General features: G+C 53.4%; 1 protein-coding gene across 1 annotated transcript; it reads left to right on the top strand.

Moving 5' to 3' along the window:
• Positions 1 to 14,763: 14,763 nt before the first annotated feature.
• On the top strand, positions 14,764 to 70,916 carry ACP6 (acid phosphatase 6, lysophosphatidic). The gene is made up of 10 exons (XM_075593534.1): positions 14,764 to 15,504; positions 21,467 to 21,595; positions 30,945 to 31,075; positions 33,573 to 33,652; positions 40,287 to 40,374; positions 47,228 to 47,360; positions 47,924 to 48,024; positions 61,903 to 61,998; positions 66,812 to 66,977; positions 69,988 to 70,916. Exons 1-10 carry the CDS (start codon positions 15,307 to 15,309, stop codon positions 70,132 to 70,134), a joined length of 1,269 nt encoding a protein of 422 aa, XP_075449649.1. The 5' UTR covers positions 14,764 to 15,306; the 3' UTR covers positions 70,135 to 70,916.
• Positions 70,917 to 71,639: the final 723 nt, after the last annotated feature.

Raw genomic sequence — 71,639 nt, 5'->3', positions numbered from 1 at the left:
CTCTGGTGGCTTTCATCTCGATGTTCTACAGACTTACTGGCACCCAACTTGTTAGCCTGATAGAACATTGGTTCTGAAAGTCCCAGCTCATTTACCGTGCACAACAGTATATACCATATTAAACAACTATTAATAAAATATACTGTTGTATGTCCTAAGTCTCTGGGTATGGGGAATAGAATAGAAAGCTGCACTTTATTTTCTACTAGCCTTTATTCCCCACACACAAGCTATGAGACTTGGACTAGACTCTAAGAGTCCCCTCACAACCTCATAATTATGGTTGGAGTGCCCATGAACCCCAATACAGGTTCTGGGCTACCTAGGCAGTAACTGGGTATCCCCCTTAACCCAGAGACCCCTCATAGTTACAGGGACACTTCAAATCCCTTTGCCCCATTTACCTTTCTGGGCTGTGCTGAAGCAGGGAACCCCAGCGGTGAGTCGCGCAAGCGTTTACAAGGAGAGATATTGCCGGGACAATGTGCCTACATGTATCCAGGAATCAGACTTGATTCCCGGGTACATTTTTAAGGGAACCGCCAACTCTGGACCCCGACTACCTAGGCACATTCTGACAACAATTCCGCCACAAAAGCACCCTTGAAACTCATAGCCCAGCAATCCCTGCTCGCTGGCACCCCTGGAAAGGCAAAAACACATCACATTCTTTATTACCGCAACGTACAGGTTATGCAGTTACAGTTACTGGGCTCAAGAGCTGACACTCTTGAACCCCAACACACGGATCAGGGGTAACCAAACGGGCTTAAACCTTTATTTGAGAGACTAGTTACCACCTCACCGTCACAAACATCCAACTGTATTCCTGACAATTTTCTGCAGAATTATCCTGGGGCTTCTTAGTGCTGTCACCTTGTCTCCCAACATATTTGGGCAATGTCACCTTTGACCCGAGTGACTACTGCATTTCTCTAAATAACCTAAATGGAACAGCTGCTGGGGCAGAAAATGCTGCTCCTGCAATGCATAACTTGGCATTGCCCATAACGTAATATATACTCATTTGAAGGTATGTCTATAAGCTTTCCAGATTCAGGCCTAAAAGACTTAGCCCAAACAGCACAACTGTACCCACAACATGTATAAAACATGCTATGAGGAGCTAGTTAGGTGGGGCTCCAATCTTACAGAGGAAGAACCATTTGGAGAATCCAAAGTAACACTAATCATCGATGAGTTATTTCTAGGTTCCCCACCCCCAGACGTTTACGCTGCCAACTGTCTCCTGACAGCCCTAAGATGTCCATGCAAGACCAGATTTCAAAATTGGGACGACGTATGTCCTCTCACTCTGTTTTCTCCTTGACCCTGATGCCTGTGATGGAGCTTCCCCTCCACCCCGTGTATACCTAACCCCCTAATAACACATAACAAATAAACACAAACAAAAAGGTCTGGAGGTACAAAGGCCGCGGCATTTATTAAAATACATCACGCCCTTCTACGCATGCGCAACCTCAGAAACCCTCTCATTTTGCGCATGCGCAACCTCAGAAACCCTCTCATTTTGTGCATGCGCAACCTCAGAAACCCTCTCATTTTGTGCATGCGCAACCTCAGAAACCCTCTCATTTTGCGCATGCAACCGGCCCGTTCTGAGCATGTACAGACATGGCGGCCCCCTTCGTATTGGCGGATAGCCGAAAAGCAGGGCGCCGAGAAGCCCCGTAGTTCAGGAGAAAGAGCAGCATCTTCATTGACGGGAATATCAAAATAACCCCTCACAGTCCCTCTTTTAGCGAGCCAATGAAGGGGAGCGTGGATGGCGCACGGCGTTCCCGACTGGCACGGTCACATGTTTTGCAGAGGATGTCTCAGTGGTGAATACCCTGGTAACCTGCTGGCTCCCCATGAACAGGAAGCCGGGGCTCAGGGGAATTCAAACAAAGAATTGGGGGCAATGGAAAGCGATGTTTGCCCCTATACCCCCGTGTGCAATACTTACACTTGGAGAGTAAAGCCTTCACTCCAATTACATAATGTTTCAGTAACCAAACCAGTCTCACTTCGGGTCTCACGGCTTTTCAATCCAACTCTTTTCATTGCGAATGTTATAATCAAACCCAGCACAAAATGTTGTTAAATGTAACACGTACTCAAACCGAATAAAGAACTGGAAAGAGCAGACTTCAGGTACAAGCAAAGTCTGAGCTTCCCCAAATAACGCGTGTTAGACGCTCAGTATTTGGGGAGAACGAGTAGCGTTTCTCAGAGGACAAAGGAAACTGCATGGAGCGGAAGTGTGTGTACATTACACCCAGTCCCCGATTGGCTCCCTGGCGCACCACGTGACGCGTCGCCGCACGGGAACACAATCCAGATGTATCCCCTGCCGGCTGACGCGTCACAGTATCACGTGCGCCAGGAAGCGAGGTGACACTGGGGCCAGCTACAAAAAAGGTAAGGGGCAGGTGAGAGGTGCGCACGCCGCCGGCTGCAGCGGGAACCTAGCCCGAGATGCTGAGGGGCAGAAGACCAGGGCGGTGACACCCGCCTAAAGCCGCCACTGACCACTAACCACCTCAGCCCATTACAATGGCAGCTTTGGGATTTATGCCGCATTTTCTCCTCACTTAAGGGTCTGCGGGTCTGACTTATAACAAGGTCTCCCGGCTGCAGAATTGGGGGAAAGAAACTGTGCCTCATTTCTGAACGAAAAACCATTTCCCATTGAAACCGATGGGAATTTGTATCTGGATAAATGAGGTGCAGTGTTTTTTGCAGCAGTTTTGTAGTCGGGAGACTTTGATAAATGACCCCTTTGTATCAACGTAAAGAAAAGTGTCTTAAGACGCACCGCTCCATTTTGGGAACAGAATTGGGGTGTATATGAAAACAATTTCTTACATCTGATGCTGAATGTTAGACTTACGTCACTTCAGATGTGGAGGATTTAGGGGGCAAAAAAAAGGTGAAAATGGGTGGCACAGAATAACGCAGAATGTGATATATCCCATTATAATCTGTGCACCATGTAACTCCTCCCCAACTCCTCCTACTGACTCTCCCCAAGGTGCAAGCTGGGACAGAGACGCAGAATGTGATACATCTCATTATAATCTGTGCACCATGTAACTCCTCCTACTGACTCTCCCCAAGGTGCAAGATGGGGCAGAGACGCAGAATGTGATACATCTCATTATAATCTGTGCACCATGTAACTCCCCCAACTCCTCCTACTGACTCACCCAAAGGTGCAAGCTGGGGCAGAGACGCAGAATGTGATACATCTCATTATAATCTGTGCACCATGTAACTCCCCCCAACTCCTCCTACTGGGTCTCCCCAAGGTGCAAGCTGGGACAGACACGCAGAATGTGATTCATTTCATTATAATCTGTGCCCCGTGTAACTCCTCCCCCAACACATCCTACTGACTCTCCCCAAGGTGCAAGCTGGGACAGAGACGCAGAATGTGATACATCTCATTATAATCTGTACACCATGTAACTCCCCCCAACTCCCCCTACTGACTCTCCCCAAGGTGCAAGCTGGGGCAGAGACCCAGAATGTGATACATCTCATTATAATCTGTGCACCATGTAACACCTCCCAACTCCTCCTACTGACTCTCCCCAAGGTGCAAGCTGGGACAGAGACGCAGAATGTGATACATCTCATTATAATCTGTGCCCCATGTAACTCCCCCAACTCCTCCTACTGACTCTCCCCAAGGTGCATGCTGGGACAGAGACGCAGAATGTGATACATCTCATTATAATCTGTGCACCATGTAACTCTCCCCAACTCCTCCTACTGACTCTCCCCAAGGTGCAAGCTGGGGCAGTGACGCAGAATGTGATACATCTCATAATAATCTGTGCACCATGTAACTCCCCCAACTCCTCCTACTGACTCTCCCCAAGGTGCAAGCTGGGGCAGACGCAGAATATGATACATCTCATTATAATCTGTGCACCATGTAACTCCCCCCAACTCCTCCTACTGACTCTCCCCAAGGTGCAAGCTGGGACAGAAACGCAGAATGTGATACATCTCATTATAATCTGTGCACCATGTAACTCCCCCCAACTCCTCCTACTGACTCTCCCCAAGGTGCAAGCTGGGACAGAGACGCAGAATGTGATACATCTCATTATAATCTGTGCACCATGTAACTCCCCCCAACTCCTCCTACTGACTCTCCCCAAGGTGCAAGCTGGGACAGAGATACAGAATGTGATACATCTCATTATAATCTGTGCACCATGTAACTCCTCCCAACTCCTCCTACTGACTCTCCCCAAGGTGCAAGCTGGGGCAGAGACGCAGAATGTGATACATCTCATTATAATCTGTGCACCATGTAACTCCCGCAACTCCTCCTACTGACGCTCAACAAGGTGCAAGCTGGGACAGAGACGCAGAATGTGATACATCTCATTATAATCTGTGCACCATGTAACTCCCCCCAACTCCTCCTACTGACTCTCCCCAAGGTGCAAGCTGGGGCAGAGACGCAGAATGTGATACATCTCATTATAATCTGTGCCCCATGTAACTCCCCCAACTCCTCCTACTGACTCTCCCCAAGGTGCAAGCTGGGGCAGAGACGCAGAATGTGATACATCTCATTATAATCTGTGCACCATGTAACTCCCCCCAACTCCTCCTACTGACTCTCCCCACGGTGCAATCTGGGGCAGAGACGCAGAATGTGATACATCTCATTATAATCTGTGCCCCATGTAACTCCTCCCAACTCTTACTTTGACTGCACTGGGTTTTAGGGCGTGCCCCAATTTAATCTCCTTGACACTTCACATACGAAACGTGTTATAGATCATGAACAGAGCATCAGATTGTATCAATAAAAACAGCCTGGGAAAGAACAAGACGAGATCTCTTACAGTAAATGAAATGCATAACAATGGCGGCTCCTTTAAGGCCAAAAGTTGCTTAAAACTTTTTTTTTCTTCTCATTATCCAATATGTATGTCCTTATATATATATATTGCGCCATCCATGTGCTTAGCCGCTGGTGACAAAGTGAGTGACACACAGAGACAAGGTGAGTGGCACACAGAGACAAGGTGAGTGGCACACAGAGACAAGGTGAGTGGCACACAGAGACAAGGTGAGTGGCACACAGAGACAAGGTGAGTGGCACACAGAGACAAGGTGAGTGGCACACAGAGACAAGGTGAGTGGCACACAGAGACAAGGTGAGTGGCAAGGTGAGTGGCACACAGAGGTCGCCGGAGACACGGTGAGTGGCACACAGAGACAGGGTGAGTGACACACAGAGACAGGGTGAGTGAAACACAGAGACAGGGTGAGTGACACACAGAGGCCGCCGGAGACAAGGTGAGTGGCACACAGAGGCCGCCGGAGACAAGACGAGTGACACACAGAGGCCGCCGGAGACAAGACGAGTGACACACAGAGGCCGCCGGAGACAAGGCGAGTGACACACAGAGGCCGCCGGAGACACGGCGAGTGACACACAGAGGCCGCCGGAGACAAGGTGAGTGACACACAGAGACAGGGCGAGTGACACACAGAGGCCGCCGGAGATAAGGTGAGTGACACAGAGAGGCCGCCGGGGACAAGGCGAGTGACACACAGAGGCCGCCAGAGACAAGGCGAGTGACACACAGAGGCCGCCGGAGACAAGGTGAGTGACACACAGAGACAGGGTGAGTGACACACAGAGGCCGCCGAAGACAAGGTGAGTGACACACAGAGGCCGCCGGAGACAAGGTGAGGGGCACACAGAGGCCGCCGGAGACAATGTGAGTGGCACACAGAGGCCACCGGAGACAGGGTGAGTGACACAGAGGCCACCGGAGACAGGGTGAGTGACACACAGAGGCCGCCGGAGACAAAGTGAGAGACACACAGAGGCCGCCGGAGACAAAGTGAGAGACACACAGAGGCCGCCGGGGACAAGGTGAGTGACACACAGAGGCCGCCAGAGACAAGGCGAGTGACACACAGAGGCCGCCGGAGACAAGGTGAGTGACACACAGAGACAGGGTGAGTGACACACAGAGGCCGCCGGAGACACGGTGAGTGACACACAGAGGCCGGCGGAGACAAGGCGAGTGGCACACAGAGGCCGCCGGAGACAAGGTGAGTGACACACAGAGGCCGCCGGAGACAAGGTGAGTGACACACAGAGGCCGCCGGCAAGCTGGGACAGAGACGCAGAATGTGATACATCTCATTATAATCTGTGCACCATGTAACTCCCCCCAACTCCTCCTACTGACTCTCCCCAAGGTGCAAGCTGGGACAGAGATGCAGAATGTGATACATCTCATTATAATCTGTGCACCATGTAACTCCCCCCAACTCCTACTGACTCTCCCCAAGGTGCAAGCTGGGACAGAGACGCAGAATGTGATACATCTCATTATAATCTGTGCACCATGTAACTCCCCCCAACTCCTCCTACTGACTCTCCCCAAGGCGCAAGCTGGGACAGAGATACAGAATGTGATACATCTCATTATAATCTGTGCACCATGTAACTCCTCCCAACTCCTCCTACTGACTCTCCCCAAGGTGCAAGCTGGGGCAGAGACGCAGAATGTGATACATCTCATTATAATCTGTGCACCATGTAACTCCCGCAACTCCTCCTACTGACTCTCCCCAAGGTGCAAGCTGGGACAGAGACGCAGAATGTGATACATCTCATTATAATCTGTGCACCATGTAACTCCCCCCAACTCCTCCTACTGACTCTCCCCAAGGTGCAAGCTGGGGCAGAGACGCAGAATGTGATACATCTCATTATAATCTGTGCCCCATGTAACTCCCCCAACTCCTCCTACTGACTCTCCCCAAGGTGCAAGCTGGGGCAGAGACGCAGAATGTGATACATCTCATTATAATCTGTGCACCATGTAACTCCCCCCAACTCCTCCTACTGACTCTCCCCACGGTGCAATCTGGGGCAGAGACGCAGAATGTGATACATCTCATTATAATCTGTGCCCCATGTAACTCCTCCCAACTCTTACTTTGACTGCACTGGGTTTTAGGGCGTGCCCCAATTTAATCTCCTTGACACTTCACATACGAAACGTGTTATAGATCATGAACAGAGCATCAGATTGTATCAATAAAAACAGCCTGGGAAAGAACAAGACGAGATCTCTTACAGTAAATGAAATGCATAACAATGGCGGCTCCTTTAAGGCCAAAAGTTGCTTAAAACTTTTTTTTCTTCTCATTATCCAATATGTATGTCCTTATATATATATATTGCGCCATCCATGTGCTTAGCCGCTGGTGACAAAGTGAGTGACACACAGAGGCCGCCAGAGACAAGGTGAGTGGCACACAGAGACAAGGTGAGTGGCACACAGAGACAAGGTGAGTGGCACACAGAGACAAGGTGAGTGGCACACAGAGACAAGGTGAGTGGCACACAGAGACAAGGTGAGTGGCAAGGTGAGTGGCACACAGAGGTCGCCGGAGACACCGTGAGTGGCACACAGAGACAGGGTGAGTGACACACAGAGACAGGGTGAGTGACACACAGAGACAGGGTGAGTGACACACAGAGACAGGGTGAGTGACACACAGAGGCCGCCGGAGACAAGGTGAGTGGCACACAGAGGTCGCCGGAGACACGGTGAGTGGCACACAGAGACAGGGTGAGTGACACACAGAGACAGGGTGAGTGACACACAGAGACAGGGTGAGTGACACACAGAGGCCGCCGGAGACAAGGTGAGTGGCACACAGAGGCCGCCGGAGACAAGACGAGTGACACACAGAGGCCGCCGGAGACAAGGCGAGTGACACACAGAGGCCGCCGGAGACACGGCGAGTGACACACAGAGGCCGCCGGAGACAAGGTGAGTGACACACAGAGACAGGGTGAGTGACACACAGAGGCCGCCGGAGACACGGCGAGTGACACACAGAGACAGGGCGAGTGACACACAGAGGCCGCCGGAGATAAGGTGAGTGACACAGAGAGGCCGCCGGGGACAAGGCGAGTGACACACAGAGGCCGCCAGAGACAAGGCGAGTGACACACAGAGGCCGCCGGAGACAAGGTGAGTGACACACAGAGACAGGGTGAGTGACACACAGAGGCCGCCGGAGACAAGGTGAGTGACACACAGAGGCCGCCGGAGACAAGGTGAGGGGCACACAGAGGCCGCCGGAGACAATGTGAGTGGCACACAGAGGCCACCGGAGACAGGGTGAGTGACACAGAGGCCACCGGAGACAAGGTGAGTGACACACAGAGGCCGCCGGAGACAACGTGAGAGACACACAGAGGCCGCCGGAGACAAAGTGAGAGACACACAGAGGCCGCCGGGGACAAGGTGAGTGACACACAGAGGCCGCCAGAGACAAGGCGAGTGACACACAGAGGCCGCCGGAGACAAGGTGAGTGACACACAGAGACAGGGTGAGTGACACACAGAGGCCGCCGGAGACACGGTGAGTGACACACAGAGGCCGCCGGAGACAAGGCGAGTGGCACACAGAGGCCGCCGGAGACAAGGTGAGTGACACACAGAGGCCGCCGGAGACAAGGTGAGTGACACACAGAGGCCGCCGGAGACAAGGTGAGTGACACACAGAGGCCGCCGGAGACAAGGTGAGTGACACACAGAGGCCGCCGGAGACAAGGTGAGTGACACACAGAGGCCGCCGGAGACAAGGTGAGTGACACACAGAGGCCGCCGGCAAGCTGGGACAGAGACGCAGAATGTGATACATCTCATTATAATCTGTGCACCATGTAACTCCCCCCAACTCCTCCTACTGACTCTCCCCAAGGTGCAAGCTGGGACAGAGACGCAGAATGTGATACATCTCATTATAATCTGTGCCCCATGTAACTCCCCCCAACTCCTCCTACTGACTCTCCCCAAGGTGCAAGCTGGGACAGAGACGCAGAATGTGATACATCTCATTATAATCTGTGCACCATGTAACTCCCCCCAACTCCTCCTACTGACTCTCCCCAAGGTGCAAGCTGGGACAGAGACGCAGAATGTGATACATCTCATTATAATCTGTGCCCCATGTAACTCCCCCCAACTCCTCCTACTGACTCTCCCCAAGGTGCATGCTGGGACAGAGACACAGAATGTGATAAATCTCATTATAATCTGTGCCCCATGTAACTCCCCCCAACTCCTCCTACTGACTCTCCCCACGGTGCAATCTGGGGCAGAGACGCAGAATGTGATACATCTCATTATAATCTGTGCCCCATGTAACTCCTCCCAACTCTTACTTTGACTGCACTGGGTTTTAGGGCGCGCCCCAATTTAATCTCCTTGACACTTCACATACGAAACGTGTTATAGATCATGAACAGAGCATCAGATTGTATCAATAAAAACAGCCTGGGAAAGAACAAGACGAGATCTCTTACAGTAAATGAAATGCATAACAATGGCGGCTCCTTTAAGGCCAAAAGTTGCTTAAAACTTTTTTTTCTTCTCATTATCCAATATGTATGTCCTTTTATATATATATATATATATATATATATATATATATATATATATATATATATATATATATATATATATATATATATATATCGCCATCCATGTGCTTAGCCGCTGGTGACAAAGTGAGTGACACACAGAGGCCGCCAGAGACAAGGTGAGTGGCACACAGAGACAAGGTGAGTGGCACACAGAGACAAGGTGAGTGGCACACAAAGGTCGCCGGAGACAAGGTGAGTGGCACACAGAGGTCGCCGGAGACACGGTGAGTGGCACACAGAGACAGGGTGAGTGACACACAGAGACAGGGTGAGTGACACACAGAGACAGGGTGAGTCACACACAGAGGCCGCCGGAGACAAGGCGAGTGACACACAGAGGCCGCCGGAGACAAGACGAGTGACACACAGAGGCCGCCGGAGACAAGGCGAGTGACACACAGAGACAGGGTGAGTGACATACAGAGGCCGCCGGAGACACGGCGAGTGACACACAGAGGCCGCCGGAGACACGGCGAGTGACACACAGAGGCCGCCGGAGACAAGACGAGTGACACACAGAGGCCGCCGGAGACACGGCGAGTGACACAGAGAGGTCGCCGGAGACAAGGCGAGTGACACACAGATGCCGCCGGAGACAAGGTGAGGGGCACACAGAGGCCGCCGGAGACAATGTGAGTGGCACACAGAGGCCACCGGAGACAGGATGAGTGACACAGAGGCCACCGGAGACAAAGTGAGTGACACACAGAGGCCGCCGGAGACAAAGTGAGAGACACACAGAGGCCGCCGGGGACAAGGCGAATGACACACAGAGGCCGCCGGGGACAAGGCGAGTGACACACAGAGGCCGCCAGAGACAAGGCGAGTGACACACAGAGGCTGCCGGAGACAAGGTGAGTGACACACAGAGACAGGGTGAGTGACACACAGAGGCCGCCGGAGACAAGGTGAGTGACACACAGAGGCCGCCGGAGACAAGGTGAGGGGCACACAGAGGCCGCCGGAGACAATGTGAGTGGCACACAGAGGCCACCGGAGACAAGGTGAGTGACACACAGAGGTCGCCGGAGACAATGTGAGTGGCACACAGAGGCCACCGGAGACAGGGTGAGTGACACAGAGGCCACCGGAGACAAGGTGAGTGACACACAGAGGCCGCCAGAGACAAAGTGAGAGACACACAGAGGCCGCCGGGGACAAGGTGAGTGACACACAGAGACAGGGCGAGTGGCACACAGAGGCCGCCGGGGACAAGGCGAGTGGCACACAGAGGCCGCCGGAGACAAGGTGAGTGACACACAGAGACCGCCGGAGACAAGGTGAGTGACACACAGAGACAGGGTGAGTGACACACAGTGGCCGCCGGAGACAAGGTGAGTGACACACAGAGGCCGCCGGAGACAAGGTGAGTGACACAGAGGTCGCCGGGGACAAGGCGAGTGACACACAGAGGCCGCCGGAGACAAGGTGAGTGACACACAGAGGCCGCCGGAGACAAGGTGAGTGACACACAGAGGCCGCCGGAGACAAGGCGAGTGACACACAGAGGCCGCCGGAGACAAGGTGAGTGACACACAGAGACAGGGTGAGTGACACACAGAGGCCGCCGGAGACAAGGCGAGTGGCACACAGAGGCCGCCGGAGACAAGGTGAGTGACACACAGAGACAGGGTGAGTGACACACAGAGGCCGCCGGAGACAAGGTGAGTGACACACAGAGGTCGCCGGAGACAAGGTGAGTGACACACAGAGGTCGCCGGAGACAAGGTGAGTGACAAACAGAGGTCGCCGGAGACAAGGCGAGTGACACACAGAGGCCGCCGGAGACACGGTGATTGACACACAGAGACAGGGTGAGTGACACACAGAGACAGGGTGAGTGACACACAGAGGCCGCCGGAGACAAGGCAAGTGACACACAGAGGCCGCCGAAGACACGGTGAGTGACACACAGAGGGCGCCGGAGACACGGTGAGTGACACACAGAGGCCGCCGGAGACACGGTGAGTGACACACAGAGGCCGCCGGAGACAAGGCGAGTGACACACAGAGGCCGCCGGAGACAAGGCGAGTGACACACAGAGGCCGCCGGAGACAAGGCGAGTGACACACAGAGGCCGCCGGAGACAAGGTGAGTGACACACAGAGACAGGGTGAGTGACACACAGAGGCCGCCGGAGACAAGGCGAGTGGCACACAGAGGCCGCCGGAGACAAGGTGAGTGACACACAGAGACAGGGTGAGTGACACACAGAGGCCGCCGGAGACAAGGTGAGTGACACACAGAGGTCGCCGGAGACAAGGTGAGTGACACACAGAGGTCGCCGGAGACAAGGTGAGTGACAAACAGAGGTCGCCGGAGACAAGGCGAGTGACACACAGAGGCCGCCGGAGACACGGTGATTGACACACAGAGACAGGGTGAGTGACACACAGAGGCCGCCGGAGACACGGTGAGTGACACACAGAGGGCGCCGGAGACAGGGTGAGTGACACACAGAGGCCGCCGGAGACAAGGTGAGTGACACACAGAGGCCGCCGGAGACAAGGTGAGTGACACACAGAGGCCGCCGGAGACAAGGTGAGTGACACACAGAGGCCCTGCGCGGCGCCCACCCCCAGAACATGCTGCACCCCCCATTTTGCGCCCCCCTGATATAACACATAATAATATAACACATTGTGGGTATAAGCGCTTCAGACATAAGAGTAGCATCAGGAAAGGGAGGCCCTGCCCCGAAGAGCTCACACTCTAAGTGGGAAGAACGCACAGAGGCAGCAGGAGGGGGTTCTGGAAACTATATAAGAGTAGCCCCATTAGGTTATAGCTGGCACTGCATCACACAGTAGTGCAGAGTACCACCTCCCTATAGTGCAGCAGCCTCTGGGACACTGCTGTACCGGCCTGCAGGGGGCGCTGCGCTCTCTTTCGACGTCACAGTCAGGATCTCCAGCCGGGGCCCGGCATTCACCGGCACGTCGCAGCACCCAGCGCAAGGCCTTGTGGGACATGTAGTCGTACAGAGAGGCGAACACCAGTAAGAGGTTAACACGGGAACTACAATACCCAGAGTCCGGCATCCTCCTGTCACAGCGCCGCGCTGGGCCTTGTGGGACATGTAGTCTTATAGAGAGGCGAACACCTGTAAGAGGTTAACACAGGAACTACAATACCCAGAGCTCCGTGCGCCGCGGCTCAGGCCCGCTGCCGGATTAACCTGTCACAGCCCGGGGCACATTACACAGCAAGAAAGCAGTGGCGGTGTGAAGGGTGTCCCGTGTCACAGCGCAGCGACCAGCAGCACTGCCCAGCACGCAGGCAGGGGGACAAGGGACAGGCCGTGACCCCGGGGAACATCACAGCTCACCCCCTCTCTCTGCTATTCTCTGTCTATCCCCCCCTTAATCCAGTCACTCCCCCCTTAATCCAGTCACTCCCCCCTTAATCCAGTCACTCCCCCCTTAATCCAGTCACTTCCCTTTAATCCAGTCACTTCCCCTTAATCCATTTACTTCCCCTTAATCCAGTCACTCCCCCCTTAATCCAGTCACTCCCCCCTTAATCTAGTCACTTCCCCCCTTAATCCAGTCACTCCCCCCTTAATCCAGTCACTCCCCCCTTAATCCAGTCACTCCCCCCTTAATCCAGTCACTCCCCCCATAATCCAGTCACTTCCCCTTAATCCATTTACTTCCCCTTAATCCAGTCACTCCCCCTTAATCCATTTACTTCCCCTTAATCCAGTCACTTCCCCCCTTAATCCAGTCACTCCCCCCTTAATCCAGTCACTCCCCCCTTAATCCAGTCACTCCCCCCTTAATCCAGTCACTCCCCCCTTAATCCAGTCACTCCCCCCTTAATTCAGTCACACCCCTTAATCCAGTCACAACCCCCCTTAATCCAGTCACACACCCCTTAATCCAGTCGCACCCCTTAATCCACCCCTCCCTAGTTCATTGCCCCTAGATCATTCCCCCCTTAGTTCATTAACCCTCCCTAATCCATTAACTCCCCTCCCCCCTTAATCCATTCACTCCCTTCCCTCCTAATCCATTCTCCCCTCCACCCCCAATCCATCCTAGGCAGGGCCCCTAGTTGCCCCACTGCTGCCCCAGACGGGGGAGGCTGCTTTGCAGGAACTAGTTGCTGCCTGTCTGGTTTAATAAGCGAGTGTAACATTGTGCCCCTGCCCCGCATCTCTTGGCCCGATGCCCCTCTTCTCTCCCTGCTGTCCTTTGCTTGGTTCTCTGACTCTCTCCCTGTGAAGCCTCCCTCCTACTCAGGGATCTCTCTCCCTGTGAGTCCCCCCTCCCACTCAGGGATCTCTCTCCCTGTGAATCCCCCCTCCCACTCAGGGATCTCTCTCCCTGAGAGTCCCCCCTCCTACTCAGGGATCTCTCTCCCTGTGAGTCCCCCCTCCCACTCAGGGATCTCTCTCCCTGTGAGCCCCCCTCCCACTCAGGGATCTCTCTCCCTGTGAGCCCCCCTCCCACTCAGGGATCTCTCTCCCTGTGAGCCCCCCTCCCACTCAGGGATCTCTCTCCCTGTGAGCCCCCCTCCCACTCAGGGATCTCTCTCCCTGTGAATCCCCCTCCCACTCAGGGATCTCTCTCCCTGTGAATCCCCCCTCCCACTCAGGGATCTCTCCCTGTGAATCCCCCCTCCCACTCAGGGATCTCTCTCCCTGTGAATCCCCCCTCCCACTCAGGGATCTCTCTCCCTGTGAGTCCCGCCTCCCACTCAGGGATCTCTCTCCCTGTGAGTCCCCCCTCCCACTCAGGGATCTCTCTCCCTGTGAATCCCCCCTCCCACTCAGGGATCTCTCTCCCTGTGAGTCCCCCCTCCCACTCAGGGATCTCTCTCCCTGTGAGTCCCCCCTCCCACTCAGGGATCTCTCTCCCTGTGAGTCCCCCCTCCCACTCAGGGATCTCTCTCCCTGTGAATCCCCCCTCCCACTCAGGGATCTCTCTCCCTGTGAGTCCCCCCTTCCACTCGGGGATCTCTCTCCCTGTGAATCCCCCCTCCCACTCAGGGATCTCTCTCCCTGTGAGTCCCCCCTCCCACTCAGGGATCTCTCTCCCTGTGAGCCCCCCTCCCACTCAGGGATCTCTCTCCCTGTGAATCCCCCCTCCCACTCAGGGATCTCTCTCCCTGTGAGCCCCCCTCCCACTCAGGGATCTCTCTCCCTGTGAGTCCCCCCCCCCACTCAGGGATCTCTCTCCCTGTGAGTCCCCCCCCCCCCACTCAGGGATCTCTCTCCCTGTGAGTCCCCCTCCCACTCAGGGATCTCTCTCCCTGAGAGTCCCCCCTCCCACTCAGGGATCTCTCTCCCTGAGAGTCCCCCCTCCCACTCAGGGATCTCTCTCCCTGTGAGTCCCCCCCCCCCACTCAGGGATCTCTCTCCCTGTGAGTCCCCCCTCCCACTCAGGGATCTCTCTCCCTGTGAGTCCCCCCTCCCACTCAGGCATATCTCGGCCCTGCCCGCAGTGTCAGCGACAATCGGCTGCTTTAACGCACCCACCAATGCTATATAAATATATATATATATACACGATCTTTAGTGCACCTTGGACTTTGGGCACCGCTGAGAGAGTGAGCAGGTAACGCCCTCCTCATAGTGACCAGGCGCGGTCTCCGGGGCCGGGAGAGCAGCGCAGATTCACACACAGGACCAGCGCTGAGCGATGGCCGTTTCCGTGCCCGCTGGGGCCTCACTGCGCAGGGCGGGCGAGTGACCACAGACTGACCCCACCTACAAAATAACAGCCAATTACATAGAGATCCCCGAAGCATACGCTACCGAGCCTTCCCACCCAGAAAGCGCTCACCCAGGCGACACGCCATGAGCGTGTGGGCCCGGGCGGGGATTGTGGGCTCTGCCTTCTACTGCCTGCACCGGAAGAACGTCGCGCTGGCCGAACTGAGAAGGGACGCGGCCCGCCTCGTCTCCGAGGGGCGCGAGTACGAGCTGAAGCTGGTGCAGGTCATATTCCGACATGGTGCCCGGACGCCCCTCAAACCCATCCCCCACAAGGAGCAGGTGAGGCAGGGGTTAAAGTGGGAGGCGTGCCCCCGACGCGGCCGGCGCCCTCTTGTGGCAAACATTATTGCACCGGCTCCCGAAGCGGGGCGTTCTTTGCACATTCAAGGGGTTCACTGGGCCACCCAAGCTAGCACTGTGTTTTACCATGGGAGGGAGGCAGGGGGTCCCCAGGGCTGAACCCCAGTAATTTCAGCTCCGGGGACCCCCTGCTTCCTGAGATACAGACCTCCGTAGGGGGCGCCGGGTTCACGTAATGGCGGAGTTTCACATCTCCCGCGCCCTGCCGGCCAATGGGAAGCCGCCACGTCATCGGGGTCCGCTTCCTATCGCCCCACGTGACGCGGGAGCTTTAAACTTTGCCGAGATACCGTCACCCCGTTTAGAGGTCCGCTTCTAATGGGGCCCCAGAGACCCCCCGCTTCTAATGGGGCCCCAGAGACCCCCCGCTTCTAATGGGGCCCCAGAGACCCCCGCTTCTAATGGGGCCCCAGAGACCCCCGCTTCTAATGGGGCCCCAGAGAGACCCCCCGCATCTAATGGGGCCCCAGAGACCCCCCGCTTCTAATGGGGCCCCAGAGACCCCCCGCTTCTAATGGGGCCCCAGAGACCCCCCGCTTCTAATGGGGCCCCAGAGACCCCCGCTTCTAATGGGGCCCCAGAGAGACCCCCCGCTTCTAATGGGGCCCCAGAGACCCCCCGCTTCTAATGGGGTCCCAGAGACCCCCGCTTCTAATGGGGCCCCAGAGACCCCCCGCTTCTAATGGGGCCCCAGAGACCCCCGCTTCTAATGGGGCCCCAGAGACCCCCGCTTCTAATGGGGCCCCAGAGACCCCCCGCTTCTAATGGGGCCCCAGAGACCCCCCGCTTCTAATGGGGCCCCAGAGACCCCCGCTTCTAATGGGGCCCCAGAGAGACCCCCCGCTTCTAATGGGGCCCCAGAGACCCCCCGCTTCTAATGGGGCCCCAGAGACCCCCCGCTTCTAATGGGGCCCCAGAGACCCCCGCTTCTAATGGGGCCCCAGAGAGACCCCCCGCTTCTAATGGGGCCCCAGAGACCCCCCGCTTCTAATGGGGCCCCAGAGACCCCCCGCTTCTAATGGGGTCCCAGAGACCCCCGCTTCTAATGGGGCCCCAGAGACCCCCCGCTTCTAATGGGGCCCCAGAGACCCCCGCTTCTAATGGGGCCCCAGAGACCCCCCGCTTCTAATGGGGCCCCAGAGACCCCCCGCTTCTAATGGGGCCCCAGAGACCCCCCGCTTCTAATGGGGCCCCAGAGACCCCCGCTTCTAATGGGGCCCCAGAGAGACCCCCCGCTTCTAATGGGGCCCCAGAGACCCCCCGCTTCTAATGGGGCCCCAGAGACCCCCCGCTTCTAATGGGGTCCCAGAGACCCCCGCTTCTAATGGGGCCCCAGAGACCCCCGCTTCTAATGGGGCCCCAGAGACCCCCGCTTCTAATGGGGCCCCAGAGACCCCCGCTTCTAATGGGGCCCCAGAGACCCCCGCTTCTAATGGGGCCCCAGAGACCCCCGCTTCTAATGGGGCCCCAGAGACCCCCGCTTCTAATGGGGCCCCAGAGACCCCCGCTTCTAATGGGGCCCCAGAGACCCCCGCTTCTAATGGGGCCCCAGAGACCCCCGCTTCTAATGGGGCCCCAGAGACCCCCGCTTCTAATGGGGCCCCAGAGACCCCCGCTTCTAATGGGGCCCCCGAGACCCCCGCTTCTAATGGGGCCCCCGAGACCCCCGCTTCTAGTGGGACCCCCGAGACCCCCGCTTCTAATGGGGCCCCCGAGACCCCCGCTTCTAATGGGGCCCCCGAGACCCCCGCTTCTAATGGGGCCCCCGAGACCCCCGCTTTTAATGGGGCCCCCGAGACCCCCGCTTCTAATGGGGCCCCAGAGACCCCCGCTTCTAATGGGGCCCCAGAGACCCCCGCTTCTAATGGGGCCCCAGAGACCCCCGCTTCTAATGGGGCCCCAGAGACCCCCGCTTCTAATGGGGCCCCAGAGACCCCCGCTTCTAATGGGGCCCCAGAGACCCCCGCTTCTAATGGGGCCCCAGAGACCCCCGCTTCTAATGGGGCCCCAGAGACCCCCGCTTCTAATGGGGCCCCAGAGACCCCCGCTTCTAATGGGGCCCCCGAGACCCCCGCTTCTAATGGGGCCCCCGAGACCCCCGCTTCTAATGGGGCCCCCGAGACCCCCGCTTCTAATGGGGCCCCCGAGACCCCCGCTTCTAATGGGGCCCCCGAGACCCCCGCTTCTAATGGGGCCCCCGAGACCCCCGCTTTTAATGGGGCCCCCGAGACCCCCGCTTCTAATGGGGCCCCAGAGACCCCCGCTTCTAATGGGGCCCCCGAGACCCCCGCTTCTAATGGGGCCCCAGAGACCCCCGCTTCTAATGGGGCCCCAGAGACCCCCGCTTCTAATGGGGCCCCAGAGACCCCCGCTTCTAATGGGGCCCCAGAGACCCCCGCTTCTAATGGGGCCCCCGAGACCCCCGCTTCTAATGGGGCCCCCGAGACCCCCGCCCCCGCTTCAATCCTCTGTTTAAAAAAATAATGATGATGAAAAAAAAACCGTAGGAATCGCTCTTTTAAAGAGAATTTGGCTAAACAAACCTTCCGGCTTTGTCCGTAGCAGGACGCGCTGGCTTACGTGCGCCTGCTCCCCGGCGTGGCGCTCCTCCTCCCCGGCGTGGCGTTCCTCCCCCCCGGCGTGGCGCTCCTCCCCCCCGGCGTGGCGCTCCTCCCCCCCGGCGTGGCGTTCCTCCTCCCCGGTGTGGCGTTCCTCCTCCCCGTCGTGGCGTTCCTCCTCCCCGGCGTGGCGTTCCTCCTCCCCGGCGTGGCGCTCCTCCTCCCCGGCGTGGCGCTCCTCCTCCCCGGCGTGGCGCTCCTCCTCCCCGGCGTGGCGTTCCTCCCCCCCGGCGTGGCGCTCCTCCCCCCCGGCGTGGCGTTCCTCCTCCCCGGCGTGGCGCTCCTCCTCCCCGGCGTGGCGCTCCTCCCCCCCGGCGTGGCGCTCCTCCCCCCCGGCGTGGCGCTCCTCCTCCCCGGCGTGGCGTTCCTCCTCCCCGGCGTGGCGTTCCTCCTCCCCGGCGTGGCGCTCCTCCTCCCCGGCGTGGCGCTCCTCCCCGGCGTGGCGCTCCTCCTCCCCGGCGTGGCGCTCCTCCTCCCCGGCGTGGCGTTCCTCCTCCCCGGCGTGGCGCTCCTCCCCCCCGGCGTGGCGCTCCTCCCCCCCGGCGTGGCGCTCCTCCCCCCCGGCGTGGCGCTCCTCCTCCCCGGCGTGGCGCTCCTCCCCGGCGTGGCGCTCCTCGGCGTGGCGCTCCTCCCCGGTGTCGTGCTTGCCCTACTACATTTCTGCCCCAGTGTTTGTTTCGGCGAGACCAGCGCAGCCGGCGCTGTGGGCGGAGCTGTAGAGGCTGCCATTGGCTTTACAATAATAATCCTCCTTTGTGCGGTTGTATAAGTTTATTCGCATAGCGCGTTACTAAATGACAGCACACGGTATAAATAAAGTGCAATATGGGGTTACGCGCGACGGGTCAATGAGAAGTGAAGGCAGAGGGCGCCCCTGCGCTGAAGAGCTTGCGATCTAAGTGATACGCTGGGATAGGATTCCCTTTTCTCAGGCCCCTGGCTTATCAGCCCCGTATGTCTCGTGCTCTCACTAACGGCGACCGCGTCATTACATTCACACACAAGGCGTTACAGGACAGCGCAGGTTACCGGCGGTTTCCAGGCGTGAGAAAGTCTTTTCCCTGCAGATTGGGAACTCCTCCCTCTGCGCCGGTTTGAGTCACGGGGCGGGAGCTGTTTCACTTCATGCCTATTTTCTGATATCATTGTGTGTTCAACTGGAGTTTGCGCAGGGAGAGCCCCTTCTCTTGTCCTGTCCTTATCTTTATTGGTTCTCTGACACTCCCCCATTCAGAGCCCCCTAATGTGTAATTGTTTCCAGAGGAACAAAAGAATCCGATATTGGATGTTAGCACGGTTATCTTTGTGGAAGGAAGCCGGTTACAGTAGATTGTTTGTTTTTGGCTGGCTGCGTGGGGTTGCACCTTTTTTTGATCTTATTGAAGGGAAGGACTTGCACTTCTGCTCCTGATGTTGGATGCAGCCGCATCTCCGGAAGCGGGGGGTCCCTAAAGCTGAAATTAACGGGGTTCAGCTCCAAAGACACCATACTATGTTAAAAAAAAAATCACCAGCTTGGATGTCCATGGATCCCATTTCCTGCAGCACATCGCGCAGGAGCAGAGGCTTGCGTCTTGTAACATTCCCCTGGTCTTTGTTGTGATCCCTGGTCAGTCCGATGTGTGAACTGTCCCTCAACACGCAAGCCATGTGTTTCCTCCCTGCCACGTGCGGTGTTTCCTCCCTGCCGCGCGCGGTGTTTCCTCCCTGCCACGCGCGGTGTTTCCTCCCTGCCACGCGCGGTGTTTCCTCCCTGCCACGCGCGGTGTTTCCTCCCTGCCACGCGCGGTGTTTCCTCCCTGCCACGCGCGGTGTTTCCTCCCTGCCACGCGCGGTGTTTCCTCCCTGCCACGCGCGGTGTTTCCTCCCTGCCACGTGCGGTGTTTCCTCCACGCCACGCGCGGTGTTTCCTCCCTGCCACGTGCGGTGTTTCCTCCCTGCCACGCGCGGTGTTTCCTCCCTGCCACGCGCGGTGTTTCCTCCCTGCCACGCGCGGTGTTTCCTCTCTGCCACGCGCGGTGTTTCCTCCCTGCCACGCGCGGCGTTTCCTCCCTGCCACGCGCGGCGTTTCCTCCCTGCCACGCGCGGCGTTTGCTTCCTGCCACGCGCGGCGTTTGCTCCCTGCCACGCGCGGCGTTTGCTCCCTGCCACGCGCGGCGTTTGCTCCCTGCCACGCGCGGCGTTTGCTCCCTGCCACGCGCGGCGTTTGCTCCCTGCCACGCGCGGCGTTTCCTCCCTGCCACGCGCGGTGTTTGGGGGTGGGTGGAGGGATTGGGGGGTGGGTGGAGGGATTGGGGGGTGGGTGGGGGGATTGGGGGGTGGGTGGAGGGATTTGGGGGTGGGTGGATTTGGGGGTGGGTGGGTGGAGGGATTGGGGGGTGGGTGGAGGGATTGGGGGTGGGTGGATTTGGGGGTGGGTGGATTTGGGGGTGGGTGGAGGGATTTGGGGGTGGGTGGATTGATTGGAGGGTGGTTGGGTGGGGCTTTACCAGTTGATGACCTGTGCGTGGGCTATTAGCCAGGATATGCAGTATTAGGAGAGCCTGCCCTTATGGGAGCTACTTGTTCTGAATGCAGTTTTGCGAGTGCCCGCCAGGTTTGAGACACGGGGAACACCTCCTCCTCCCAGAGGCGTTGCGACGCAGGACTGTCCCACCTCCTGGCTAAGTCCTATTTAAAGATCAGGAAGTGCTGTGTTCCTTGCGTTGCAACTTTGCTCCTCACTACTGTTCACGTCTCTGTTCCTGCCAGCTAAGTATTCTGCCTGCGTGTGACCTCGGATCGGCTCCGGACTTTGCCTTGCCTATCCCCTCAAGTTACCTCGCCTGCTATATTGTGCATGACCTCGGCTTACTGTGGGACTTTGCCTTGCCTATCCCCTCAAGTTACCTCGCCTGCTATATTGTGTGTGACCTCGGATCACTGTTGGACTTTGCCTTGCTTAACCCCTCAATTTCTATTGCCTGATAATAACATGTGAATGACCCTGGATTGCTTTTGACTCTGCTCTGTGTAATAGCACTCCCATGATTTCTCCTTCCTGTCATTCTCAGACAGGTTTTCTTTACAATCTAATCTCTTACACAAGGCACCGATAAATAAAAGTATCATTTTAGGGATGTTTGGCTCTTTCTAAGGAAGCCAATGACACTGATGGATAATGATGTTGGTACTGCCCCCATAGTTGGGAGTGCAGCAGTAGCGAGTCAGTGGTACAGGAGGGAAATACGTTCTCATGAGAAAACTGTTCCCTTGTTTCTCAGGTAGAATGGTCTCCCACGTTATTAGATGCTCCGGAGTACACACAGTTTCAATATACGGTCACAGACCTGACTGGGGGTCCCAGACCTCCGTCCCCCTTTGAGGAACGCTACAGATCTCACAAGCTTAAGGTAGGTTTTCTACACCGCCATTGCAATCAAATGAGTTATGCAATTAGTGATACTGTGCTAGAGTGTGTGTGTGTGTGTGATCTTTCTGTCCTTCCGCTCCACTGCTGGATGAAGTCTCCCCAGTGATCTCCCAGGTACTGCGGTTACTACAGCCTCTCTTCTCCACGTCGCTCCCACACATTCCCTCGTCCCATCCCCTCCAGCCCGTGTCTCCCCACTGCTGGATGAAGCCTCCCCAGTGATCTCCCAGGTACTGCGGTTACAGCCTCTCTTCTCCACGTCGCTCCCACATATTCCCTCATCCCATCCTCTCCAGCCTGTGTCTCCCCACTGCTGGATGAAGCCTCCCCAATGATCTCCCAGGTCCTGCGGTTACAGCCTTTCTTCTCTACGTCGCTCCCACACATTCCCTTATCCCATCCTCTCCAGCCTGTGTCTCCCCACTGCTGGGTGAAGTCTCCCCAGAGATCTCCCAGGTCCTGCGGTTACAGCCTTGTGACGGTAGCTTTGAGACAGGCTATTAATAATACAACACCAAAGATATAACTGGGTTGAACCGGACGAGACTTAGATATGATAAAAGATAATTTATTCCTTGATAAAGGTGAACACACGAGATATACAAATAACAGGCAAAATATGTACACTTACTTAAAGGTTAGGACAAGAAAGCCATCAGGATACAGGATGGGCCATTTCTTCCATAATTCAGTTGACATCACAGCAATACATGCAGATCATGAATGAAGACAATTGAGTAAGGGGTGGCTCTGACTTATATACCATTTTAACCCTTCTCTTACACTCAAGGCGCCGAGCTGTCTAGTAAAAATCTCTTTGAAGCTCTTTGAAGCAGATTTTGGACTTCCATTGTTAGTGTGAAGTATCACACTTAAAAACCACTCAGTTCCTTGGTTCCTGGGCCCAGCATAAACAATTAGGCAATTAGCCTTTGATCACCGGGCTATGTTAATTCTTGCAGGATGTTCTTCCTGCCTATTAACATAACAGATGGAGTCTGCAGTTTTCAGAGCAGACCTAAAACTCCATATACATTTTAATACCTACACATATTAAAATACCCGGTTCTGGTAGGTCCAGCGGGTCCAAACTTTCCAGACCTTAATGCCGGAAGTGGTACACTATAGGGTCCAAATATCAGCCTGCTACGACCTTCGGAACCGGAGTTATACAAATATCACATAAACCGTTTCATATTTTATTATACAAATCTCCGCTAAAAAGAAATCTCAGCGTTTCACTAAATCCCCATTGAAAACAACGGGCTCCGCCGCCGTGGGTTTCCATGGAGCAACTCCGCCGTTGTAGTCAATGGAGTTTCTCGCCATAGACTTTCAATGGAGGGACCGCCGCCATTGAAGTCTATGAGAAAATTCACAAATCTTTACCTCCGTCCACACTCCGTCTGGTTGGTCTGAGAGGGCTGGGAATGGGCATGCATTAAAGCCGGAACCTTGGCTATATGCCACCCAAATCCCATCCCTCTGGTCATTCCAGAACCCGAGATATGGACTTACACATTTCAACATTTCACACTTTGTCGTTTTTTCGCCATGCGGCTTTTCCCCATTGGAATCAATGGCCGGCGCCGCCATTGACAATGCACGGCGCCTGCTGCCGTTAGATTCAATGGTGCGACCCTCCTCCGCTCGACCCCTTACAGGGGTCCCTCATTCCCGGACCCGGTGTGGATCGTGTGTGGGGGTTCCTAGGGGGTAGGGACAAAAAGAACTTTATTCCCATGGGCCCTAGAACCCAAGATTCCCACGCCAATTGTCGTTGAACTTGACCAAAATGATTAAACTTTTAAAAGACATTGTATCCGCTTTTGCAGTCTGCGGTTTGGATGGCTGCCAACCTGTTCCTCGAGGCCGGCGTTGAGGAATCTCCATTGAAGTCAATGAGCCCATTGACTTACAATGGGAAACCGCCACTCCTCCTCTCGGACGCCACCTGCTGGTCGTCGCTGGTAAACAGGTCCAAAACCGCTACTTCTGCCATTAGAAAGCATGGAGGCTCAATGGCGACCTATGGACGGATGCAAAATGGAGCCTGAAAAGGCGGGAAAATTACACAAAGGGCTATAATCACTATTTTAACATTAACCCCTTACCTCCCGCATCAATCCTACTGTATGTGTGGGTGCAAACACCAGGATAACACAATACAGTTATACAGGGGAATAAACATTTGAATATTGAAGCAAGGCAAAACACATTACTGGACCTCAGTCCAGTTAACCACTTGCTTCCCAGGTGAGAGTTGAATGTGGCCAAATGGGGTGTAACCCCTTTTATCCCGGGCCAAATCCTCTCTCTCGTCACAAGCCTCTCTTCTCCACGTCTCTCCCACGCATTCCCTCAGCCCGTGTCTCCCCACTGCTGGATGAAGCCTCCCCAGTGATCTCCCAGGTACTGCGGTTACAGCCTCTCTTCTCCATGTCGCTCCCACACATTCCCTCATCCCATCCTCTCCAGCCCGTGTGTCCCCACTGCTGGATGAAGTCTCTCCAGTGATCCCCCAGGTCCTGCGGTTACAGCCTCTCTTCTCCACATCGCTCCCACACATTCCCTCATCCCATCCTCTCCTGCCCGTGTCTCACCACTGCTGTGTGAAGCATCCCCAGTGATCTCCAAGGTACTGCAGTTACAGCCTCTCTTCTCCACGTCGCTCCCACACATTCCCTCATCCCATCCTCTCCTGCCGTGTCTCCCCACTGCTGGATGAAGCCTCCCCAGTGATCTCCCAGGTCCTGCGGTTACAGCCTCTCTTCTCCACGTCGCTCCCACACATTCCCTCATCCCATCCTCCCCAGCCCGTGTCTCCCCACTGCTGGATGAAGCCTCCCCAGTGATCTTCCAGGTCCTGCGGTTACAGCCTCTCTTCTCCTCCACGTCGCTCCCACACATTCCCTCATCCCATCCTCCCCAGCCCGTGTCTCCCCACTGCTGGATGAAGCCTCCCCAGTGATCTTCCAGGTCCTGCGGTTACAGCCTCTCTTCTCCTTCTCCACGTCGCTCCCACACATTCCCTCATCCCATCCTCCCCAGTCCGTGTCTCCCCACTGCTGGATGAAGCCTCCCCAGTGATCTCCCAGGTCCTGCAGTTACAGCCTTTCTTCTCCACGTCGCTCCCACACATTCCCTCATCCCATCCTCTCCTGCCCGTGTCTCCCCACTGCTGGATGAAGCCTCCCCAGTGATCTCCCAGGTCCTGCGGTTCCAGCCTCTCTTCTCCACGTCACTCCCACACATTCCCTCATCCCATCCTCTCCAGCCCGTGTCTCCCCACTGCTGGATGAAGCCTCCCCAGTGATCTCCCAGGTCCTGCGGTTACAGCCTCTCTTCTCCACGTCGCTCCCACACATTCCCTCATCCCATCCTCTCCTGCCTGTGTCTCCCCACTGCTGGATGAAGCCTCCCCAGTGATCCCCCAGGTCCTGCGGTTACAGCCTCTCTTCTCCACGTCGCTCCCATACATTCCCTCATCCCATCCTCTCCTGCTCGTGTCTCCCCACTGCTGGATGAAGCCTCCCCAGTGATCTCCCAGGTCCTGCGGTTCAGCCTATCTTCTCCACGTCGCTCCCACACATTCCCTCATCCCATCCTCTCCTGCCCGTGTCTCCCCACTGCTGGATGAAGTTTCCCCAGTGATCTCCCGGGTTCTGCGGTTACAGCCTCTCTTCTCCACGTCGCTCCAACAATTTTTCTGATTTCATCCTCTCAATTTACTTTTGGCTGTCGTCGGACTTTTGATATGCCTTTGGATCCAGTAGTGTGCCATCTTTGTCCAACGATGGTCATTTCTTCTAACGATGTGTCCGGCCCACCATCATTTTAATTTCCTCACCCTTGGGGTGATTTCTCAGACTTTTGTTTGGTTTTGGACCCCATTCACTATTGTCCCTGTCTCTGGGTAATGCATACATCGCTCCTTATTTCTTTGAAAGAAGACGGTGTCTACAGTACTTTGGCCAAAAAGAATCAAGAGATGGGAACCTTTTGAATGAAATCAGTAGGAGGATGAAGATGGGAAGAAACAAGACACGCTTAGAAGGGAACTTTCCCCTGTGTCTCAAAAAGAAAGTGTTTGACCCGTGTATCCTGCCCGTGCTCACGTGTGGGTGGGACCCGTGTATTCTGCCCATGCTCACGTGTGGGTGGGACCCGTGTATCCTGCCCGTGCTCACGAGTGGTTGGGACCCGTGTATTCTGCCCGTGCTCACGTGTGGATGTGACCCGTGTATTCTGCCCGTGCTCACGTGTGGTTGGGATCCGTGTATTCTGCCCGTGCTCACGTGTGGATGGGACCCGTGTATTCTGCCCGTGCTCACGTGTGGGTGTGACCCGTGTATTCTGCCCGTGCTCACGTGTGGGTGTGACCCGTGTATTCTGCCCGTGCTCACGTGCGGGTGGGACCCGTGTATTCTGCCAGTGCTCACGTTTGGGTGTGATCTGTGTAATCTGCCCGTGCTCACGTGTGGGTGTGACCCATGTATTTTGCCCGTGCTCACGTGTGGGTGTGACCCGTGTATTCTGCCCGTGCTCACGTGTGGGTGTGACCCGTGTATTCTGCCCGTGCTCACGTGTGGGTGTGACCCGTGTATTCTGCCCGTGCTCACGTGTGGGTGTGACCCGTGTATTCTGCCCGTGCTCACGTGTGGGTGTGACCCGTGTATTCTGCCCATGCTCACGTGTGGGTGTGACCCGTGTATTCTGCCCGTGCTCACGTGTGGGTGTGACCCGTGTATTCTGCCCGTGCTCACGTGTGGGTGTGACCCGTGTATTCTGCCCGTGCTCACGTGTGGGTGTGACCCGTGTATCCTGCCCGTGCTCACGTGTGGGTGTGACCCGTGTATTCTGCCCGTGCTCACGTGTGGGTGTGACCCGTGTATTCTGCCCGTGCTCACGTGGGGGTGGGACCCAGGTATTCTGCCCGTGCTCACGTGGGGGTGGGACCCGTGTATTCTGCCCGTGCTCACGTGTGGGTGGGACCCGTGTATTCTGCCCGTGCTCACGTGGGGGTGGGACCCGTGTATTCTGCCCGTGCTCACGTGTGGGTGTGACCCGGGTATTCTGCCCGTGCTCACGTGTGGGTGTGACCCGTGTATTCTGCCCGTGCTCACGTGTGGGTGTGACCCGTGTATTCTGCCCGTGCTCACGTGTGGGTGGGACCCGTGTATTCTGCCCGTGCTCACGTGTGGGTGGGACCCGTGTATTCTGCCCGTGCTCACGTGTGGGTGGGACCCGTGTATTCTGCCCGTGCTCACGTGTGGCTGTGATCCGTGTATCCTGCCCGTGCTCACGTGTGGGTGGGACCCGTGTATCCTGCCCGTGCTCACGTGTGGGTGTGACCCGTGTATTCTGCCCGTGCTCACGTGTGGGTGGGACCCGGGTATTCTGCACGTGCTCACGTGTGGGTGTGACCCGGGTATTCTGCCCGTGCTCACGTATGGGTGTGACCCGTGTATTCTGCCCGTGCTCACGTGTGGGTGTGACCCGTGTATTCTGCCCGTGCTCACGTGTGGGTGTGACCCGTGTATTCTGCCCGTGCTCACGTGTGGGTGTGACCCGTGTACTCTGCCCGTGCTCAAGTGTGGGTGTGACCCGTGTATTCTGCCCGTGCTCACGTGTGGGTGTGACCCACGTATTCTGCCCGTGCTCACGTGTGGGTGTGACCCGTGTATTCTGCCCGTGCTCACGTGTGGGTGGGACCCGTGTATTCTGCCCGTGCTCACGTGTGGGTGGGACCCGTGTATTCTGCCCGTGCTCACGTGTGGGTGTGACCCGGGTATTCTGCACGTGCTCACGTGTGGGTGTGACCCGTGTATTCTGCCCGTGCTCACGTGTGGGTGTGACACTCGGACCCTAAATGCGAAGACAATGAAGAAGCTTCAGACAACAGAAATAAACATGGAGAGATGCATGCTGGGTATTACCCAAAGAGACAGGACAAATAATGAATGTGTTGGACCAGCGGTGCGCAAACTGGGGGGCGCGGGCGGTTACAAGGACCCCGCGCTATTCCCCACGGCATTTAAATTAAATGTCGGGGGAGGCGTGAGGCCTCTGTAACGCACCTGCTCTCTGCCGGATCTCCGGCGACGTGTCGCTATGGCAACATGCATCAGATGCCGCGGCGGGATCACGTGACGTCACATGACCCGCCAACGTCATTTAACACCGAGTCATTGGAGAGGGGGCGCGAACCCTGCAGCTCTCGGGCAGGTGGCGCAGCTCTGCGCACCCCTGGGTTAGACACTAAACAAGTCTCCGGCATCACAAGGGTGAAATAAATAAAATAGCCGTGGGAGGGAGAACATACCGGGAGAAGATAGGACCACCGCTGGACCACCGTTGGACTGTGATGGTACTTGACGGGATTCCAAAGGAAATCGAGCATCCAAGACGACGATCAAAAGTTGGATGAGAGGATGAAATGAGATAATGTGTAGAAGAGAGGCGTGCAGTGCCCGGAAGATCATTGGGGAGGCTTCACCCAGCACTGGGGGGTCGTGGGCTGATAATGAGATCTATGTGGATTATTATTATTATTTTCTTAAGCCAATTGTCGATTGACCAAGCAAATATGTTGGAATAATACAGATGTTTTGGTTGGTTGTAATTTCTGTCTTGAAATGAATAATGCTGAAATCCGATGTTGTACTTTGCTATACTGAGGAGATGTGCCGGTTCCATGTTACAAGGGATTGCAAAGTCATTGTGGGCAGGTACCTCTGGCTGTGGTTACTCACCGCTCCACCTCTTTTGTAGTGTCTGGGATGCTGTATAACAAATGTATTTGTGTGTGTTATTTAGGTGATACAGATAGATCCATATGTACCGATAGATATATCTAGATCTTAAAATGAATAGACGATACCGTTCGGTGGCTAACGAAATGCTTTTATTTGTGCGAGCTTTCGAGATACGCTGATCTCTTCTTCCGGCGGCGTTACGCTGATCTCTTCTTCCGGCGGTGTTACGCTGATCTCTCCTTCCGGCGGTGTTACGCTGATCTCTTCCGGCGGTGTTACGCTGATCTCTTCTTCCGGCGGTGTTACGCTGATCTCTTCTTCCGGCGGTGTTACGCTGATCTCTTCTTCCGGCGGTGTTACGCTGATCTCTTCTTCCGGCGGTGTTACGCTGATCTCTCCTTCCGGCGGTGTTACGCTGATCTCTCCTTCCGGCGGTGTTACGCTGATCTCTCCTTCCGGCGGTGTTACGCTGATCTCTCCTTCCGGCGGTGTTACGCTGATCTCTCCTTCCGGCGGTGTTACGCTGATCTCTCCTTCCGGCGGTGTTACGCTGATCTCTCCTTCCGGCGGTGTTACGCTGATCTCTCCTTCCGGCGGTGTTACGCTGATCTCTCCTTCCGGCGGTGTTACGCTGATCTCTTCTTCCGGCGGTGTTACGCTGATCTCTTCTTCCCGCGGTGTTACGCTGATCTCTTCTTCCCGCGGTGTTACAATGAATAAAGCAAGAAAGGTTTTTTTTTTTTTTCTCCTTGCTTTATCCATTGTAACACCGCCGGAAGAGATCAGCGTAACACCGCCGGAAGAAGAGATCAGCGTAACACCGCCGGAAGAAGAGATCAGCGTAACATCGCCGGAAGGAGAGATCAGCGTAACACCGCCGGAAGGAGAGATCAGCGTAACACCGCCGGAAGAAGAGATCAGCGTAACACCGCCGGAAGAAGAGATCAGCGTAACACCGCCGGAAGAAGATATCAGCGTAACACCGCCGGAAGAAGAGATCAGCGTAACACCGCCGGAAGGAGAGATCAGCGTAACACCGCCGGAAGGAGAGATCAGCGTAACACCGCCGGAAGAAGAGATCAGCGTAACACCGCCGGAAGAAGAGATCAGCGTAACACCGCCGGAAGAAGAGATCAGCGTAACACCGCCGGAAGAAGAGATCAGCGTAACACCGCCGGAAGAAGAGATCAGCGTAACACCGCCGGAAGAAGAGATCAGCGTAACACCGCCGGAAGAAGAGATCAGCGTAACACCGCCGGAAGAAGAGATCAGTGTATCTTGAAAGCTCGCACAAATAAAAGCATTTCGTTAGCCACAGAACGGTATCGTCTATTCATTTTTGATTATTAAGCTCGGCTAACACGGTATATGGATATGAGTGTGGATTGGGGGTAAGCTCCCCCCAAAATTGACATGTGCTGCAGAGTAACAAAGTCCCAAAATCAGTAAAACATCAATATTTTGCCCAAAACATCCGGACACTTAGGAGTGAGACTTGATAGGACATAAACAATCTGAAGCTAAATCTAACAAATAAACCCCTATTGCGGGAAATGCCCTAGCGATCAATGAGTCAAACAGGGCTGACTGGTGGGGGTCTCTCAACCGGCGCCAGACCCCTGCTGATGTGGTCCCGCATAGATGGCCAATACACCTGGGGTAGCTCCGTAAGGAAAGTAGTAAATCACTTACTGATTCTCATATCTCCGTCCGGGTGGGCGCGCCCCGCTTCGGCAAGCTGTCTGAAGAAGAAACCTCTCTGTGGAGAGATAAAATGGACAGGCACTGCTGTACAAAACATGGAGGCCTTCCATCAGTGCCTGACGATTTTCTCTCTCCACAGAGAGGTTTTTTCTTCGATATAGATATATATCTTTCTGTTCATCCATCCATCCATCTCTGGCCACTTATAGGGAGATTGGTATATATCTTTCTGTTCATCCATCCATCTCTGGCCACTTATAGGGACATTGGTATATATCTTTCTGTTCATCCATCCATCCATCTCTGGCCACTTATAGGGACATTGGTAGAATTGCATAAGACAACCTTTGGCAGAGAGGAATCCTAGTCCCATAGAGTTGGACAATAGATAGACAATCTGTGCTTGTTAGCTGTAATAGTTTCCTTTAGTTTATTGTTACAATACTTCGGGTCCTCGTTTTCATTGTCTGTGATTTGTAAGCAAGTGTGAACGACACGCCCAGGAACCAAAGTGAATTCAATGAATCAGGTTAGTGATCAGCACAAGGCTTTCCTAATAATGTTTGCTGTGTAATTGTGGAACGCACTATACTGCACTATTGGCTGAAATCCACGTGTACTTTGTGTGTGTTCATCGCTCGGTGTGCTTACTGTTACTAGCCTGTGACTTGTTGTGTGCGCAGGGCGGCATGCTTACTGTTACTAGCCTGTGACTTGTTGTGTGCGCAGGGCGGCATGCTTACTGTTACTAGCCTGTGACTTGTTGTGTGCGCAGGGCGGCATGCTTACTGTTACTAGCCTGTGACTTGTTGTGTGCGCAGGGCGGCATGCTTACTGTTACTAGCCTGTGACTTGTTGTGTGCGCAGGGCGGTACGTTCCCGGGACAGCTCACGGCCGTTGGAATGCATCAGATGTTCAACCTCGGAGCTCGACTCAGGAGACGATACGTGGACGAGCTGCGTTTCCTCTCCCCGGGGTTCAAATCGTCAGAAGTCTTGTAAGTTTCCTGGCTGATTATAAGTAACGACGACTGACACAATGTGGAAGAAGCGCTTCAAATTCCATGCGTCTAATAAGAGAGTTACAGATATATGCCGCATTAAAAACCATCCGAAATTGGATTCACTGCCCAGAAGTGCGGTGTTATTCCAGTGCTGACTGACGCCGCTTCTGCGCGGGAAGGCCATTTCTATCAGTTTGTGAGGAAAACTTTAATTTGAGGAATTGAAAGAAAAAGGGACGAGCCACGGGCACTCAGCGGATAGTGACAGTGAGGACTACACTTGTGTCCAGTTTGAGGCCCGTTTAGCCTGGGTTTGACTCTATTAAGCAGTCTCTGTCTCTCTGGTCTATTTACCAAACCCTTTCTGGTCTCCCACCAGTTCCTCCTGTGCACATGGATAATTGTATATATCTATATCCATAATTATATATATCTATATCTGTTACCAACCAGGACAGCCTGGGCCTTGGCTGTTACCAACCAGGACAGCCTGGGCCTGGGCTCTTACCAACCAGGACAGCCTTGGCCTTGGCTGTTACCAACCAGGACAGCCTGCGCCTTGGCTGTTACCAACCAGGACAGCCTGCGCCTTGGCTGTTACCAACCAGGACAGCCTGCGCCTTGGCTGTTACCAACCAGGACAGTCTGGGACTGACAGACAGTCCGACTCGTATACAGCTACGTTGGTAATGCTGCCACTGTCGGGTCAATAGACGTGCCTCATCTTCGTTGTGTTTGGTGCTAACGTATTCTGCAGGGCAGTACCGTGTGGGCGAGCGGACCATGACATTGTATAACAAGGAAATACAGATGTTAAGGCGTACTGAGACGCTAGGGACGAGGTCACTGCCCCAAGGAGCTTACACTCTAAAAGGTGGGGAGTGGATACAGAAGGAATAGGAGGACACAAGCATCGTCAATGCATTTCTATGCTTGTATCTCCGTATAGATTGGTAATTACCAACTGTTAAAATACAGGATTTTAGGAGCCAGAGGAGTGCATACATTTGTTTAAAAAATAAATATATATATTAATTTCTAGCTTTACCTATGCTGGGTCCGAGAGACAGCAAGGAGAGGAGGAGACAGAGAGACAGCAAGAAGAGGAGGAGACAGAGAGACAGCAAGGAGAGGAGGAGACAGAGAGACAGCAAGGAGAGGAGGAGACAGAGAGACAGCAAGGAGAGGAGGAGACAGAGAGACAGCAAGGAGAGGAGGAGACAGAGAGACAGCAAGGAGAGGAACAGAGAGACAGCAAGGAGAGGAGGCGACAGAGACAGCAAGGAGAGGAGGCGACAGAGACAGCAAGGAGAGGAGGCGACAGAGACAGCAAGGAGAGGAGGCGACAGAGACAGCAAGGAGAGGAGGCGACAGAGAGACAGCAAGGAGAGGAGGAGACAGAGAGACAGCAAGGAGAGGAGGAGACAGAGAGACAGCAAGGAGAGGAGGAGACAGAGACAGCAGGGAGAGGAGGAGACAGAGACAGCAAGGAGAGGAGGAGACAGAGAGACAGCAAGGAGAGGAGGAGACAGAGACAGCAAGGAGAGGAGGAGACAGAGAGACAGCAAGGAGAGGAGGAGACAGAGAGACAGCAAGGAGAGGAGGAGACAGAGAGACAGCAAAGAGAGGAGGAGACCGAGAGACAGCAAGGAGAGGAGGAGACCGAGAGACAGCAAGGAGAGGAGGAGACAGAGAGACCGCAAGGAGAGCAGGAGACAGAGAGACAGCAAGGAGAGGAGGAGACAGAGAGACAGCAAGGAGAGGAGGAGACAGAGAGACAGCAAGGAGAGGAGGAGACAGAGAGACAGCAAGGAGAGGAGGAGACAGAGAGACAGCAAGGAGAGGAGGAGACAGAGAGACAGCAAGGAGAGGAGGAGACATGAGATAAGTAGGAGAGAGGAGCAGACACAGTAAGGCAGGGAATGCAGAGAGAGATTGGAGGAGAGAGTGCAAAGAGGAGCAGGGTATGGTTGGGAAGAGGGGACAAGAGACATCGCAGTGTTACAGGGAGGGGGGAAAACAAAGAGGAATGTTTCATTAATAACCTTCAGATCTGCTAGATGTATGTTACTGCAGGTACAGTGTGTGTGTGTGTGTCTGTGTGTCTGTGTGTCTGTGTGTCTGTGTGTCTGTGTGTCTGTGTGTCTGTGTGTGTTTATATATCTATCTATCTCTGGGGACCACCGGGATCTGAGATTATTAGACATTGCCAACCAGCGGGGACATTACGTCTTTCTATCTGCCAGAGTCCGGAGGTCCTACAGTTTCCTCCGCGCAAGAAGCGAGGTCCCCAGAGCTAACACGGCAGGTTTTGGCTCAGAAGGAAATGCTGGTTCAGATTATGGTTAATGGAAACAGAAAATAACAGCTTGGATTGCTCAAATCCGGCTCCGGTTAATCCCCTTTCCCCCAGGGCGGCGCGCTGCACCGTGCTAAGCCACGCGCCGCCGGCAGAGAAGGCGGGTTAATGGCGGCTCTCCTCCTTTTGCAGCGTCCGCTCGACCAACATCGTCCGTAACGTGGAGTCGACGCGCTGCTTGCTGGCCGGGCTGTTCCAGCAGCAGCAGGAAGGTCAGTACCGGGCATTATACCGCGTATAGACCGCGCTGTTCCACGATCCGCCAGAATGATCTGACCGCAGGGGTCGGATAACGCAGCCAGCTCGGGATTTTTCGGGGTTAGAGCGTTTATCGTGATAATTTTACATAATGGGAACGGATCGGGGGGGCTGGGATCCACTTGGAACGGATCGGGGGGGCTGGGATCCACTTGGAACGGATCGGGGGAGTACCTCAGAGCTGAACCATGATCCAGTTGGCTCCGATGACCCCCTGGTTTCCAAGATATGAACCAGTTTAGTTGCTGGTGTTTGTGCTGCCAATGGCCACTGGACACTGCATGTGTTGCGGGAAGATCGTGGGGCAATTAAACCGATCAATACCTGGGGAACCGGGGTGGAATTATGTACAATATATAGATATAGATATATATCTGCATATTGTGATAAAAGCGCATAGGAGAACAGCAACATCAGAAAATAGCCAAACTTTAATAACAAAAACACTTAAATTAAAAAGCAATGGAAAATGCACTCGGGGTGCCTAAAAAATGCTTCTGTGCATGAATAGTTCAGTCAGCCGTGAGCCCCCCCCACCCCCCCGGGCTCTGTAACTCCTCCGCAGGCTGGTGGGTTTAGGGAATTCCAAGCCTCCACTTGTAATGATGGAAGTCCTGCCTGGGAGTGGTCTGCTCCTGCAGACCCTGTGTGCTGTGTTTGGGGTCCCTCACCTTCCGGTGCTGGCTTCCCTCCACTTCACTTGGTGTGCCGTTTCTTGTCTGATGGCATCACTGTGTCTCCTTGCCGGCGTGTGTGTGTTTGAGAGGATAGCACTGCACAGCTGATCCTCTCAGATCCTCTGTCTGCCGCTGATACACCCTATGCGTTTCACAGTGCTATTGCTGCTTCATCAGGAGTCTCCTGACTGTGCAGTGCTATACTCTCACACACGCAGGCAGGAGACAAAGTGATGCCATCAGAATGATAATGAGTAGTTTAATACATGCTCGTACAGCACAGAGTATGATCATACACGAAAGTTGTCCTATTAGACACTCTGCCAGGGGAGGGCCCAGATTAATACATTATCAGTCAATGGGCAATGAAAAACATTAAAAGAAACAAATACAATCAAAAAACGTGTAAAAATAAAATTACATACATTCAATATTTTTTTCACATTTTAGAAGCTTGACCCTCCGAATCCCGGCGATTCTGGAATCTCTCGTACCGCGATGTCATCAAAGTCAATCCAACGCCATCCACCTTGAAGATCCGGAACAGGTAACAAAAATCTTCTTTCATCGCCTATCACCGTCTTCTTTCTTCATCTATCATTATTTTCTTCTTTTCTTTAATCTTCTATCTTCATCTGTCAATCCAAAACCCCATGGTAAATCCAGAGCAGGGTGTTCACTCGTCGGCTTCTTGATGTAAAATGAGACGTCCAGGCTTTATATATGGCCTGTCACATTTTATGGTCAGATGGTACAGCTGTATCATGTGCCCGCCTCCTAATAAATATATATATATTTATATTTATTATTTTTTTTTCAGGATGTGACGTCATCTCCAAGGGAGGTACGTCACATCCTTCAAACCACATGGCTATATCACATGTTATTACAACCAATGGGATTGTCTTCAATCCCATTGGCTGTAATAACATGTGATATAGCCATGTGGTTTGAAGGATGTGACGTACCTCCCTTGGAGATGATGTCACATCCTGAAAACAAATAGAGGTGGGCACATGATACAGCATTCAATCAGATTGGAGCTGTACCATCTGAACATAAAATGTGACGTCACAGGCCATACATAAAGCCTGTACGTCTCATTTTACCTCAAGAAGCCGACGAGAGAACATCCTGCTCTGGATTTACCATGGGGTTTTGGATTGACAGATGATGAAAGAAGATTAAAGAAAATATAGAAATAATTACAGAAGAAGGTGATGGAAGATATAACAAACAAGAATTTTGTTACCTGTTCCAGATCTTCAAGGTGGATGGAGTTGGATTGCCTTTGATGGCGTCGCGGTACGAGAGCTTTCAGAATCGCCGGGATTCGGAGGGTCAAGGCTTCTAAAGGTAAGAAAAATGTTGAATCATCAGACGCCAGTATCACCGCCATTTTTAAATCATCCGCGTCACGTGACCAGGGGATTTAAATAATGAAGGAGATACTGGCACCCCATATCTGGGCCTGTAACTCGGGGAGCAGAGGGTCCCCGAGGATAAAATCAATGCAGTTCATCTCAGGAGACCCCCTGCCCCAGCACACTATTAATATAAACTACATTAAAGCAGCTTCATTACAGAAAGCTGCTACGGTAACGAATTAGTACATTTTTTATTTGGGGTTTAATACTAGTGTATTGTGTATTGTAGCAGAGGGTCGCTGTAGCAGAACCTCGTTGATTTGAGATCCGGGGACCCCCTGCGTCCCGAGATACAGGCCCCGTTACGGGGTGCCGGTATCTCCTATGCATTTCAATGTCCTGCGTCACGTGACCGTGGGAATAAAATGCACAGGAGATACCGGCTCCCCATAACGGGAAACACAAAAAACAAAACTGTGCGCTACTACCTAACTACCTATAAAGTTTAAATGTATAAATATATACAGTACAGTGACTATACCATCAATTTAGTGATAAAAAATGTATAAAAAATTAAACCACAACTCCCACAGTGAGATAATTAAACATTAAATAATAAGTGCCACATAACCGTGTTGGGGATAATGGCGTCTGCAGCTGTAAACGCAGGGGTGGCTCAGCACCCCACACACACTAAGAGAATGGAAACAAAAGAAAACAGCGCACAACGCCAAATAGTGAAGCAAATTCAACAATATATTATAGAATTAAAAAGGGGGTAATCTATCTGCGTACATAAAAAAAGGTTGGTAAAAGGCATGTAGTGTGTATCACACTGTTTACCACTCGGCTGTTAGCTGTAGATTCAGGTGCTTGCTTCCCTCTGCTGCTGCAGCTCAGTTGATTCTGGGGCAGGACGTCAGTCTTTTCACTCCCAAGGGGATTTCCCTTCATGCAGCCAGGTTCAGCAGCTGGTACTGGGGCTCGGTGAAATCGCTCCTGCTTCCTAGCCGATATGAAGCTGCTCCTGTACCTCGGCAGGTGTATCCTCTGCACAGAGGTTAAAACGCAGCTTGCTGCTGTCTTCACAGCAGTGGTGGATTCAATAGGGAAGTTTGAACAGTCTTACAAAGTCTCTCACAAGTGTCCAAAACAGCACACAGGATGAAATAAAAACAGGACAGGCCAACACATAGACAAAGGCCAATGTAAGCAGATATAAGGCAATAGAATGTTACATCCAACTAGTTTCGTAGAATTAACTACTTCTTCAGGGAATAATTAGGCCATTACCCAGAGGTCTTAAATACCTCACATAGATACCTTATTGGTCAACCAATTAGGGATAGACCAATCATCTATAATAGGTAATGGTCTGCGTGATAGGGAAGATGTGTAGTTTACTTTTAAAACAACAACTTTATTAACAAAAAAACAAAAACAAAACAATACCTATTTAATATAAACTTACATATAGACAAAACCTAGCATAAATAATTAAAAACATGCTGGAATAAAAGAAACACAATATTAGTCGACTTAAAATAGACACCATCATTACTTGCATAAAAAGATGTAACTAGAAAAAAGCGTAGGATAAAGAAAGGAAAACAGAGATACAGAGATAAATGATACATCCCCTAGGTACAGAGGGGTGGTGAGCTAAAGATTCAATAAAGTGCCCAAATATCCACATCCTCATTTAACCCCTTAGGGGACATAGTATCTAACTTATGTATCCAATATGTCTCTTTAGAAGACAATGTTTTAACTCTGTCCCCTCCTCTTCTATTTACAGGAATCAACTGAATCCCCTTAAAAGTGAGACTTGACGGATCTTTATTATGGTGTATCAGGAAGTGTCTACATAGACGACATCCTGTGTGTGTGGGATGGTGATTACGATTCAGCCAGTGCATTTGTAGCCAACCTTAATAGGAATGACTACAACCTTGAGTTCACACACAAGGTGGATGCCACCCAGATAGATTTTTTGGACTTAAGATTAACTTCCAAAATGGATGGCACCGTGGAGACTGAGACCTTCTTTAAGGAGGTGGATACCAGCAATGTGCTGATGGCGAATAGTAATCACAAAAAGACATGGATAAACAACATACCAGGGGGGCAATTTGTGAGACTCAGACGTAACTGTAGTAGTTTAGAGGTTTTCAACCAACAGGCTAACAAATTATTTTGGAGATTTAGAGAGAGGGGATATCCTAAGGAACTTCTAGAAAGAGAGATCATAAGGGTACGTAATATGGATCGTAAGGATATGTTAGTTCAAAATAGATCCACGATTAAAAATAAAGAAGGTCAAAACACAAAAAAGGACACTCTTAATGTGGCTTTCATTACAGACTTTAATTCGGTTCATAGAGACATTGAAAAGGTTTTTAACAAACACTGGGGTATATTGTGCAATGAGCCCATTTTGGGATCACATCTTGACGTTAAACCACGGTTTATTTACAGGAGAGCAAATAATATCAAAAACTTGTTAGCTCCTAGTGATGTTTTTATAAGTAAGAGCAATACTACATCGAAAAAGAACTGGCTAGGGCCTAAACCAAAAGGCAACTATATCTGTGGTAATTGCACGATTTGTAAATACCAACATCCTGACAAATACACTTTTTATTCACAAGTAACGAAGGAAGTTTTTAATATTGATGACTTTATTCTATGTACCTCTACACATATTGTATACCTATTGGAATGTGCGTGTGGGTATCAATATGTAGGCAGAACCAAACGCAGCCTTAAAGTTCGGATTCAGGAACATGTCAGAAATATTAAAAATGGTTTTGAAAAACATAGTGTATCTAGACACTTCCTGATACACCATAATAAAGATCCGTCAAGTCTCACTTTTAAGGGGATTCAGTTGATTCCTGTAAATAGAAGAGGAGGGGACAGAGTTAAAACATTGTCTTCTAAAGAGACATATTGGATACATAAGTTAGATACTATGTCCCCTAAGGGGTTAAATGAGGATGTGGATATTTGGGCACTTTATTGAATCTTTAGCTCACCACCCCTCTGTACCTAGGGGATGTATCATTTATCTCTGTATCTCTGTTTTCCTTTCTTTATCCTACGCTTTTTTCTAGTTACATCTTTTTATGCAAGTAATGATGGTGTCTATTTTAAGTCGACTAATATTGTGTTTCTTTTATTCCAGCATGTTTTTAATTATTTATGCTAGGTTTTGTCTATATGTAAGTTTATATTAAATAGGTATTGTTTTGTTTTTGTTTTTTTGTTAATAAAGTTGTTGTTTTAAAAGTAAACTACACATCTTCCCTATCACGCAGACCATTACCTATTATAGATGATTGGTCTATCCCTAATTGGTTGACCAATAAGGTATCTATGTGAGGTATTTAAGACCTCTGGGTAATGGCCTAATTATTCCCTGAAGAAGTAGTTAATTCTACGAAACTAGTTGGATGTAACATTCTATTGCCTTATATCTGCTTACATTGGCCTTTGTCTATGTGTTGGCCTGTCCTGTTTTTATTTCATCCTGTGTGCTGTTTTGGACACTTGTGAGAGACTTTGTAAGACTGTTCAAACTTCCCTATTGAATCCACCACTGCTGTGAAGACAGCAGCAAGCTGCGTTTTAACCTCTGTGCAGAGGATACACCTGCCGAGGTACAGGAGCAGCTTCATATCGGCTAGGAAGCAGGAGCGATTTCACCGAGCCCCAGTACCAGCTGCTGAACCTGGCTGCATGAAGGGAAATCCCCTTGGGAGTGAAAAGACTGACGTCCTGCCCCAGAATCAACTGAGCTGCAGCAGCAGAGGGAAGCAAGCACCTGAATCTACAGCTAACAGCTGCCGAGTGGTAAACAGTGTGATACACACTACATGCCTTTTACCAACCTTTTTTTATGTACGCAGATATATTACCCCCTTTTTAATTCTATAATATATTGTTGAATTTGCTTCACTATTTGGCGTTGTGCGCTGTTTTCTTTTGTTTCCATTCCCCATAACGGGGCCTGTATCTCGGGAAGCAGGGGGTCCCCGGACCTCAAATCGAGGTTCTGCTCCGGAGACCCCCTGCTACAATTCACTAGTATGAAATTTTATATTAAAAAAAATTTGATGTCTGGCGAGATTTGCGCCGGGAGAGGCGTCTCTCTCTGCAGCAGAAAGAAATCGCCGGGTGAGCCCTTTTCAGAGGGCGATCATCACGGCGCCGGCTACTCGCCAGTTTTGCAAATGTTGGAATCAAAGGTATTCTGGGATTTCTGCGCCGTGATAGCAGCGCTGTCAAAACTGGCGATTTAAACACCCCGGCGATTCTTTTTCTTTTTTCCCGGCACCATGGCGTGTTTTTGCTTTTTTTTTAAACCATTGAAACTGAAATGGCTTTGCTGTGAAAGGGACACCGAGCAAGTGGCAGAGGAGGGGTTAATCGCCAGTCTTGATGTCACATGATTACTTATTGTTAGTTCTGCTGACTGATACAGTGCATGTCTAGTCGCTCTCTGTATGTGTAACAATAAGATAATATGGCTATTTCCGCAGGGCCTGTAACCATCGTCACCGCCGACGCGAACAGCGAGATTCTCTATCCCAACTACCAAGGCTGCCAAGGGCTTAAGCACCTGGCCAGGTAACACGCCGCCCTTTGGCTACGAGAATATGTGTTTATAATGTAGGTGTACACAACACACGGCTGTTAGTTTTGATGTCGTGTAACTGTTATATCGTAGCGTTATTTCATATAGTGCTTTTCTCCCGATGGGACACAATGCTTCACAATTAGGCTGCGGTCCCAGTCATCAATGTGACACGCGCGCCCGGCGGGGGGGGGGGGGCGGCGGCGCGTGCACAGCGCTAACCGCGATCTGCGGTCTTCAGGAGAGAGGGAGAAGTTGCGACGGGAGGGGGCGTGGTCGGGTTTTTTTCGGGGGCGTGGCCATGACCTCACGCGACTGGTTCGCCCTCATTGGCTGAACCGCCAGCGGGGGCGTGGCCACGGCTCCGTCGCAAGTTCCACGCACAACTTTTTTGAGTGTGTGGAATCTTGCCGTACAGCGCGGCTGCTGAATGTGCGCCGACGCACGTATTCGGCCCTGAGTGACTGGGGGGGCGGTGTTTGTTCGCACAGTGCACGCCTCGGCGTGCGCTGTGGCAGTCACTGGGACCGCAGCCTGACATTATAGCGCTCGGTACGCAGACATGGGAATGTTACACACACAGTTCCTGCCCCGCAGGGGAGAGGATGGGGGCGCCAGGGTGAGATGGTTAGAGGATGGGGAGGAGAGCCAGGGTGAGAGGATGGGGGGAGCCAGGGTGAGATGGTGAGAGGATGGGGGGAGCCAGGGTGAGAGGATGGGGGGAGCCAGGGTGAGAGGATGGGGGGAGCCAGGGTGAGAGGATGGGGGGAGCCAGGGTGAGAGAATGGGGGGGGCAGGGTGAGAGCATGGGGGGAGCCAGGGTGAGATGGTGAGAGGATGGGGGAGCCAGGGTGAGAGGATGGGGGGGGAGCCAGGGTGAGATGGTGAGAGGATGGGGGGCGCCAGGGTGAGATGGTGACAGGATGGGGGGGAGAGCCAGGGTGAGAGGATGGGGGGAGCCAGGGTGAGAGGATGGGGGGAGCCAGGGTGAGAGGATGGGGGAGCCAGGGTGAGATGGTGAGAGGATGGGGGGAGCCAGGGTGAGAGGATGGGGGGAGCCAGGGTGAGAGGATGGGGGAGCCAGGGTGAGATGGGGAGAGGATGGGGGGGCCAGGGTGAGAGGATGGGGGGAGCCAGGGTGAGATGGTGAGAGGATGGGGGGGCCAGGGTGAGAGGATGGGGGGAGCCAGGGTGAGAGGATGGGGGAGCCAGGGTGAGAGGATGGGGGAGCCAGGGTGAGGGGATGGGGGGGGCAGGGTTAGATGGTGAGAGGATTGGGGAGCCAGGGTGAGTGGATGTGGGGGGCAGGGTTAGATGGTGAGAGGATGGGGGGGGAGCAGGGTTAGATGGTGAGAGGATGGGGGGGGGGCAGGTTGAGAGCATGGGGGGAGCCAGGGTGAGATGGCGAGAGGATGGGGGGAGCCAGGGTGAGAGGATGGGGGGGGGCAGGGTTAGATGGTGAGAGGATGGGGGGGGGCAGGTTGAGAGCATGGGGGGAGCCAGGGTGAGATGGTGAGAGGATGGGGGGAGCCAGGGTGAGAGGATGGGGGGGCCAGGGTGACAGGATGGGGGAGCCAGGGTGAGATGGAGAGGATGGGGGGCCAGGGTGAGAGGATGGGGGGGGCAGGGTTAGATGGTGAGAGGATGGGGGGGCCAGGGTGAGAGGATGGGGGGAGCCAGGGTGAGATGGTGAGGGGATGGGGGGCCAGGGTGAGAGGATGGGGGGCCAGGGTGAGCGCATGGGGGGAGCCAGGGTGAGATGGTGAGAGGATGGGGGGGCCAGGGTGAGAGGATGGGGGAGCCAGGGTTACATTGTGACAGGATGGGGGGGCCAGGGTGAGAGGATGGGGGGCCCGGGTGAGATGGTGAGAGGATGGGGGGAGCCAGGGTGAGATGGTGAGAGGATGGGGGAGCCAGGGTGAGATGTTGACAGGATGGGGTGGCCAGGGTGACAGGATGGGGTGGCCAGGGTGAGATGGTGAGAGGATGGGGGGGCCAGGGTGAGATGGTGAGAGGATGGGGGGAGCCAGGGTCAGGGGATGGGGGGAGCCAGGGTGAGATGGTGAGAGGATGGGGGGAGCCAGGGTGAGATGGTGAGAGGATGGGGGGAGCCAGGGTGAGAGGATGGGGGGGGAGCCAGAGTGAGATGGTGACAGGATGGGGGGGGGGCAGGTGGAGATGGTGAGAGGATGGGAGGACAGGGTGAGAGGATGGGGGGGAGCCAGGGTGAGATTGTGAGAGGATGGGGGGGCCAGGGTGAGAGGATGGGGGGGAGCCATGGTGAGAGGATGGTGGGGCCAGGGTGAGAGGATGGGGGGGGAGCCAGTGTGAGATGGTGAGAGGATGGGGGGGCCAGGGTGAGAGGATGGGGGGGGCAGGGTTAGATGGTGAGAGGATGGGGGCGCCAGGGTGAGAGGATGGGGGGGGCAGGGTTAGATGGTGAGAGGATGGGGGGGCAGGTTGAGAGCATGGGGGGAGCCAGGGTGAGATGGTGAGAGGATGGGGGGAGCCAGTGTGAGATGGTGAGAGGATGGGGGGGGCAGGTTGAGAGCATGGGGGGAGCCAGGGTGAGATGGTGAGAGGATGGGGGGAGCCAGGGTGAGATGGTGAGAGGATGGGGGAGCCAGGGTGAGATGGTGACAGGATGGGGGGGGGGGCAGGGGGAGATGGTGAGAGGATGGGGGGGAGCCAGGGTGAGATGGTGAGAGGATGGGGGGGGGCAGGGTGAGAGCATGGGGGGAGCCAGGGTGAGATGGTGAGAGGATGGGGGGAGCCAGGGTGATAGGATGGGGGGGGAGCCAGGGTGAGATGGTGACAGGATGGGGGGGGGGCAGGGGGAGATGGTGAGAGGATGGGGGGGAGCCAGGGTGAGATGGTGAGAGGATGGGGGGAGCCAGGGTGAGATGTTGAGAGGATGGGGGGGAGCCAGGGTTAGATGGTGAGAGGATGGGGGGCCAGGGTGAGATGGTGAGAAGATGGGGGGAGCCAGGGTGAGATGGTGAGAGGATGGGGGGAGCCAGGGTGAGATGGTGAGAGCCAGGGTGAGATGGTGAGAGGATGGGGGGGAGCCAGGGTGTGATGGTAACAGGATTGGGGGGGGGGCAGGGGGAGATGGTGAGAGGATGGGGGGACAGGGTGAGAAGATGATGGGGGGGAATAAGATGATAATGGGGGGGGGGTGAGATGGTGATGGGGGCCAGCTGGGGAGATGAGATCATGATGATGGGGGATATTTTAAATGTATTGGGGGGGTGGCTGGATATTTTAAATGTATTGGGGGGGTGGGGGTATATTTTAAATGTATTGGGGAGGTGGGGGTATATTTTAAATGTATTGGGGTGGTGGGGGTATATTTTAAATGTATTGGGGTGGTGGAGGTATATTTTGAATGTATTGGGGAGGTGGGGGTATATTTTAAATGTATTGGGGAGGTGGTACTTTTTTAAATGTATTTGTGGGTATTTTTAAATGTATTCAGGGGGCGTGGGGTATTTTTAAATGTATTTGCGGAGTGTGGGGGTATTTTTTATATGTGTTCGGGGGGCGTGGGTGTCCAGTATTTTTGGACAAGCCACCTGGCAACCCTATGTATGGAGGAGGTGGGACTTGGTGTTAGTATGTGTGCGGTATTACAGTCCGTATGGAGGAGGTGGGACTTGGTGTTGGTATGTGTGCGGTAGGACAGTCCGTATGGAGGAGGTGGGACTTGGTGTTGGTATGTGTGCGGTAGGACAGTCCGTATGGAGGAGGTGGGACTTGGTGTTGGTATGTGTGCGGTAGGACAGTCCGTATGGAGGAGGTGGGACTTGGTGTTAGTATGTGTGCGGTAGGACAGTCCGTATGGAGGAGGTGGGACTTGGTGTTAGTATGTGTGCGGTAGAATAGTCCATATGGAGGAGGTGGGACTTGGTGTTAGTATGTGTGCGGTAGGATAGTCCGTATGGAGGAGGTGGGACTTGGTGTTAGTATGTGTGCGGTAGGATAGTCCGTATGGAGGAGGTGGGACTTGGTGTTAGTATGTGTGCGGTAGGACAGTCCGTATGGAGGAGGTGGGACTTGGTGTTAGTATGTGTGCGGTAGGATAGTCCGTATGGAGGAGGTGGGACTTGGTGTTAGTATGTGTGCGGTAGGACAGTCCATATGGAGGAGTTGGGACTTGGTGTTAGTATGTGTGCGGTAGGACAGTCCGTATGGAGGAGGTGGGACTTGGTGTTAGTATGTGTGCAGTAGGACAGTCCGTATGAAGGAGGTGGGACTTGGTGTTAGTATGTGTGCAGTAGGACAGTCCGTATGAAGGAGGTGGGTATTGGTGTTAGTATGTGTGCGGTAGGACAGTCCATATGGAGGAGGTGGAACTTGGTGTTGGTATGTGTGCGGTAGGACAGTCCGTATGGAGGAGGTGGGACTTGGTGTTAGTATGTGTGCAGTAGGACAGTCCGTATGGAGGAGGTGGGACTTGGTGTTAGTATGTGTGCAGTAGGACAGTCCGTATGGAGGAGGTGGGGATTGGTGTTAGTATGTGTGCAGTAGGACAGTCCGTATGAAGGAGGTGGGGATTGGTGTTAGTATGTCTGCGGTAGGACAGTCCGTATGAAGGAGGTGGGACTTGGTGTTAGTATGTGTGCAGTAGGACAGTCCGTAGGGAGAAGGTGGGGCTTGGTGTTAGTATGTATGCAGTAGGACAGTCCGTATGTAGGTAGGGATTGGTGTTAGTATGTGTGCAGTCCGTATGAAGGAGGTGTTAGTATGTGTGTGGTAGGACAGTCCGTATGGCGGACGTGGGGCTTGGTGTTAGTATGTGTGCAGTAGGACAGTCCGTAGGGAGAAGGTGGGGCTTTGTGTTAGTATGTGTGCAGTAGGACAGTCCATATGGAGGAGGTCGGACTTGGTGTTAGTATGCTGAGCAGTAGGACAGTCCGTATGGAGGAGGTGGGACTTGGTGTTAGTATGTGTGCACTAGGACAGTTCGTATGGAGGAGGTGGGACTTGGTGTTAGTATGCTGAGCGGTAGGACAGTCCGTTTGGAGGTGGTGGGACTTGGTGTTAGTATTCTGAGCGGTAGGACAGTCCATATGGAGGAGGTGGGACTTGGTGTTAGTATGTGTGCAGTAGGACAGTCCATATGGAGGAGGTGGGACTTGGTGTTAATATGTGTGCGGTACAAAAGTCCGTATGGAGAGGGTGGGGCTTTGTATTAGTATGTGTGCAGTAGGACAGTCAGTATGGAGGTGGGGATTGGTGTTATTATGTGTGTGGTACAAAAGTCCGTATGGAGAGGGCGGGGCTTGGCGATGGTATGCTGAGCGGTAGGACAGTCCCTATGGAGGTGAGGCTTGGTGATAGTATGTATGCAGTAGGACAGTCCTTATGTAGGTAGGGATTGGTGTTAGTATGTGTGCAGTCCGTATGGAGGAGGTGGGACTTGGTGTTAGTATGTGTGCGGTAGGACAGTCCGTATGGAGGAGGTGGTGATTGGTGTTAGTATGTGTGCGGTAGGACAGTCCGTATGGAGGAGGTGGGACTTGGTGTTAGTATGTGTGCAGTAGGACAGTCCGTATGGAGGAAGTGGGACTTGGTGTTAGTATGTCTGCAGTAGGACAGTCCGTATGGAGGAGGTGGGGATTGGTGTTAGTATGTGTGCAGTAGGACAGTCCGTATGGAGGAGGTGGGACTTGGTGTTGGTATGTCTGCGGTAGGACAGTCCGTATGGAGGAGGTGGGACTTGGTGTTAGTATGTGTGCAGTAGGACAGTCCGTATGGAGGAGGTGGGGATTGGTGTTAGTATGTGTGCGGTAGGACAGTCCGTATGGAGGAGGTGGGACTTGGTGTTAGTATGTGTGCGGTAGGACAGTCCGTATGGAGGAGGTGGGAATTGGTGTTAGTATGTGTGCGGTAGGACAGTCCGTATGGAGGAGGTGGGACTTGGTGTTAGTATGTGTGCGGTAGGACAGTCCGTATGGAGGAGGTGGGACTTGGTGTTAGTATGTGTGCGGTAGGACAGTCCGTATGGAGGAGGTGGGACTTGGTGTTGGTATGTGTGCGGTAGGACAGTCCGTATGGAGGAGGTGGGGATTGGTGTTAGTATGTGTGCGGTAGGACAGTCTGTATGGAGGAGGTGGGACTTGGTGTTAGTATGTGTGCGGTAGGACAGTCCGTATGGAGGAGGTGGGACTTGGTGTTAGTATGTGTGCGGTAGGACAGTCCGTATGGAGGAGGTGGGGATTGGTGTTAGTATGTGTGCGGTAGGACAGTCCGTATGGAGGGGGTGGGGATTGGTGTTAGTATGTGTGCGTTAGGACAGTCCGTATGGAGGAGGTGGGACTTGGTGTTAGTATGTGTGCGGTACGACGGTCCGTATCTCTATTACTCTCTATCTCTCTCGCCATCCATGTACGTAGCACTTTACAGCAGTAATGCACGTGACATACTGTAATAGAAGAGGCTGAATGCCTCAGAATGGGATTCACTTTGTGTTTTTTTTTTTATTCTCTTTATCACCACACGGTTTTTTGTTTACATAGTTCTTTAGTTTGGGGGAGGGGGGGTCCTTCAAATATTCACTACGTTTTCTAATAATAATTAAAAAAAAAAAAAACAATGGAAACTTTTTTTCTAATTCATGAATATTTGAAAATGCGAAAAACAAACTTTTTGCTGCAAATTCTAATTGTGAAAAAGGATCTCTCTCTGTAGCAGTAGAAACACGTGACCTTAGTTCACGCCCAATCCAGCGCACACGATTTGTGAAGTGGTTTCTCTCTGCGTCTCTTTACATTATTGGGGGTGGGGGGGTTTGTTCCCTCTCCCCGCCCTGGAAACCCCCTCCCCATGTGCCTTGTGTTTCAGTAAGAAGATGTCTCATGCGTCCTCTCAGCCTGGGATGTCTGAGGATCTCAAGAAGCTCCAGCAAGAGATGAACGTTGACAACACGAAGGAGGTGGATTTCTTCCTCCTGCTGGACAATCTGCTGGCTCAGGAGGTGACAGTAATGGTCTCACGCGGCCCGCGGGCGCATTTCCCAGCTTTAGAAGTTGGTTGTGTCCGGGTTTTCCCGAAGCACGATGGCAGATCCTGACTTGTATAACCTCTTCGGAGCACGAGCAGGGGTTCATGTGATGGGGCACCCGGCCTTGTGCAGTTGCACTTTCAAAATGTTATGCTTTAAATAAATAATAATTACGTACACGTTGACTTTGAGAGAAATTCCCACGTCTTCCTTTCTGCTAACTGCAGTCGCTTCGTAGTTATGAAGCCGTATCGTTGAATAATTAGTAGTTTTGTATTGCAATAATTGCAGGGCCCATTCAATATGGCTGCCTCTCTGAAATGAGATCTCTGCAACAGCGACTGCATTACAGGAGACGACACAGTGTACAGTACTTCAGCCCTTTGCTGTTTGGAGAGCAGCAGTAAGGCGTAGAAGAGATGCCGTGTGTTCAGATCCGGGGTTTCCTTGCGCTTTGCCGTTCTCTCCTACGAGACTTTGCTCCGGACAAATAGCCGATTCCACTCTCGTGTTTTTCTTCCTTGTTCCTGGTGCAGGTTCATGGATTCCCGTGCGCCTTAAAGCAGAAAAGCCAGCTGCAGAGGACAGAACGGAGGGTCATCGACATTGTCTCGTATGTCATGGGGCCCAGTAACAGGTGGGATAACGCCTGCGCCGTGTTTTACAAATGACTTGAGGTTGTTCTTGGAGAAAATCTGTTTCCTGTACAGTTCGGGCTGTCGCCTTTTATACAAACCGTGAAGTGATGCACTCAATACATGAGCGTTGTGAGGCTCTTATACCAGTCTCACCTTCAGAACTAATGCTCTCCTTCCGAACTAATGCTCTCCTTCCGAACTAATGCTCTCCTTCCGAACTAATGCTCTCCTTCCGAACTAATGCTCTCCTTCCGAACTAATGCTCTCCTTCCGAACTAATGCTCTCCTTCCGAACTAATGCTCTCCTTCCGAACTAATGCTCTCCTTCCGAACTAATGCTCTCCTTCCGAACTAATGCTCTCCTTCCGAACTAATGCTCTCCTTCCGAACTAATGCTCTCCTTCCGCACTAATGCTCTCCTTCCGAACTAATGCTCTCCTTCCGCACTAATGCTCTCCTTCCGCACTAATGCTCTCCTTCCGCACTAATGCTCTCCTTCCGCACTAATGCTCTCCTTCAGAACTAATGCTCTCCTTCAGAACTAATACTTTTCAGAACTAATACTCTCCTTCAGAATTAATACTCTCTCTGAACTAATACTCTCCTTCAGAACTAATGGTCTCCTTCAGAACTAATACTCTCCTTCAGAACTAATGCTCTCCTTCAGAGTTAATACTCTCTCTGAACATGATATGCTGAATCACAACAAACAATTCCCCTTGTGATATAACAGCACAGGTCATTTGAACATCTTGTGCATATTATCTGCAGACCGTAGTTGTGAAGCAATCAAATCAGGTGTATTCATTACAGAGATGAGAAGCTGCTACACTGATCCACTAAAAGATATCACTACTTGCAAACAAGAGTAGAGATGACTTGGAAACCCTTTCTGTTGTAGGGTCGGTGAAATAGACTAAAAACTCTTGCGGCAGAAAGCTTTGCGCGGTGCCTGGCGCGGTGCCTGTCCTGCGCCCGGGATTGGACTTCAGATACAGAGGAGGAGAAAGATAGGAGATCATCTTATATATGTACTGTATATGTATATATGTACTGTATATGTATATATGTACTGTATATGTATTAGTATATATGCACTGACACTGTACACTGCTTTACAGACACTGGATCTTATATATGTACTGTATATGTATATGTATATATGCACTGACACTGTACACTGCTTTACAGACACTGGATCTTATATATGTACTGTATATGTATATATGTACTGACACTGTACTTTACAGACACTGTGGATCTTATATGTACTGTATATGTATATATGTACTGACACTGTACACTATGCTTTACAGACACTGGATCTTATATGTACTGCATATGTATATATGTACTGTATATGTACTGACACTGTACACTATGCTTTACAGACACTGGATCTTATATGTACTGCATATGTATATATGTACTGTATATGTATATATGTACTGACACTGTACACAGTGCTTTACAGACACTGGGGTCTAATCTCGAATCGTTAACTCATTAGCACATCCTTTCTATTCACTATAATGGGATAATGATTTCAAAGCCAATACCTCATTGATTATATGTAGTAAATTCCATACTGTGTGTATGTGTATGTATATACTGTACATACACACATATACACACCGTAACCTGGCACAGAAGTGCACCTTATTTGCCTGCCGCAGGTAATGTGTTCACTTACCCTAAAAACCATACCCTGTTACTCTAAAGACCCCAACACCTTAAGTAACCTTAATCCCTAATTCTAACGGTAATCATTGGCCGAAACGTTCAGCGGCTGAACTTCTGCGGTGAAACGGTCGCGTCTAATAGTCCCATCCCGCGTAGGGAGGCAGAAGACATGCGTGGAAGAGCATTGATGGGTAGAGCAGTGGGGTCAAGGGTGTGTACAGTGTGTACAGTTTGTGTGCGCCCTTATGTACCAGGCCATGAGCACTCGCTCGTTAGACAGCAGTTAGCCCGATAACAACAGAAGTCCACCATAAACTTCAGTTACCGACACCCGGGCTCCTGCTGCATAGTAAATCATTACAGGAGCGAAGACATGACGCGGATACACCAGAAGTTGTGAGGGAAGGGAGAGGTTTCCCAATGGGAGAGGTTTCCCAATGGGAGAGGTTTCCCAATGGGAGAGGTTTCCCAATGGGAGAGGTTTCCCAATGGGAGAGGTTTCCCAATGGGAGAGGTTCCCCAATGGGAGAGGTTCCCCAATGGGAGAGGTTCCCCAATGGGAGACGACACCGGAGATAACTTTGAGGCGAGGGCAAGAGACAAACTTGGACATTGCGTGAAATTAATCGCCTACAAGGCTTAGACATTGGAGAAACTCCGAATAAACCGTTCCCGGTGACCTGTATCGTAGAGTTCTCAAAACTTAAAGGAGGGTTTGCAGGAACTGCTGGATTATTAATCAAAATAGCAAGACCCCCATTATGGAAGGAGACTGTTACGCCGGTGCTGCACGCAGACCAGACCCGTCCCCTGAGCTGAAGGGGGAAGTGGTAATACACGCACCCGCAGCAAAGGGAGCGTGTCCGGATTGTGGTATGAAGCGTTGCCAGGCCAGGTGTAGTAAGGTAGACAATACTTGCCGGTACCGGTTGTAGAGATAGAGTGAAGGATGCCTCGCCAAAGTCAGGGAGTGGAGAGTGGAGATAGGTCGTAGTCCAAGCCGTGTTCAAGGGGTTACCAGAGTGAGCGTTGTCCAAGGAGTGCCGAGATCGAGAGCCAGAGGGGGTAGTCGTACAAGCCGCGTCAGAACCTGTGAAAACACTGAGAGAATCCAGAAGTACTTCCATACAGAGACTATGTCGAGCAAAGACTGAGAGCAGAGAGGAGCTAGATAAAGCAGGAAGGTCCAATTAGGATCGGAGGCGGGACAGGAAGAGCTACAGGGAGACACTGCAGATTGGTGCAGGCATAACAGGCCAGGTGAGTCTTGTTAGTAACCTGAGTATGCCCGTGCAGTGTGAGGGGGCGGAGCCTGAGGTCCGGGGGACGGGAATAAGAGTGTGCAGACTGAGCGTGCTCCGTAACTCGTGTACGCGTGTGAACCGAGCCAGTTGATGGTGCAGGTGTGCGTGCAGGAGGGCGTGGGCGCGCCCGGCGCTGAGCAGAGGAATCGCCGAGGGGAGTGATTCCGCGACGGCGGCAGGGGCGAGGAGCCGTGGAGGCCGGTAAGGCAGGATTGTTTTGTGTGTCCAGGGGCTCCCTGCGGGGAGGGAGTGCTCTGTGTGGGAAGCGAGGAGAACGCCGATTCCTGACAGTACCCCCCTCTTCAGGAACGGCCTCAGGACGGTCTAAGAACGGTTTCTCTGGAAACTTTTTCCTGAAGGACTTAAGAAGGGCCGGGGCATGAATGTCCTTTGAAGGTACCCAGGATCTCTCTTCAGGGCCAAAGCCCTTCCACTGCACCAAGAACTGGAGCTGACCCCTGGATAGGCGAGAATCCAAAAGAGAGTGAACTTCGTATTCCTCGTTATTTTGTACAGTAATGGGATCCGGTTTACGAGTCTGATCCGGAAAGAAGTGACTGGAGATAAATGGTTTTAAGAGCAACACATGAAAGACATTGGGAATCTTCATACTGGGTGGTAGTTGGAGCCGGTATGCCACGGGATTGATTTGTTCACAAATAGAGAAGGGACCCAGGAACTTAGGTGCCAGTTTAGGAGATGGTACCTTGAGGTGGATATTCCTAGAGGATAGCCATACCAAATCCCCTGGTTTGTAACTGGGCGCCGAACGACGACGACGATCGGCCTGTAGTTTCGATCTGCGGGAGGAGTTGAGAAGGGTAGACTGAATCCTGGACCATGCGGTTTGGAGGGAAGAAATGCGTTCATCTACGGCTGGAACTCCAGAAGGAATGTTGGGGATGGGAAGACAGGGAGGGTGGAACCCATAATTTATAAAGAAGGGCGACTCCCGGGTGGACTCGTTGTTGGCAGAATTGACGGCATACTCTGCCCAAGAGAGGAGTTGAGCCCAATCATCCTGGAAATCGGATATAAAACATCTCAGGTACTTCTCCAGGGATTGATTGATTCTCTCCGTTTGTCCATTGGACTGAGGATGATAGGCGGAAGAGAAGGAAGAAGAGATGCCCAATCTCTTCGTGAAAGCTCTCCAAAATTTGGATACGAACTGAGAACCTCTGTCAGAAACAATGGACGAAGGGATCCCATGAATCCGGAAAATCTGCTCCGTAAAGATATCAGCAAGGGCGGGGGAGGTGGGTAATCCTTTAAGTGGAATGAAATGGGACATCTTCGAGAACCTGTCCATGACCACCAAAATAGTGTTCATTCCTCTGGACCTGGGCAACTCCACGATGAAGTCCATAGAAATGTGGGACCAGGGGCGGTCGGGAACTGGAAAGGGTAACAGAAAACCCTGAGGCTTTTGACGGAGAGTCTTGCTTTGAGCGCACGTGGGGCATGCGCAGGTAAACTCCAGAATATCTTGAGACATCCTTGGCCACCAGAAATTCCGATGAATGAGATCAGTAGTCTTCTTAAAACCTGGATGACCTGCAGATTTAGAGGAGTGACCCCAAGACAGGACCTCTGGAACAAATTTGGATGGTACAAAGAGTTTGTTGTCGGGAACGACCAAGTCCTTGGGAATGCATCTCTGGGAGTGCAAAATCTTGTCAAGATTCTTGAAAGAAGACGTGGCAAGAATCCTCTCGTGGAAGGATAGTCTCCAAAGATTCCTCTGGCCTCTCTTCAGAAGAATGTATTCGGGAGAGTGCGTCTGCCTTTACGTTCTTGGTCCCGGGGATATAGGAAAGGTGAAAATCGAATCGAGAAAAAAAAAAGAGCCAAACGAGCCTGTCGTGGACCAAGGCGTCGAGCGTTCTCTATGTAAAGAAGGTTCTTGTGGTCCGTGAGAATAGTAAACTGCTCTTTCGACCCCTCCAGCAGGTGTCTCCACTCTTGAAGAGCCATCTTCACGGCCAGAAGTTCCCTGTTACCCATGTCATAGTTCCTCTCGGCAGACGAGAATTTCTTGGAAAAATATGCACAGGGATGTAACGTATCTTGGGGCGTGGGTCTCTGGGAAAGAACGGCACCAGCGCCGCAATCAGAAGCGTCGACCTCCAGGACGAAGGGAAGTTCGATGTTGGGATGACGGAGAATAGGTGCGGATATAAAGGCTTCCTTGAGTGTCTCGAAGGCGGAGATGGCCTCGGATGACCAAGCAGAAGGATCAGCTCCTTTTTTGGTGAGCGCAGTAAGGGGTGCCACAATGGTGGAAAAACTCCGTATAAACTTACGATAGTAATTAGCGAACCCTAAAAAACGTTGTATGGCTTTGAGAGAGTTGGGTCTTGGCCATTCAGTGACTGCTTGAAGTTTACCGGAGTCCATCATAAACCCCTCATCGGAAATGATATACCCCAGGAATGGAGTAGAGGTCTGATGAAAGGTGCACTTCTCCAGTTTGGCGTACAAATGGTGTTCACGGAGACGGGAAAGGACGTAGGAGGTGTGGCGTATATAGTCCTGGAGATCTTTGGAAAAAATCAGGATATCATCCAAGTATACAATAACAAAAATATTGAGTACCTTACGAAAGACGTCGTTGATGAAATCCTGGAAGACAGCGGGAGCATTACATAAGCCGAAAGGCATTACCAGATATTCCATTATCCACTACGCGTGTTGAAGGCCGTCTTCCATTCATCCCCCTTCCTGATGCGCACCAGGTTATAGGCACCACACAGATCCAACTTGGAAAAAATCTTGGCCCCCTGTAATTTATCGAACAGTTCGGTAATAAGGCGAAGGGGGTAACGATTTTTAATAGTGATGTGGTTTAAACCCCTGTAGTCGATGCAAGGCCTCAACGACCCGTCCTTTTTCTTGACGAAGAAAAACACAGCCCCTGCTGGGGAATTGGAGTGACGAATAAAGCCTTTCTTGAGATTCTCCTGGATCTATTCATCCATAGCGTGAGATTCTGGTAACGACAAGGGGTAGGTCTTGGACTTGGGTAGGGAGTAACCTGGAACTAGATCGATCGGACAATCGTAAGTCCTGTGTGGCGGCAAGAGGTCTGACTACCTTATTGAAAACGTCCCGGAATTGATGGTAAACGGAAGGTAGAATAACTTCGGGAACAGAGGTATTGGCCAGCAGTTGATGAGTCTCGTCTGACCTCGGCCTCCAGGAAATGGGAGCAGAGGAAGTCCAGTCAATGAGAGGATTGTTAAGCTGTAGCCAAGGAAGACCAAGGGTGATGGGTATCCCAGGAGCGTGAATGGCATCGAGAACTAAGATCTCCTTTGTGCAGATGTGAGGACAGAAGCAAGGGAGCCGTCTCTAAGGAGATGTGGGCCGGGGTAAGAGGACGTCCATCGATACCGACGAGTGCGATGGGAACCTTCTTTCTCACGAGTGGTATGCGGTTTAACCTGGCGAATTCAAGATCCACAAAGTTTCCTCCAGCTCCTGAGTCAATGAAAGCGGCAGTAGAAGTCTTGAACTTATCGCCTGAAAGGGAGACTGGAAATGTAAGTTTCTTAGGGAGTTCACCTTTAGAAAGGGGACGTGGAGACATTACACCCAGAGAGAGCCCCTCTGTACTCACTGGGTGTTCCCGTTTCCCGGACGCAGTGGACACTCCCGAACCAGATGTTCCATGGATCCGCAGTAGAAACACAATCCCCCGGCGTGGCGGAACTGCCGTATCGGTGTGCGGATGCGTTGTACCCCCAATTGCATTGGCTCTGGCAACTCCAGTGCAGGACGAAGAGGTATGGTAGCACTTGGGGGAGCAGGAGTGTTGCTGGGAGTACTGGAGAACGGAACTTGAAAGTTATGGACGCGAGTGCGCTGACGCTCTGAGCGGCGTACCTGGATACGTTGATCCACTCGGACAGCCAAATCAATGAGGACCTCCAATTGATCCGGCCTGGATTGGCGAGAGTTCATCCTTAATGGGATCTGCCAGGCCTTGCCAGAACACGGAGACGAGAGCCTCTTGTCCCCAGTTAGTCTCGGCTGCTAGAGTCCGGAATTCCACAGCATATTGCGTCACCATTCGCCGTCCCCGAGTGATCTGGAGGAGAGAAACAGACGCCATCGCCCGACGAGCGGGAGAATCGAATAATTGTTGAAACTCTGCTTTAAATGCCAGATAATCTTGGGTAAGGTCAGAACGTCGCTCCAAAACCGAGGAAGCCCAAGCCAGCGCTGCCAGTGAGGAGGTTATAAATGTAGCTTGCGATCAGTATTGTAGAGATGGGGGGCCATTTCAAACTGCACCTCACACTGGTTTAGGAAACCCCTACAATCTTGCGGTTCACCTGCATAAGGCTTGGGGGGAGGAATCCTTACATCTGAGCTGCTAACTGCGCTTGCGGAGTGGGGGCTTACATCTGGCGGGGTCGCGGTCGGTACCCTGTCTGAGAGTACTGCGACCTGGCGTGTAACTGCCATAATTTGATCCGCCATGACCTGGTTTTGCTGAAGCAGATTGGAGAGAAACTGTTGAAGTTCGGTCTGGTCTGCGTCTTGTGGGCTCGACAATGTTACGCCGGTGCTGCCCGCAGACCAGACCCGTCCCCTGAGCTGAAGGGGGAAGTGGTAATACATGCACCCGCAGCAAAGGGAGCATGTCCGGAGTGTGGTATGAAGCGTTGCCAGGCCAGGTGTAGTAAGGTAGACAATACTTGCCGGTACCGGTTGTAGAGATAGAGTGAAGGATGCCTCGCCGAAGTCAGGGAGTGGAGAGTGGAGATAGGTCGTAGTCCAAGCCGTGTTCAAGGGGTTACCAGAGTGAGCGTTGTCCAAGGAGTGCCGAGATCGAGAGCCCGAGGGGGTAGTCGTACGAGCTGCGTCAGAACCTGTGAAAACACTGAGAGAATCCAGAAGTACTTCCATGCAGAGACTATGTCGAGCAAAGACTGAGAGCAGAGAGGAGCTAGATAAAGCAGGAAGGTCCAATTAGGAACGGAGGCGGGACAGGAAGAGCTACAGGGAGACACTGCAGATTGGTGCAGGCATAACAGGCCAGGTGAGTCTTGTTGGTAACCTGAGTATGCTCGTGCAGTGTGCGGGGACGGAGCCTGAGGTCCGGGGGACGGGAATAAGAGTGTGCAGACTGAGCATGCTCCGTAACTCGTGTACGCGCGTGAACCGGGGCAGTGGATGGTGCAGGTGTGCGTGCAGGAGGGCGTGGGCGCACCCGGCGCTGAGCAGATGAATCGCCGAGGGGAGTGATCCCGCGATGGTGGCAGGGGCGAGGAGCCGTGGAGGCCGGTAAGGCAGGATTGCTTTGTGTCTCCAGGGGCTCCCTGCGGGGAGGGAGTGCTCTGTGTGGGGAGCGCGGAGAACGCCGATTCCTGACAGAGACTGGGTCCGAGCTCCAGGATTTCGTCCCAGCTTCTACGATTTGATGGTTTTGGTGAACGCCCCCCCTCCCCCCAAACACAACAGGGGGGTTTCCATGAAATGACCACGGTTTTATTCATACTGCCTGCCGCCTATTACTCGGTGTTACTTTCCAGTACCTTCCGATATGAAAAGGGGCCGTCTCTCTTAGGACCAATGAGAATTCATGTAGTGATATGATACCTTCAGTATTGGGGATTTAAAAAATATATATATTTTTATATTAACGTTTTTTTAACCCTTATTCAATTGTTTTATTTTTGCCTTAACAAAAATGACCCATATTTCTGTAGGAAGGATATAGATAAAATACATAGTAATGCGCTAAGTCATTGAGCGTATCGGAAGCAGCAGCGCGGCCTTCTCGTCTTCTGTTGTATGTGTTAGGTTAGGGGTGCTCAACTCGGGGGCCGCCAACAGGTCCGGTTTAAGGATATCCCTGCTTCAGCACAGGTGGTGCAGTCCTTGGCTGAGCCACCGGATTGAGCCACCTGTGCTGAAGCAGGGATATCCTGAAAACCCGGCCCGTTGGTGGCCCTGGAGGACCCCTGCATTAGGTCAGAAACCCAGTAACACTGCGAAGGTTTTGGGGTTTGAGCTGACCCGTATTTCCCCTCGGTAACAGAACCGAGACTTGTGCAGGAGACTTGTGAAGGAGACTGTTGTGTTTTGTGGCAAATTGCAACGTATTTATTTTTTCTCTCCTTGTAAAGTTATCGTAATGACATAATTGGCCAAACATCACCAAGTGGGGAGCGATAAAGTATGTGCGCGGGGGGGGGTGGAAATAAAGTATGTGCGCGGGGAGGGGGAGCGATAAAGTATGTGCGCGGGGGGGAGCGATAAAGTATGTGCGCGGGGGGGGGAGCGATAAAGTATGTGCGCGGGGGGGAGGGGAGCGATAAAGTATGTGCGCGGGGGGGAGCGATAAAGTTAGTGCGCGGGGGGGAGGGGAGCGATAAAGTATGTGCGCGGGGGGGGAGCGATAAAGTATGTGCGCGGGGGGGGGAGGGGAGCGATAAAGTATGTGCGCGGGGGGGAGCGATAAAGTATGTGCGCGGGGGGGGGAGGGGAGCGATAAAGTATGTGCGCGGGGGGAGCGATAAAGTATGTGCGCGGGGGGGAGGGGAGCGATAAAGTATGTGCGCGGGGGGGAGCGATAAAGTATGTGCGCGGGGGGGGAGGGGAGCGATAAAGTATGTGCGCGGGGGGGGAGCGATAAAGTATGTGCGCGGGGGGGGAGGGGAGCGATAAAGTATGTGCGCGGGGGGGGGAGCGATAAAGTATGTGCGCGGGGGGGAGCGATAAAGTATGTGCGCGGGGGGGGGGAGCGATAAAGTATGTGCGCGGGGGGGGGGGAGGGGAGCGATAAAGTATGTGCGCGGGGGGGAGCGATAAAGTTAGTGCGCGGGGGGAGGGGAGCGATAAAGTATGTGCGCGGGGGGGAGCGATAAAGTATGTGCGCGGGGGGGGGAGGGGAGCGATAAAGTATGTGCGCGGGGGGAGCGATAAAGTATGTGCGCGGGGGGGGGGAGCGATAAAGTATGTGCGCGGGGGGGGGGTGGAAATAAAGTATGTGCGCGGGGAGGGGGAGCGATAAAGTATGTGCGCGGGGGGAGCGATAAAGTATGTGCGCGGGGGGGAGCGATAAAGTATGTGCGCGGGGGGGGGGAGCGATAAAGTATGTGCGCGGGGGGGGGGAGGGGAGCGATAAAGTATGTGCGCGGGGGGAGCGATAAAGTTAGTGCGCGGGGGGGAGGGGAGCGATAAAGTATGTGCGCGGGGGGGGAGCGATAAAGTATGTGCGCGGGGGGGGGAGGGGAGCGATAAAGTATGTGCGCGGGGGGAGCGATAAAGTATGTGCGCGGGGGGGGGAGGGGAGCGATAAAGTATGTGCGCGGGGGGGAGCGATAAAGTATGTGCGCGGGGGGGAGGGGAGCGATAAAGTATGTGCGCGGGGGGGGGAGGGGAGCGATAAAGTATGTGCGCGGGGGGGAGCGATAAAGTTAGTGCGCGGGGGGAGGGGAGCGATAAAGTATGTGCGCGGGGGGGAGCGATAAAGTATGTGCGCGGGGGGGGAGGGGAGCGATAAAGTATGTGCGCGGGGGGGGAGCGATAAAGTATGTGCGCGGGGGGGAGGGGAGCGATAAAGTATGTGTGCGGGGGGGAGGGGAGCGATAAAGTATGTGCGCGGGGGGGGAGCGATAAAGTATGTGCGCGGAGGGGAGGGGAGCGATAAAGTATGTGCGCAGGGGGGGAGGGGAGCGATAAAGTATGTGCGCGGGGGGGAGGGGAGCGATAAAGTATGTGCGCAGGGGGGGAGGGGAGCGATAAAGTATGTGCGCGGGGGGGGGGGAGCGATAAAGTATGTGCGCGGGGGGGGAGGGGAGCGATAAAGTATGTGCGCGGGGGGGGGAGCGATAAAGTATGTGCGCGGGGGGGGGAGCGATAAAGTATGTGCGCGGGGGGGGGGAGGGGAGCGATAAAGTATGTGCGCGGGGGGGAGCGATAAAGTTAGTGCGCGGGGGGAGGGGAGCGATAAAGTATGTGCGCGGGGGGGGAGCGATAAAGTATGTGCGCGGGGGGGGGAGGGGAGCGATAAAGTATGTGCGCGGGGGGGAGCGATAAAGTATGTGCGCGGGGGGGGGAGCGATAAAGTATGTGCGCGGGGGGGGAGCGATAAAGTATGTGCGCGGGGGGGGGGAGCGATAAAGTATGTGCGCGGGGGGGAGCGATAAAGTATGTGCGCAGGGGGGAGGGGAGCGATAAAGTATGTGTGCGGGGGGGAGGGGAGCGATAAAGTATGTGCGCGGGGGGGGAGCGATAAAGTATGTGCGCGGGGGGGAGGGGAGCGATATAAAGTATGTGCGCGGGGGGGAGGGGAGCGATAAAGTATGTGCGCGGGGGGGGAGGGGAGCGATAAAGTATGTGCGCGGGGGGGGAGGGGAGCGATAAAGTATGTGCGCGGGGGGGAGGGGAGCGATAAAGTATGTGTGCGGGGGGGAGGGGAGCGATAAAGTATGTGCGCGGGGGGGAGGGGAGCGATAAAGTATGTGCGCGGGGGGGAGGGGAGCGATAAAGTATGTGCGCGGGGGGGGAGCGATAAAGTATGTGCGCGGGGGGGAGGGGAGCGATAAAGTATGTGCGCGGGGGGGGAGAGGAGCGATAAAGTATGTGCGCGGGGGGGGGAGGGGAGCGATAAAGTATGTGCGCGGGGGGGGAGGGGAGCGATAAAGTATGTGCGCGGGGGGGGAGGGGAGCGATAAAGTATGTGCGCGGGGGGGGGGAGCGATAAAGTATGTGCGCGGGGGGGGAGCGATAAAGTATGTGCGCGGGGGGGGGAGCGATAAAGTATGTGCGCGGGGGGGGAGCGATAAAGTATGTGCGCGGGGGGGGAGCGATAAAGTATGTGCGCGGGGGGGAGCGATAAAGTATGTGCGCGGGGGGGAGCGATAAAGTATGTGCGCGCGGGGGGGAGGTGAGCGATAAAGTATGTGCGCGGGGGGGAGCGATAAAGTATGTGCGCGGGGGGGGAGCGATAAAGTATGTGCGCGGGGGGGGAGGGGAGCGATAAAGTATGTGTGCGGGGGGGAGGGGAGCGATAAAGTATGTGCGCGGGGGGGGAGCGATAAAGTATGTGCGCGGGGGGGAGGTGAGCGATAAAGTATGTGCGCAGGGGGGGAGGGGAGCGATAAAGTATGTGCGCGGGGGGGAGGGGAGCGATAAAGTATGTGCGCAGGGGGGGAGGGGAGCGATAAAGTATGTGCGCGGGGGGGGGAGCGATAAAGTATGTGCGCGGGGGGGGAGGGGAGCGATAAAGTATGTGCGCGGGGGGGGAGCGATAAAGTATGTGCGCGGGGGGGGGGAGGGGAGCGATAAAGTATGTGCGCGGGGGGGAGCGATAAAATTAGTGCGCGGGGGGAGGGGAGCGATAAAGTATGTGCGCGGGGGGGGAGCGATAAAGTATGTGCGCGGGGGGGGGAGGGGAGCGATAAAGTATGTGCGCGGGGGGGGGCGATAAAGTATGTGCGCGGGGGGGGAGCGATAAAGTATGTGCGCGGGGGGGGGAGCGATAAAGTATGTGCGCGGGGGGGAGCGATAAAGTATGTGCGCAGGGGGGAGGGGAGCGATAAAGTATGTGTGCGGGGGGGAGGGGAGCGATAAAGTATGTGCGCGGGGGGGGAGCGATAAAGTATGTGCGCGGGGGGGAGGGGAGCGATAAAGTATGTGCGCGGGGGGGGAGGGGAGCGATAAAGTATGTGCGCGGGGGGGGAGGGGAGCGATAAAGTATGTGCGCGGGGGGGGAGGGGAGCGATAAAGTATGTGCGCGGGGGGGAGGGGAGCGATAAAGTATGTGCGCGGGGGGGAGGGGAGCGATAAAGTATGTGCGCGGGGGGGAGGGGAGCGATAAAGTATGTGCGCGGGGGGGAGGGGAGCGATAAAGTATGTGCGCGGGGGGGGAGCGATAAAGTATGTGCGCGGGGGGGAGGGGAGCGATAAAGTATGTGCGCGGGGGGGGAGGGGAGCGATAAAGTATGTGCGCGGGGGGGGAGGGGAGCGATAAAGTATGTGCGCGGGGGGGGAGGGGAGCGATAAAGTATGTGCGCGGGGGGGGAGGGGAGCGATAAAGTATGTGCGCGGGGGGGGGGAGCGATAAAGTATGTGCGCGGGGGGGGAGCGATAAAGTATGTGCGCGGGGGGGGGAGCGATAAAGTATGTGCGCGGGGGGGGGGAGGGGAGCGATAAAGTTAGTGTGCGGGGGGGGAGCGATAAAGTTAGTGCGCGGGGGGAGGGGAGCGATAAAGTATGTGCGCGGGGGGGGAGCGATAAAGTATGTGCGCGGGGGGGGAGGGGAGCGATAAAGTATGTGCGCGGGGGGGAGCGATAAAGTATGTGCGCGGGGGGGAGGGGAGCGATAAAGTATGTGCGCGGGGGGGGAGCGATAAAGTATGTGCGCGGGGGGGAGGGGAGCGATAAAGTATGTGCGCGGGGGGAGCGATAAAGTATGTGCGCGGTGGGGGAGGGATAAAGTATGTGCGCGGGGGGGGAGGGGAGCGATAAAGTATGTGCGCGGGGGGGAGCGGAGCGATAAAGTATGTGCGTGGGGGGGGGAGGGGAGCGATAAAGTATGTGCGCGGGGGGAGGGATAAAGTATGTGTGCGGGGGGGAGGGATAAAGTATGTGCGCGGGGGGGAGGGGAGCGATAAAGTATGTGTGCGGGGGGGGAGCGATAAAGTATGTGCGCGGGGAGGGGAGCGATAAAGTATGTGCGCGGGGGGGAGGGGAGCGATAAAGTATGTGTGCGGGGGGGGGGGAGCGATAAAGTATGTGCGCGGGGAGGGAGTGGAGCGATAAAGTATGTGCGCGGGGGGGGGGGGGGCGGAAATAAAGAGGTTCAGCGAAACGGTCTCGCCCGCAAGAAGCCGGTTCCCTAACCCCAATAAGTAACTGCGTGTTTTATAGGGAGGTTCTCCGGCTGAGCGTCGGGACGCTGCTGCACACGCTGCAAGCAAACATGCTGGAGGTGACCACCTCTCGGGGCGGCGACGTGGAGGCCAGGTACTGTACAGAGGGACCTTGCTATTGTGCGGCTGGGCTTGGAGGTTCTGGTACCAGGTACTGTACAGAGGGACCTTGCTATTGTACTGCGGGGCTTGGAGGTTCTGGTACCAGTATATAATATAATATTTGACCAGTTTTGAATAGTGCAGGGAGGCCAACTCCAGTCCTCCAGAGCCATCAACAGCTCAGGTTTTCAGGATATCCCTGCTTCAGCACAGGAGGTTCAATCAGTGGCTCAGTCTTTGACTTGTCCTGAAGCAGGGATATCCTTGAACTTGACCTGTTGGTGGCCCTTGAGGACTGGAGTTGGCCAGTCAACGACTGCGCCACTGATTGAGCCACCTGTGCTGAAGCAGGGATATCCTGACCTGTTGCTGGCCTTTAAGACTGGACTTGGCCGTCCCTGCTATAGAGCGTAACACTGTTTGGTTTTGGGATAATCGGGGAACCAGGTCCCAGAGCAAACACAAAGTAACGCTGCTAGTGGCTGGCCGTTCACTTGGAGAAGGGGCCCGTGGGGTGTCACAAGCTCAGCCAGGGAGAGCCTGTGCTGGTCATAGAGGGCATCACAACCCGCGGCAATCCTGCAACAGGACGGGAGGAGGGGAAATGCTAATGGAAAAGATGCCGCTGGCCTAACGATGCCCGCGTCCCAGTCCTGCTGCTGCTGCCGCCGCCGCCGCCGCCGCCCCACATATTAAACTGCTTAATCCATCTGTAGTACGCAGGAGGGCGATGGGCGTTCGTGTGCTAGTTACAGCGATGGGAACGGCAGACGTACTGTTTAATATAATGTTATTTTTCCTTATTGTTTAATCATTTAGAAAGGTGGATACCCGTTATAACTGTATATTTGATGCGCGTTATAGAAAGAGTATACGTTGTATAGGCTGTGTGGGTCCTTGCGCACCAGTATGCTTGCACATTGTATGGATGCTTAGACTGGGAGAGCGATTGGAAACGGGTGTCACATGGCAGCGAATGCAGCTCAGTTGGGTTGTGGAATTGTATTGTATGTCTTTATTTATATAGCGCCAAAAGTGTACTCAGCGCTTCACAAAGAATACAGTACAGGGAATTAAAATGACACAATAAGTGCAGCAAAATCAGACAATAGGAAAGGAAATCCCTGCCCCGAAGAGCTTACACTCTAAGAGGTATGATGGGAGACTTAGAGACAGCAGATGAGGGAATAAGTGCTGTATGGCAGTGCTTGGCCACAATGGGTGGTAGGAGTGGCTGAGTAACCATGAGTGCAGGCTGTTGGGATGCTTAACTTGTGGGGTGAGTTTTAAGGTTAGTCCGTATTAAATCAGAAGGTTAACACAATTTACAGGGGAAGAGATGGCAGGGAGGCATGAATGAGAACAGGTGGGTATGTCTGGGTCCAGGCTTAGGGTAGATCCCCAGCAGCAGGAAGGAGCAGATAGAGGGTGTGAATAGAGGATTTGTGTGGGTGCTTTTTATTGAGGGGTAAAGAAGTTGTTGGGAGAGAGGTGTATAAATAATGGTGCAGTGGGGAGTGGGGAAATTGGAGAGAACAGAAACGTTCACAAAGTAGTGAGGAAACAGTAAGCAAAAACAAGCAATAGGGAGGGCATGGTGAGATGCAGGGGGAGAGGGCATAGTGAGATGCAGGAGGAGAGCGGCACAGTGAGATGCAGGAGGAGAGGGCATAGTGAGATGCAGGAGGAGAGGGCATAGTGAGATGCAGGAGGAGAGGGCACAGTGAGATGCAGGAGGAGAGGGCATACTAAGATGCAGGAGGAGAGGGCATAGTGAGATGCAGGAAGAGAGGGCATAGTGAGATGCAGGAGGAGAGGGCATACTAAGATGCAGGGGGAGAGGGCACGGTGAGATGCAGGAGGAGAGGGCATAGTGAGATGCAGGAAGAGAGGGCATAGTGAGATGCAGGAGGAGAGGGCATACTAAGATGCAGGGGGAGAGGGCACGGTGAGATGCAGGGGGAGAGGGCATAGTGAGATGCAGGGGGAGAGGGCACAGTGAGATGCAGGGGGAGAGGGCACAGTGAGATGCAGGGGGAGAGGGCACAGTGAGATGCAGGAGGAGAGGGCACAGTGAGATGCAGGGGGAGAGGGCACAGTGAGATGCAGGAGGAGAGGGCATAGTGAGATGCAGGAGGAGAGGGCACAGTGAGATGCAGGAGGAGAGGGCATAGTGAAATGCAGGAGGAGAGGGCACAGTGAGATGCAGGGGGAGAGGGCACAGTGAGATGCAGGGAGAGAGGGCATAGTGAGATGCAGGGGGAGAGGGCACAGTGAGATGCAGGGGGAGAGGGCACAGTGAGATGCAGGGGGAGAGGGCACAGTGAGATGCAGGGGGAGAGGGCACAGTGAGATGCAGGGGGAGAGGGCACAGTGAGATGCAGGAGGAGAGGGCACAGTGAGATGCAGGGGGAGAGGGCACAGTGAGATGCAGGGGGAGAGGGCACTGTGAGATGCAGGGGGAGAGGGCACAGTGAGATGCAGGAGGAGAGGGCACAGTGAGATGCAGGGGGAGAGGGCACAGTGAGATGCAGGAGGAGAGGGCACAGTGAGATGCAGGGGGAGAGGGCATAGTGAGATGCAGGAGGAGAGGGCATAGTGAGATGCAGGAGGAGAGGGCACAGTGAGATGCAGGGGGAGAGGGCACAGTGAGATGCAGGAGGAGAGGGCACAGTGAGATGCAGGGGGAGAGGGCATAGTGAGATGCAGGAGGAGAGGGCATAGTGAGATGCAGGAGGAGAGGGCACAGTGAGATGCAGGGGGAGAGGGCATAGTGAGATGCAGGAGGAGAGGGCATAGTGAGATGCAGGGGGAGAGGGCATAGTGAGATGCAGGAGGAGAGGGCACAGTGAGATGCAGGGGGAGAGGGCATAGTGAGATGCAGGAGGAGAGGGCACAGTGAGATGCAGGGGGAGAGGGCACAGTGAGATGCAGGAGGAGAGGGCATAGTGAGATGCAGGAGGAGAGGGCATAGTGAGATGCAGGGGGAGAGGGCACAGTGAGATGCAGGGGGAGAGGGCACAGTGAGATGCAGGGGGAGAGGGCACAGTGAGATGCAGGGGGAGAGGGCACAGTGAGATGCAGGAGGAGAGGGCATAGTGAGATGCAGGAGGAGAGGGCATAGTGAGATGCAGGGGGAGAGGGCACAGTGAGATGCAGGGGGAGAGGGCACAGTGAGATGCAGGGGGAGAGGGCACAGTGAGATGCAGGGGGAGAGGGCACAGTGAGATGCAGGGGGAGAGGGCACAGTGAGATGCAGGGGGAGAGGGCACAGTGAGATGCAGGGGGAGAGGGCACAGTGAGATGCAGGAGGAGAGGGCATAGTGAGATGCAGGAGGAGAGGGCATAGTGAGATGCAGGGGGAGAGGGCACAGTGAGATGCAGGGGGAGAGGGCACAGTGAGATGCAGGGGGAGAGGGCACAGTGAGATGCAGGGGGAGAGGGCACAGTGAGATGCAGGGGGAGAGGGCACAGTGAGATGCAGGGGGAGAGGGCACAGTGAGATGCAGGGGGAGAGGGCACAGTGAGATGCAGGGGGAGAGGGCACAGTGAGATGCAGGGGGAGAGGGCACAGTGAGATGCAGGGGGAGAGGGCACAGTGAGATGCAGGGGGAGAGGGCATAGTGAGATGCAGGGGGAGAGGGCATAGTGAGATGCAGGAGGAGAGGGCACAGTGAGATGCAGGAGGAGAGGGCACAGTGAGATGCAGGGGGAGAGGGCACAGTGAGATGCAGGAGGAGAGGGCATAGTGAGATGCAGGGGGAGAGGGCACAGTGAGATGCAGGGGGAGAGGGCATAGTGAGATGCAGGAGGAGAGGGCACAGTGAGATGCAGGGGGAGAGGGCACAGTGAGATGCAGGGGGAGAGGGCACAGTGAGATGCAGGAGGAGAGGGCACAGTGAGATGCAGGGGGAGAGGGCACAGTGAGATGCAGGGGGAGAGGGCATAGTGAGATGCATGAGGAGAGGGCACAGTGAGATGCAGGAGGAGAGGGCACAGTGAGATGCACTGGGAGAGGGCACAGTGAGATGCAGGGGGAGAGGGCACAGTGAGATGCAGGAGGAGAGGGCACAGTGAGATGCAGGAGGAGAGGGCACAGTGAGATGCAGGAGGAGAGGGCACAGTGAGATGCAGGAGGAGAGGGCACAGTGAGATGCAGGAGGAGAGGGCACAGTGAGATGCAGGAGGAGAGGGCATAGTGAGATGCAGGGGGAGAGGGCACAGTGAGATGCAGGAGGAGAGGGCACAGTGAGATGCATGAGGAGAGGGCACAGTGAGATGCAGGAGGAGAGGGCACAGTGAGATGCACTGGGAGAGGGCACAGTGAGATGCACTGGGAGAGGGCACAGTGAGATGCAGGGGGAGAGGGCACAGTGAGATGCAGGAGGAGAGGGCACAGTGAGATGCAGGGGGAGAGGGCACAGTGAGATGCAGGGGGAGAGGGCACAGTGAGATGCAGGGGGAGAGGGCACAGTGAGATGCAGGGGGAGAGGGCACAGTGAGATGCAGGGGGAGAGTTCTCACAGCTGCAGAATCCGGATCTTCCTCCAATTTCATCTCCAAAATGAACTCCAGACACTTTCAATGTTACACTTTAAGATGTTGCGCAGCCAAAATACCCTGCCTTATATAGTTAAACACATTCACTTGACTAACAATGAAGGGAGGGGTCTGCCTGTTCAGCTCACACCAGGTAGATGTTAATTTGATGAAAGTTCCTCCAGTTGTTAGATAGAAATCAGACCAGTGACAGCTGCAAAGTCTCCGGCTCCCCAGTAATCTGCTCACTGAACGTCCTTCCTCAGGAAGCTCTTCCTCTATGCTGCGCACGATGTGACCATCATACCACTTCTTATGGCCCTGGGCATCTTTGACAAGAAGTGGCCTCCTTATGCCGCGGATCTGACTCTGGAACTTTATCAGCACCAGCTCTCCCAGGAATGGTTTGCTCGTCTCACTTACAACGGGGAGGTAAGAACGCTCTCTTCCTGGGATTCTACTGCGCAACAAGGCGCGCTCTGGCTGCAGAGACACTGTGACATTATACCGGGGGGCTGGCTGCAGAGACACTGTGACATTATACCGGGGGGCTGGCTGCAGAGGCACTGTGACATTATACCGGGGGGCTGGCTGCAGAGGCACTGTGACATTATACCGGGGGGCTGGCTGCAGTGATACTGTGACATTATACCGGAGGGCTGGCTGCAGAGGCACTGTGACATTATACCGGGGGGCTGGCTGCAGAGACACTGTGACATTATACCGGGGGGCTGGCTGCAGTGACACTGTAAAACATACAGGACACCTACAAGCTCCAATTGAACCCCCAAAATAACCACAACATATATATAAGCGTATAAGTGTCACAGAGGAGTGCAACTGAGCATGGCAATATATATTTAAAACCAGAGACAGAACATGAAACACAGACAGAGCTCAGTGCACATCCAATTAAACTTATACACGGTAAAGTGCCTAAATATATATGTATAGATATCTATTAAATAAAATGATCTTTTAGTTTAATATTTTGGCCAAAGTGTTGTAAGCCCCTGAGCCACTACACGGCAGACCACATCGCAAGGGTCCCTAACACTAATATAAATTCTTAATAACCTGTGCATTACCAGGAAGAATATATTGTATGTTATATACAGCTGGGGGCGGCTGCATGTGATATATTGTATGTTATATACAGCTGGGGGCGCCTGCATGTGATATATTGTATGTTATATACAGCTGGGGGCGGCTGCATGTGATATATTGTATGTTATATACAGCTGGGGGTGGCTGCACGTGATATATTGTATGTTATATACAGCTGGGGGCGGCTGCATGTGATATATTGTATGTTATATACAGCTGGGGGCGCCTGCATGTGATATATTGTATGTTATATACAGCTGGGGGCGCCTGCGTGTGATATATTGTATGTTATATACAGCTGGGGGTGCCTCCATGTGATATATTGTATGTTATATACAGCTGGGGGCGGCTGCACGTGATATATTGTATGTTATATACAGCTGGGGGCGCCTGCGCGTGATATATTGTATGTTATATACAGCTGGGGGCGCCTGCGCGTGATATATTGTATGTTATATACAGCTGGGGGCGGCTGCATGTGATATATTGTATGTTATGTACAGCTGGGGGCGGCTGCATGTGATATATTGTATGTTATATACAGCTGGGGGCGGCTGCATGTGATATATTGTATGTTATATACAGCTGGGGGCGGCTGCATGTGATATATTGTATGTTATATACAGCTGGGGGCGGCTGCATGTGATATATTGTATGTTATATACAGCTGGGGGCGGCTGCATGTGATATATTGTATGTTATGTACAGCTGGGGCGGCTGCACTTGATATATTGTATGTTATGTACAGCTGGGGGCGGCTGCACGTGATATATTGTATGTTATGTACAGCTGGGGGCGGCTGCACGTGATATATTGTATGTTATGTACAGCTGGGGGCGGCTGCATGTGATATATTGTATGTTATGTACAGCTGGGGGCGGCTGCATGTGATATATTGTATGTTATGTACAGCTGGGGGCGGCTGCATGTGATATATTGTATGTTATACACAGCTGGGGGCGGCTGCATGTGATATATTGTATGTTATACACAGCTGGGAGCGGCTGCATGTGATATATTGTATGTTATATACAGCTGGGGGCGGCTGCATGTGATATATTGTATGTTATATACAGCTGGGGGCGGCTGCATGTGATATATTGTATGTTATATACAGCTGGGGGCGCCTGCATGTGATATATTGTATGTTATATACAGCTGGGGGCGGCTGCATGTGATATATTGTATGTTATATACAGCTGGGGGCGCCTGCATGTGATATATTGTATGTTATATACAGCTGGGGGCGGCTGCATGTGATATATTGTATGTTATATACAGCTGGGGGCGGCTGCATGTGATATATTGTATGTTATATACAGCTGGGGGCGGCTGCATGTGATATATTGTATGTTAAATACAGCTGGGGGCGGCTGCATGTGATATATTGTATGTTAAATACAGCTGGGGGCGGCTGCACGTGATATATTGTATGTTATATACAGCTGGGGGCGCCTGCACGTGATATATTGTATGTTATATACAGCTGGGGGCGGCTGCATGTGATATATTGTATGTTATATACAGCTGGGGGCGCCTGCATGTGATATATTGTATGTTATATACAGCTGGGGGCGCCTGCATGTGATATATTGTATGTTATATACAGCTGGGGGCGGCTGCATGTGATATATTGTATGTTATATACAGCTGGGGGCGGCTGCACGTGATATATTGTATGTTATTTACAGCTGGGGGCGGCTGCATGTGATATATTGTATGTTATATACAGCTGGGGGCGCCTGCATGTGATATATTGTATGTTATATACAGCTGGGGGCGCCTGCATTTGTTTCTCATGGAAAAAGGAAACACCAAGAAATATTCGATATTTGGATCTCCCTTAAATGCACACGGGGTTTTCCTACCCCCAACACTGCCCCCTTGTGGTTTCATGTGATAGGACAGGAGTCAAATTAATTTAGGGTCCCTGTGTCCCAGGCAGGTGCACGCGACGCCCTGTGCTTCAGGGATTATTTATTACGTAGGGAAGTGACCGCGTCGTGTTCTGGCGTCTCCTGGGATCGCCCCGCTCGGTATGTCTGGCCCAGAATCCTCTCTTCTGTTTCTCATGTAATTCTCTCTCTGGGTGATGTGCTGTTGGTGCCCATCACCGGCCGGGAGGTGCTGTAGGTGCCGCTACCAGCGAGGGATACTCTGTACTCTTATATATTACGGGACGCATGCACAGAGCTTTCCCGATGCTGCGGTGACTATGGCCAGACAATGTGTTCCTGAAACGCTCTCTTTCACTGAGGGACATTCACATAGATCGCGGCTTGTATGGGAAAGCCTGTTACTGGGGCAGAAAGGTGACGTCTTTTCTTCTCCGTAGGAACAAGTGGTGAAAGGCTGTGGCGCCGGACTCTGCCCCCTGCAGGATTTCCTGGGCGCGCTCGCCGAGTTTGTTCTGAGCCCTGAAGAATACAAGATCCTCTGCTGCATCACAGAGACGGACAATGCACATAACCTGCACAAATAGCTCTGTGACCCCCGTTCCCCCTCCCCCAGCGCACCAAAAAAACCTCCGCTATATCCACGGAGCGCGAGTTCAGTGCTCAAGGGCTGCCACAAAGGCTAGTAACAAGGAAGGCTGGGCTACCACAAAGGCTAGTAACAAGGAAGGCTGGGCTACCACAAAGGCTAGTAACAAGGAAGGCTGGGCTACCACAAAGGCTAGTAACAAGGAAGGCTGGGCTACCACAAAGGCTAGTAACAAGGAAGGCTGGGCTACCACAAAGGCTAGTAACAAGGAAGGCTGGGCTACCACAAAGGCTAGTAACAAGGAAGGCTGGGCTACCACAAAGGCTAGTAACAAGGAAAGCTGGGCTACTACAAAGGCTAGTAACAAGGAAGGCTGGGCTACTACAAAGGCTAGTAACAAGGAAGGCAGGGCTACTACAAAGGCTAGTAACAAGGAAGGCAGGGCTACCACAAAGGCTAGTAACAAGGAAGGCTGAGCCAACAAGTTTAGTGTTGGCTAAATCATAACTTCCCAGAGTGCTGTGCGGCCCTCGGGACTGAACTCCAGCCCCTCTGTCCCACCTGAAACCCAGTGCCTCAATAGATCCGTGTCCGATCCGATCCTTCTGTGGCGTCCTCACCACTCGCTGCTGTATACTTGTAACCCCCGGACGGATCTCCTCCGGGGAACGGCAGCGAGCGGTTTTATAGCTCTGTTTTTGTGAACGTTTGAGTTGCTGTGAAGAGGTCTGAGAAATTTACTACATTTTGAAATAAAATAGATATCCTTTTTGTACCGTATCCCAATGGATATACAGTATTCGGATTTGTCGCACTGAAATAGTTCATATAAAACAACGCCACGAAGAGTTAACGCCGCATTACATGAGAAAAGGGGGGGGGGGTCTCAGAGCTGCGTTAATTTCAGCTCCGGGGCCCCCGGCTGCCCGAGATACCCCCGGAGGGGCCGCGGGAGCATTAAATAGTACAATTAAAAAAATGGCAGTTGAGGTGTGTGTGTGCGTGTGTGCGTGCGTGCGTGTGTGTGTGTGTGTGTGTGTGTGTGTGTGTGTGCGTGTGCGCGTGCGCGCGCGCTGTGTCACGGATACATTCTTCCCCATATCATGGGCCGCGTGTCTGTAAGTAAGAGCAGAAAGAAGAAGGAACAGAGGGCACAGCGGATTTTGCTAATTCTAACTCATTTATTGAGCCAACACAACGTTTCGACCGTGATGGTCTTTTTCAAGTAACAATGGCATAAACAAAATCTATTCTAACAACATATAAATAGTGCCCCAAATCCCCACAATGCAACCTGTTCAATCAGTGTTGATGACGTCCATGTGCTTAATCAGCCCCTTGAATCAATGTCCAGTGTGCAAGCTTGAATAGGTGATCCCCAACAGCTGTAAGTCCTCCTGTGGATATCGTGATGTTCATGTCCTCCCACTTCCTGGTTATTCGGTATCCATCTTTGTGACGTCATCATTCCGGGTCCACAGTGGCTTGAACGCAAAGTCCTCA

The sequence above is a fragment of the Ascaphus truei genome, chromosome 3 (genome assembly GCF_040206685.1).
Source record: "Ascaphus truei isolate aAscTru1 chromosome 3, aAscTru1.hap1, whole genome shotgun sequence".
NCBI lineage: Eukaryota > Metazoa > Chordata > Amphibia > Anura > Ascaphidae > Ascaphus > Ascaphus truei.
This window is presented reverse-complemented; position numbering and strand designations above follow the sequence as displayed.

Bases quoted from the DNA above. Each gene is read 5' to 3' on its own strand.
- ACP6 (XM_075593534.1), top strand. From the start codon at position 15,307: ATGAGCGTGTGGGCCCGGGCGGGGATTGTGGGCTCTGCCTTCTACTGC. The intron at 21,596-30,944 runs GTAGGTTTTCTA...TTGTGTGCGCAG, and splicing joins ACAGATCTCACAAGCTTAAG to GGCGGTACGTTCCCGGGACA. The intron at 66,978-69,987 runs GTAAGAACGCTC...TCTTCTCCGTAG, and splicing joins GTCTCACTTACAACGGGGAG to GAACAAGTGGTGAAAGGCTG.